Source organism: Myotis yumanensis, unplaced genomic scaffold, assembly GCF_028538775.1.
Source record: "Myotis yumanensis isolate MYYU_CA2020_CCGP unplaced genomic scaffold, mMyoYum1.0.hap1 SCAF_4, whole genome shotgun sequence".
In the NCBI taxonomy this organism is placed as follows: Eukaryota; Metazoa; Chordata; class Mammalia; order Chiroptera; family Vespertilionidae; genus Myotis; species Myotis yumanensis.
The window spans coordinates 106274510-106344553 of NW_027223755.1; the positions used below are offsets into that span (position 1 = coordinate 106274510).

At 46.5% G+C, this 70044-nt stretch overlaps 6 protein-coding genes, 1 long non-coding RNA gene and 1 pseudogene across 10 annotated transcripts; 5 read left to right on the plus strand and 3 right to left on the minus strand.

Annotated features, from left to right (window-relative positions):
* Positions 1-4106: 4106 nt before the first annotated feature.
* On the minus strand, positions 4107-6251 carry LOC139009316 (selenide, water dikinase 2-like). The gene has a single exon (XM_070413557.1). It carries the CDS (start codon positions 6098-6100, stop codon positions 4772-4774), a length of 1329 nt encoding a protein of 442 aa, XP_070269658.1. The 5' UTR covers positions 6101-6251; the 3' UTR covers positions 4107-4771.
* Positions 6252-7054: 803 nt separating this feature from the next.
* LOC139009321 (eukaryotic translation initiation factor 1 pseudogene) lies at positions 7055-7786 on the plus strand (annotated as a pseudogene).
* A 4177-nt stretch (positions 7787-11963) lies between these two features.
* On the plus strand, positions 11964-16910 carry LOC139009320 (ADP-ribosylation factor-like protein 2-binding protein). Its single transcript, XM_070413567.1, is given in 5 exon segments — positions 11964-12063; positions 12066-12160; positions 12855-12915; positions 15887-16092; positions 16488-16910. Coding segments are annotated over 5 exon segments (528 nt in total). The 3' UTR covers positions 16554-16910.
* Positions 12969-15025, plus strand: LOC139009322 (pyruvate dehydrogenase E1 component subunit alpha, somatic form, mitochondrial-like). The gene is given in 4 exon segments (XM_070413569.1): positions 12969-13590; positions 13866-13952; positions 14344-14698; positions 14880-15025. Coding segments are annotated over 4 exon segments (1164 nt in total). The 3' UTR covers positions 14980-15025.
* A 2667-nt stretch (positions 16911-19577) lies between the features above and the next one.
* Positions 19578-34458, plus strand: LOC139009318 (zinc finger protein 771). Of its 4 annotated transcripts, XM_070413563.1 has the most exons (4): positions 19580-19680; positions 20004-20155; positions 20310-20465; positions 32915-34458. In XM_070413563.1, exons 2-4 carry the CDS (start codon positions 20117-20119, stop codon positions 33725-33727), a joined length of 1008 nt encoding a protein of 335 aa, XP_070269664.1. In that variant the 5' UTR covers positions 19580-19680; positions 20004-20116; the 3' UTR covers positions 33728-34458. The 4 variants fall into 4 exon arrangements, with proteins under 4 accessions (XP_070269666.1, XP_070269664.1, XP_070269667.1 ...); XM_070413565.1 differs by lacking the exon at positions 20004-20155 and having other exon boundaries at positions 19578-19680; XM_070413566.1 differs by lacking the exons at positions 19580-19680; positions 20004-20155 and adding an exon at positions 19881-19959.
* Positions 34459-38305: 3847 nt separating this feature from the next.
* On the minus strand, positions 38306-41569 carry DCTPP1 (dCTP pyrophosphatase 1). The gene is made up of 3 exons (XM_070411652.1): positions 41428-41569; positions 40640-40750; positions 38306-38797 (listed from the first exon to the last, which is right to left on the minus strand). Exons 1-3 carry the CDS (start codon positions 41526-41528, stop codon positions 38497-38499), a joined length of 513 nt encoding a protein of 170 aa, XP_070267753.1. The 5' UTR covers positions 41529-41569; the 3' UTR covers positions 38306-38496.
* Positions 41570-41819: 250 nt separating this feature from the next.
* On the plus strand, positions 41820-52839 carry LOC139009324 (uncharacterized). The gene is made up of 3 exons (XR_011471299.1): positions 41820-42092; positions 47559-47767; positions 52724-52839. It is a non-coding gene; the product is annotated as an uncharacterized lncRNA (long non-coding RNA).
* A 1115-nt stretch (positions 52840-53954) lies between these two features.
* LOC139009323 (selenide, water dikinase 2-like) lies at positions 53955-56122 on the minus strand. The gene has a single exon (XM_070413570.1). It carries the CDS (start codon positions 55946-55948, stop codon positions 54620-54622), a length of 1329 nt encoding a protein of 442 aa, XP_070269671.1. The 5' UTR covers positions 55949-56122; the 3' UTR covers positions 53955-54619.
* Between the last annotated feature and the right edge of the window lie 13922 nt (positions 56123-70044).

Below are 70044 nucleotides of genomic sequence, written 5' to 3' on the forward strand. Positions count from 1 at the left end.
TCATCAGCTCCTTATCAGATCCTCATCAGATCCTAACCAGAATCTAGCCAGAGAACATGGCAAAAGATCCTGGACAGAACCTTGCAACAGAACTTCACTGGAGAACCTAGACAGAACATGGCAAAAGAACCTGGATAGAACCTGGCTAAAGAACCTGGTGACTGAACCTGGCTGGAGAACCTAGCGAGAGAACATGGCACCAGAACTTGGTTGGAGATCCTGACCAGAACTTGGTTGGAGTTCCTAACCAGAACTTCGCTGGAGATCCTGACCAGAACTTGGCTACAGAATCTGGCGGGAGAACCTTGCTATGCTGATCAACTGAAGGCTGACTCCGTGTCATTCCTTCTTCGCCGACTCCGTCCACACCTTTGGGGACCCCTGGACCTGCTGGGGTTGGACCCCAACAAAGGATTTAACACATGTGGCTTCAGGAGTTTGATTTCTGACAAAGCAAGTTGAAGATGCATGTAAAATTGGCAGGTGGATCGATTAACCTAAGCTTTAGCGGAGAGCTCAAGAGAGATTCAGATTTGATATCTCATACATGTAGAGAGTACTTAAAGTCATGGAATTGGAGAAGCATAACTAATACAAGAATCTAGGTGGTCAAGACCATGATTTGAGGTACTCCAACATTTAGCAGTTCAGCAGAGGAGAAGAGGCAGGTGAGGTAGAAGGGAAATTGGAAGAGTATGCTGTTATGGAGGCAAGAGCGGAGAATGTTCCAGATTGAGTGGACATCTGATTTGGATGCTGCTGAGCTACTGGGTGAATCGAGAGCACAGCATTTGCCACTGGATTAGGCAACATGGAAGTTGGGTATCAGAGATGGGAGAAAACTTCTTGGGTTTCTAACTTGAGTAAATGGATGGATAGTTTTGCCATTTGTTGAAAAGAGGACACAAAAGACCTGGAAGCTGGGTGGGAGGGAAGATAATAAATTCAGTTTGGGAAACATGGAGTCTAATATGGCTCTAGGACATCCAGATGATGTCCTGCAGGCACATGGACACACAGGCCTGAAGTTCAGAGCATTGAGTTGCCATATGGATCTGTGAACTGAAAGTTTCAGGAGCCAACTACCTTCCTTTTAGCACCTTCCTTGGTGTTTGCTAAGCGTCTCCAAATAAGAACCCAAAACTCTTCTACTGGAAACTAAAACACACTTGGAGAGCAACTTTTTCAGGACTCTCTGCAGTTCCGATTTTTGAATAATAGCCAGGGACTAGGAGTTCTAGAGCTCACGGGTCAGATGGTCCTTGGAGATTGACAAGGAGGAAGAGGCTTTCTCTCTGGGACTGCCTCAGCCCTCTGCCCAGGAGATCCCTGGCTGAGCTGTCAGGCTCTTGTGAAGAACCTGCGGGGACATCCAAGTTCTTTGCTCTACAGCATCATCTGAAGACCAACCAAACCCAGCTCCAGCACAGCACGGAGTTGGGGGATAAGGGAGGCCCTCATGGGGGAGAGGGAACAGACCTGCACATGATTGGCCCTATCATCTGGACTCCTCATCCCATGCTCTTTCCACCCCCACCCCCACATCCAGTCAGTTTTCACCATTCCCCTCAGACATATCTAGGCAAACCCACCTCCCTGCTTTTGTCAGGGTCACAGTGTGCTTGGTCTTGTGTTTTGGTCCACATTTGTGATTAACCCTTTAGAAACCTATGCCCACGCCCCTCTGGTGTTGGGTCATCTAGTCTTTTCAAAACTAATGTGTTTCTGGCCCAGCCGGTATGGCTCAGTGGTTGAGCATCAACCTATGAACCAGGAAGTCATGGTTTGATTCCTGGTCTCCTCAGGCCATATGCCCGGGTTGCAGGCTTGATCCCTAGTGTGGGACATGCAGGAGGCAGCCAATCAATGATTCTCTCTCTCATCATTGATGTTTCTATTGCTCTCTCCCTGTTCCTTCCTCTCTGAAATCAATAAAAATATATATTTAAAACAAACAAATAAAAAACCTAAAGTGTTTCCCCAGCACAGGCTGACAAATGATTAATGACAGGATGGACGGGCTGGGACAGGCACACATGAGCATGCACACACATGCCCTTCTGCTACTCATAAGAGTTTGGCCACCTTCTTATTAGAGCCAAGCTGTGCAACTGCTCCCAGTAAGGCTCTTTGGGAAACCCTGGAGTGGAAGAAAGAGGCAGAAGCAGCTGGAGAACAAAGTAGTAGAGGCCCATAAGCTGGGTGGGTGTTATGGGGGTGGGAGAACCTGAGCCAGTCTGAGATCCCAGAGACAAGAGTGTGTGATGGGAAACTAGGACTCGGGTTATTGGGACCCCATTAACCTATCCCCTTGGGAAGATTATTTCTCTTCTTTGAGCCTCAATTTTCTATTTATGTAATGATGTCCTTCAAGGCCCCTTCATGTGTATGCTGGGAGCACCAGGACAATATGTGTTTTGTTGATTTTTTTTTTTTGGTCTTTAAATATATTTTTATTGATTTCAGAAAGGAGAGAGATAGAAACATCAATGATGAAAGAGAATCCTTGATTGGCTGCCTCCTGCATGCCCCCTACTGGGGATGGAGCCCACAGCCCCGGCATATGCCCTTGACAGGAATCAAACCTGGGACCCTTCAGTCTGCAGGTCGACGCTCTATCCACTGAGAGAAACTGGCTAAGGCTCTGATATCAGTCTTATCCCCAAACGTTGGTACATGATCTTCCCTCTCCCCAGAACATTTTAGGAGAGCATGGTGAATACAAGCATGCGCTCAGGAGTCACACTGCCTAGAAGACTGATTGTGTACCCTTGGGCAAATTTCTTTCTTTTTAAAATACATTTTTATTGATTTTAGAGAGGGAGAGAAAGAAACATCAATGATAAGAATCATTGGTTGGCTGCCTCCTGCACACCCCACACTGGGGAACAAGCCCATAACCTGGGCATATACCCCACCAGTGACTTCCTGGTTCATAGCTCAACACTCAACCACTGAGCCACGCTGGACGGGTTGGGCAAATTTCTTAATCTCCCGGCACCTCAGCTTCCTTATTGACAAAATGGGGTTGGGATTTTAAATTAGTTAACACGTATAAAACACTTAGAACAGTGCCTGGCAAAGAGCATGCATTATATAAATACTTGGGACTATTATTATTAAAATTAATCTTTTTTCACTCTCTATGGTGGGAATTAAGAGGTATGTGACACAACTTCTAAGTTTTAAAAAACGTTCTTGTATTACTCTTTGATAATTTTCTTTCTTCCACATGCTTTATTACCTCTTTCTGGAATTTCTCTTAGAAACGTTCAACCTGTTTTAATCTGTTTTATTTTAAATACTAGAGGCCCAGTGCACAGCATTCATGCATTCGGCGGGCGGAGGGGTCCCCCATCCAGGTCTGTACCCTTTTCCAGTCCGGGAGCCCTCAGGGGATGTCCCACGGAGAGGCTCCGACCACAGCCTTCTAGCCAAGCAGCACTCCCCTGAGGTTGAGCATCTGTCCCCTGGTGATCAGAGTGCATCATAGAAACCGGTTTTTCCAAGGTTTGGTTAATTTGCATATTACTTTTTATTTTATAGGATGTTTTTATTGATTCCAGACAGGGAGAGATAGAAACATCAATGATGAGAATCATCGATTGGCTGCCACCCGCAGGACCCCTATTGGGAACTGAGCCCGCAACCCGGGCATGTACTCTTGACCTGAATCAAACCCAGAACCCTTTAGTCTACAGGCTGACACTCTACCACTGAGCCAAACCAGCCAGGGCCAGAATCAGTTTTTGATCCCATGTCCCTTAGTATTCCCCAACTCAGAAGGCATTCACACTTTGGCTTCCTCTATCCTGCCAAGGCAGTTACCCCTCTTCCACCTACTTTTCATTTTCCAAGGACTGTTGACACTTTTGCTATTTCCTCTCCCACCTTCTAGTCCTGGAGGTTTATGTCTGTTTTGTCCTTTACTGTCAACTCGGGGGGAGGATGCAAACCTAAATCTGGGGGTTAAATCCCCTGGTCCAGAATCAGGGAAACATGAGAAAACTCTCTACTTGGTCCAGACTCTAAATGTATGAATTGATTCATTTGATAACACTGTAAAAGATTCAGAACTTCAAGGATCCAAACATTAGCCAGATGAATTTTCAACAAAATGCTTTTTATTTAATTCACTAGAAATCACTTCACTGATTAAATCATCAGGAATTTTCAGCACAAACTTTAACATCTTAGTGACCTCCAAGCCTGGGCTCTGGGGCTTCTCTGCCTCTCCCAGTCCTTAAAAGGGTTTAGAGGAAGAGGCATCATTAACAGAGACCAGGTCAGATGACTGCAGGTCTTCCTTTCCCAGGCATTGGACAAGCTGCTCAATTCTTGTCCAGAGCAGGAAAGGGACAGCATTTCAGAAAAGTCTAATAAAGAACCTGTCATTGCGTTATAAGATCTTTCTTAACAATTTATATTTATCAACCATATTGGTTCAAATTTATTTACACATGTATATGTATTTTCCTCCCAATTCTCTCAGATGGAAATTTTCTCACTTTGCTCTTGGAAAGAGGATACAGGTTTTTGTGCTCCCCTTCCAAGCCAAAATAAAACCACTCTTCCCCGAAGTCCAAAATGAGACTTCTGGCCTTGGATGTGCAGCTTCTGATGGGCTGACTCAAATCACCTAGAAAGAGCAACTGTGGGACTACTATGCGGGCAGCCTTCTTTGGAAATCTGTTCCTAAAGTCAACTCTTCAGAACCATCCATGATTGTGTGCACAGGCGGTGAGGTCCAGACAACTTCTGCTCTTCCATCTCAAGAGCTAGGTTCAGAGGAGGCGTTGGGATGGTCTGGAGCCAGAGCGGTAGCAGTGGTCCCACGAGGCAGGACCTCAATAACTCGAGGCTTGTCAATGATGCGGGCCGTCCGGTTCCCCTTTTCCACAATGCCAACGATCCAGGCTTGGTGACCCTCTCCGTACTTGGAAGATTTTATCTCAGAGCAAAAGCGAGCAGCCTGTTCCCTTGGCAAACAGATCAGCAACCCCCCAGAAGTTTCTGCCGAGGTTCCTTGAAGGAGCCCAAAGCGCCCACTGGCCTTGCTGATGGCGGCCATCTTGGCAATGATGGGCAGATTGTGGATGACAAAGGACACCTCGTTTCTTTGTTGTCTGGCAAGATTCTGAGCGTGCCCCAGAATGCCAAAGCCTGTGATGTCTGTGGCTGCATGGGCATTAAATGTGTGCATCAACCCCGCGGCAGTTCTGTTCAGGGTGGCCATATTGAACATGGCTTCCCGATAGGCCAGCTCCACCTCTTCTCTGGAGACCACCATCTTGATCTTATTCCACCTTTCAGGGTTGTCCAGCCACTGGTGGGCATTGACAGCCACCTGGGTCCCTAAGGGCTTGGTTAACACCAGCACGTCCCCGACCACGGCACTGTCGGGCATGATGAACTCATTGGGCTGACACACCACCGTGGCCACCCCGCCCACAATGACCCAAGGGTTTACCACAGTCTGTCCGCCCGTCACCGCCGTCCCGCCGTCCTCGGCTGCGTCCCGGAAGCCCCTGACCAGGAGCGGGGTGACCTTCTCCCGCTCCTCCTCGGTCATGCTCTGGCTGACGCTGAGGAGCATGAGCATGTTGTCGCACTCGGTGATGCCCATGGCGTAGAGGTCGCTCAGCACGTTGGCGCAGGCGATGCGCCCCATCATGTAGGGGTCGTCCACCAACGGGTAGAAGAAGTCCGTGGTCTGCACCAGCGACAGGCCTCCGTGCCGCAGCGGGATGACGCAGGAGTCCATCCCGATGCCCAGGGCCGGCAAGCTGGGGCTGGGCTCCGCCAGGACCTGCAGGCCGGCTTCCTGTGCCACCTCTTCATGGCCTCCGGCCAGGCCCCGGTCGTCGGGCCGCGTCAGTCCCGCCAGGAGTTTGAGCAGCGTCTCCTGGGGGACCTTGCAGCCTCAGCCCTTGAGGCCGGAGAAGCCCGTCAGCCGCCAGCTCGGGCTCAGCCCCAGCGCCTGCGGCTCGAAGGGCCGGTAGCTCGAGAAGCCGTGACCCAGAGACAAGCCCGCCAGACCCGCCGAACCTGCCGCCGCCGCCGCCTCCCCGCCGGCACCCGTCGCCGCGGGGTCTGCCATCGCGCCTGCCTGGCCGGGCGGAAGGGAGGAGAGCAGAGTCCCCTTTGGTTCCTTCTCCAGTGAACGCGGACCAACAGTCAGAGGTGAGCGCGGCGCCTGCAACCGGCACGACTCGCGCCCGGAGCTGCAGGCACGCCGCGCGCTCCTGCCTTCCTGAGGGCGGGGCCACGGCCTCCGTACTGATGGCCCTGCTGATTGACAGCCCTTTCACCCAATAAGCACCGCGCACCCAGAGGCGGGCCTCCTTCGGTCTGAGAGGCGGACGTATTACCAACCGACCTCCAACTGGCGCGCTTGGGGGCGGCTGCTTTCCGGAGCGGGCGCTCCGGGTCGCCGCCCGCGTGTCACTTAAATGAACTCTTGCCCGCGGCCGGCGGAACCCTGCTCCCCAGAGGCCGGTTACCGAGCACACGGCGTCATAGACGGGGAAGGTCGCCAGCTCGCAAACCCCGTGTCCAAGGGCCACCTGACAGCGCACACGATCGATCCAGGGAAGGAAAAATAACCCGTGGAAAGTTTCAGAAAGAAAGATAAGAGCCCTAACCGGTTTGGCTCAGTGGATAGAGCGTGGGCCTGAAGACTGAGGAGTCCCAAGTTCGATTCTGGTCAAGGGCATGTACCTAGGTTGCGGGCATATCCCCAGTAGGGGGTGTGCGGCTGAATTGATGGTTCTCTCTCATCGATGTTCCTAAGTCTCTATCCCTGTCCCTTTCCTCTCTGTAAAAAATAAAAATAAAAAATATATATATATTTCAAAAAGAATGATAAGAAATTGGATAAGCAAACTCCTGCATGAAAATAATGCAAGGTTTAAAAGGACTTTAACGGCCCAGTGACTGAGCCGCCGCCGAGGACTTGAGCCCCCCTCGCTTCCCGACGCTCCGTCCCCCCTGCCCGCCTTCTCCCGCCGCAGCCTTCGCAGGCCGTTTCCCCCAGGAAAAGGAATCCTATCTTATGTCCGCTATCCAGAACCTCCACTCTTTTAACCCTTTGCTGATGCAAGTAAGGGTGATGACCTGCTTCCCGCTGGCACTGAAGATAATATCCATATAAGAATTCAACAGAGAAGCGGCAGGAAGACCCTTACTACTGTTCAAGGGATCGCTGATGATTACGATAAAAAGAAACTAGTGAAGGCCTTTAAGAAGAAATTTACCTGCAATGGTACTGTCATTGAGCATCCAGAATATGGAGAAGTAATTCAGCTGCAGGGTGACCAGCGCAAGAACATATGCCTTTTCCTCGTGGAGATTGGACTGGCTAAGGACCACCAGCTGAAGGTTCGTGGGTTTTAAGTGCTTTTGGCTCACAGAAGCTTACGTGAGGATTTCTTTGCAATGAGTAGAATTTCCCTTCTGTCCCTTGTCACAAGTTTAAAAACCTCACAGCTTGTATAATGTAACCGTTTGGGGTCTGCTTTTAACTTGGACTGGTGTAACTCCTTCATGCAATAAGCTGAAAAGAGCCATGCTGTCTAGTCTTGAAGTTCCTCATTTAAACAGAGGTCAAGCAGTAGGCGCCTGGCAGTGTCCAGCCTGAAACGGAGCAATACCGTGATGTTTCCGCCAAGCCCATGTCTGGCCAAAGCTCCTCACCAGAGTTCCCTGCGCTCAGAGAAGTCACCGCCTGAGCAGCCTTCCGTGAAGCTGAGAGGAGAGGGGTAAGGCAGCAGCGGCAGGTGTACCACTAGAGGGCGCTTTCCGTAATCACAGATCTACACCTGACCAGGTGATGGAGCTTAGAGCAAGCCTGCCACCCTCCCTCCAGTGAGGTGTAAGGACTTGTGGCTTGCCACCAAGGTCTTTTTGACCAGACAGATCCTAGCTAATTGTTGTCCAAACACCGTAATTTGAGGCCAACGTTCTTATCAGAGTTAAACTTTTGACAAGGGAACAAATTTCAAACTGAAGTGTCAGCCATGTAGCTAGCTATAGAGCTTGCAACTTCCTAGCAACAGCTGCCCAATGCCATGTGAAGTAAAAAAAAATGATTTTGGGGATGTTCTTTTTTCCCTCCTTCAATTTTAATGTTATGTTATGTATTTATGTATTTATTTATTTTTAAAAATATATTTTATTGATTTTTTACAGAGAGGAAGGGAGAGAGATAGAGAGTCAGAAACATCGATCAGCCGCCTCCTGCACATCTCCCACTGGGGATGTGCCCACAACCAAGGTACATGCCCTTGACCGGAATCGAACCTGGGACCCCTCAGTCCACAGGCCGATGCTCTATCCACTGAGCCAATCCGGTTTCGGCCACCCTTATTTAAATAAAACTTATTTTCAGAAACACCTGAAAAAAATTTTTAAAAAAATAAAAATAAAAGGACTTTAACGAATTTGGGGACTCCAGACATGGGTTCTGGTGCTTTTTCCACCACTAACTCTGTGTGTCACTTTCCCTCTCCTGGCATTAGTTAACTCATATAGACAACACAGTAGCTTACCTAGTTTTCTCTCCTGACATTTTTGTACCCTTTAAGTTGATAGATGCGAAAATCTATGATGTATCCATGAAGAGTCGTTACCAGTGTCTAGTAAAGTTATAACTGCACATACCTTTGATCCAGCAGTTTCAATTTTAGAACTTTATCCTACAGATGTCGTCACCAGCCTGAGTGGAAAATAATACGTTAGTTATTGCTGTGCTGTTTATAATATCAACATACTGGAAACAACTTAAATGTTTATTCATTATGATTAAAATAAATTGTGATATCTATAATAATAAAAGCATAATATGCTAATTAGACCAGACATCCTTACAGACCAAGCCAGGGCTGCCTGGTCCCGGGTGCAAGAGGGAAGCCAGTGACGGCAGCCGGGGAAGGAAGGCCTATTCTTACACGAATTTCATGCATCGGGCCTCTAGTAGTTATATAATAAGCTACCAAGCAACTGTAAAAAAGGTTGAGAAAACCTTGATGTAAGTATATTGCTAATAGTTACAGTTCTAATAGGCACAGTTCTATGTTATTAACTTATTTAATTTATATTAACTTATTTAATTCTCATGAAACCTTTTGAGTTAGGATTCTTTCCACAGCATATATATAAGGAATATAAGGCATAGAATGATTAAATGACCTATTGAAGGTTACAGGCAGTGTAGAGCGGAGCAGTATATGCATTCAATCTGCTCCAGAGACCACCAGGTTATGTGCCTGTGATGTTTGTTAAGAGAAGTGAGTAAGCTTCAGAACTGTATGTATAGAATACTATTGTTTGTTGTAAGAGGGGGAACTATATGCAACTAGAAACTGTTAACATTGATTGCCTCTGGGAAAGGAATGAAATGCTTAGGGGATATGAGATTTTTCCGTGTATTACCTTTTTTTAAAATCTTTTATTTGTATTGATTTCAGAGAGGAAGGGAGAGGAAGAGAGAAACATCGATGATGAGAGAGAATCATTGATTGGCTGCCTCCTGCACGCCCCCTACTGGGGATCAAGCCCGAAACCTGGGCATGTGCCCTTACCGGAATCGAACCCGGGACCCTCCAGTCCTCAGGCCGATGCTCTATCCACTGAGCCAAACCAGCTAGGGCAGTGTATTGCCTTTTTGTTCCTTTAACATTTGGAACTTTATAAAGAACGTCTGTAAACATTTTAATGTATTACATACTTTTTAAAAAGTAATTGCTGATGAGAGTATAAACTGGTGCAACCATTTTGGAAAAGAGTTTTGTCTCAACTGATAAAGCTGAACATATGCAAACCCATGCATTCCACCTATAGGTGGAATTCTCCCCATAGGGGAGATCTGGCACATGTGCCCCAGGATATATGCACAAGAATGTAAGTGCCCTGGAGGTGGATTGCACAATCCTGGGAATGTACTTAATACTGCTGAACTGTACAGTTACAAATGGTTAAGATGGCACATTTTGTGGTATGTGTACTTTGCAATCATTGAAAATATAAACTATACAGGAACTACTTATACATCTTATAGTACATCATTTCACTTGGGGGTTTTTTAAAAATATATTTTATTGATTTTTTACAGAGAGGAAGGGAGAGGGATAGAGTTAGAAACATCGATCAGCTGCCTCCTGCACATCTCCCACTGGGGATATGCCCGCAACCAAGGCACATGCCCTTGACCGGAATCGAACCTGGGACTTTTCAGTCCGCAGGCCGACGCTCTATCCACTGAGCCAAACTGGTTTCGGCTCACTTGGTTTTTATTAGTGTACAACACAGTATTAAGGCCTGGAGTGAACTGGAAGGAACTTGAACATGAGAATTAGATGGAGTTGTGATCTTGGCTTGGGTGAATTGACCTTGAGCGAATTGTAACCTCTAGGAACCTCAGTTTCTATTGCCTATAAAAATAGTCATTTTGCCTAAAGATAATACATACTAGATAGGAATGTTATGAGAATACAATTTTTAAATGTGTGTAAAGCACCTAACATAATTTCTGGCGGATGGTAAACTCAAAATAAATGACTGAATCTATTTTCAATTTAAATTCATAAAACTTAGAACATCTTGGAAAGTTTTTAAAATATATATATATATTTTTTAATATATTTTATTGAATTTCCACAGAGAAGAAGGGAGAGGGACAGTTAGAAACATCGATGAGAGAGATCAATCAGCTGCCTCCTGCACGCCCCCCAATAGGGATGTGCCTGCAACCAAGGTACATGCCCTTGACCGGAATCGAACCCGGGACCCTTCAGTCCGCAGGCCGACGCTCTATCCACTGAGCCAAACCAGTTCGGCTAAAATATATGTTTAATGATTTCAGAGAGGAAGGGAGAGGGAGAGAGAGAAAGAATCATCAATGATAGAGTATCACTGATTGGCTGCCTCCCGCATGCCTCACACTGGGGACTGAGCTGAAAACCTGGGCATGTGCCCTGACTAGGAATCAAACCGTGATTTCCTGGTTCATAGGTCAACGCTCAACCACTGAGCCATGCTGGCTGAGCTTGGAAAGTTTTTTATAAAAACAAATCCAGCCCCAGCAGGTCTAGCTCAGTTGGTTGGAATGTTGCCCCCTAACCTGAGAGGGCCGGGGTTCAGTTTCTGGTCAGGGGACATTCACAGGTCATGCTTTCAATCCCTGGTGTGGGTGGGTAAGGGAGGCAATTGGCAGATGTTTCCCTCTCACATGGATGTTTCTCTCTCTCCCTCTTTCATCTTCTTCCCTCTCTCTCTAAAATAAATTAAATAACAACAAAAACAAACCCATTTACGGTCCTTAAAAAAAAGGATAACTATAAGAGCAAAACACTGAAAATAACCCAAGTGTCTGTTAAAAGGAGAATACATGCCTGGCAGTGTGGCTCAGTAGTTGAGTGTGGACCTATGAACCAGGAGGTACTGTTGGATTCCCGGTCAGGGCACATGCACAGGTTTTGAGCTCGATCCTCTGTGTGGGGCCTGTGGGGGGCAGCTGATCAATGATTCTCTCTCATGATTGATGGTCCTATTTCTCTCTCCCTCTCCCTTTGTCTCTGAAATCAATTATATATATATATAATTTTTTTTTTAAAAAGGAGAATACATAAATAAATGTGGTATAATCACACAGTAGAATATTATTTGTCTGGGAAAATGAATTATAGGTCTAAGAATCCATATGGATAATATAAAAAAAAAGTTGGTAATAAGAAGCAAGTTACAGGGTAATTGCCGCCAGGCCCATGCAAAGGTTGCAAAGGTTCATGCAGAGGCCCTGGAGGCACATGGCTAGCCAGTGACCCTGCGGTGGCCTCGGTGGCAAGGCCTCCCGGATGCTTGGTTGGGGCTCTGCGGAGCAGAATGGAGGTTGGGCCCGGGCAGCTGGGAGGGTAGGAGGCGGATGGGCCCGGAGTGGGGTGGATGCGGCAGCACCAGTCAGAGTGATGGACACGCTAGAGGAAGAGAGTTTAGGGCTGTCTTCCTCTTTGGCCTCTGATGCAGAATTGGATACTGTGGTTGGCCATTTAGAGGACATTATCATGGATGAGAGTTCTAGTTATTACAGAGAAATTTCATGGACAAGTACTACCAGGAGTTTGAAGATATAGAAGAGAATAAACGTACCTACACACCTATTTTTTTAAAAAATATGTATTTTTATTGATTTCAGAGAGGAAGTGAGAGGGAGAGATAGAACCATCAATGATGAGAGAGAATCATTGATTGGCTGCCTCCTGCACGCCCTCTACTGGGGATTGAGCCCACAACTCAGGCATGTGCCCTTGACCGGAATCAAACCCTGACCTCCTGGTTCATAGGTCAGTGCTCAACCACTGAGCCACGCTGGCCGTGCCACGCCTATTTTTAAAAAAATATATTTTATTGATTTTTTACAGAGAGGAAGGGAGAGGGATAGAGAGTTAGAAACATCGATGAGAGAGAAACATCAATCAGCTGCCTCCTGCACACCCCCCACTGGGGATGTGCCGGCAACCAAGGCACATGCCCTTGACCAGAATCGAGCCCGGGACCCTTCAGTCCGCAGACTGACGCTCTATTCACTGAGCCAAACTGGTCAGAGCACCACGCCTATTTTTAAGAATATGTTTCTTTGGCCCTAGCCAGTTTGGCTCAGTGGATAGAGCGTCAGCCTGCAGACTGAAGGGTCCCGGGCTCGATTCTGGTCAAGGGCACATGCCTGGGTTTCGGGCTTGGTCTCCAGTGGGGGGCGTGCAGTAGGTAGCCGATCAATGATTCTCTCTCATCATTGATGTTTCTATCTCTCTCTCCCTCTTTCTTCCTCTCTGAAATCAATAAAAAAATATATATTTTAAAAAGAATATGTTTATTTGGTAGAAAAGAATATTGAAGAACAGCTGCTTAGGAGACACCTGGGTGGCACTGCTTGTGTCACTGGGAGTCGTTTTCCCTGCCACTACCCTCAGTCCATGAGGAAGATGCTCACCGCTGTCTCCTGCGTGCTGTCAGGCGCAGCGCAGAGTCCTGGTGGCATCCGTAATTTTGCAAATGATGCTACATTTGAAATTAAGAAGCGTGACCTTCACCGGCTGGAAGAGGGCCCTCCTGTCACCACAGTGCTCACCAGGGAGGATGGGCTCAGATACTACAGGATGATGCGGACTGTTTGCTAATTGGAGTCAAAGGCAGATCAGCTGTATAACCAGAAAATTATTCATGTTTTCTGTCACTTGTGTGATGGTCAGGAAGCTTGTTGTGTGGGCATGGAAACTGGCATAAATCCCACAGACCATCTGATCACAGCCTATCGGGCTCACGGCTTTACCTTTACTCGTGAGCTTTCTGTACAAGAAATTCTCGCAGAGCTTACAGGATGAAGAGGAGGCTGTGCGAAAGGAAAAGGAGGGTCAATGCATATGTGTGCCAAGAATTTCTGTGGGGGCAATGGCATCGTTGGAGCTCAGGTGCCCCTGGGAGCTGGCTGCAAGTATAATGGAAAAGAGGAGGTCTGTTTGACTTTGTATCATGATGGCGCTGCTAACCAGGGTCAGATATTTGAAGCATACAATATGGCAGCTTTGTGGAAATTACCTTATTGTTGTTTTTTTTTAATTTCACCCTCCTTCTGAAGAATGGCTTTTTCCTTTTTTAATATATTTTATTGATTTTTTACAGAGAGGAAGGGAGAGGGATAGAGAGTTTGAAACATCGAGGAGAGAGAAACATCGATCAGCTGCCTCCTGCACACCTCCCACTGGGGATGTGCCTGCAACCAAGGTACATGCCCTTGACCGGAATCGAACCCGGGACCCCTCAGTCCGCAGGCCGACGCTCTATCCACTGAGCCAAACCGATCAGGGCATTACCTTGTATTTTCATCTGTGAAAATAACCGCTACGGGATGGGAAGGTCTGTTGAGAGAGCAGCAGCCAGCACCTATTACTATAAGAGAGGCTGTGCTGAGCCAGCTCAGCCAAGGGTTCGAAAGCCTGAGTGAGGGCGGTGAAGGGATGAAGAAATGACAGACAAAGAGAATAAGCTGGGTCTGGTGGATCTCCTGTGCCTGGCTGAGGCCACAGGGAGAGATCCAGACGGCAAGCTGAGCCTTTATTTTATAGCCAGAGGTAAACAAGGTAGTGGTCACCACAGTTACAAACTTTCTTGTAAGTTTCACTTGTTTTGGCAGCACTTGCTGCACCTGCCACAGCCCTAGAAGGATCTAGGGAGCTCATAAGATCAAGTCTAATTATGCTAAGAGGACTGTGCCCTCTAAGCTGGGACTTGTTTATGGCCTTGCTAACAGGTCAGTCCGAGGCTTAACCCGATAGCCGCGCCCTACAAGAGGCGACTTCATTCCTGGGCTGAGGGTAGTTGGAATGGATATCCTATGGGTCCGGGAGGCAACAAAGTTTGCAGCTGCCCATTGTAGGGCTGGAAAGGGCCCTGTACTAATGGAGCAGCAGACATACTGTTACTATGGACACAGCATGGGTGACCCTGGAGTCAGTTATCGTACAGAGGGGAATTCAGGAAGGAGTAAGAGTGACCCTATCATGCTTCTCAAGGATAGAATGGTGAACAGCAGTCTTGCCAGTGTTGAAGAATTAGAGGAAACTGATGTTGAAGTGAGGAAAGAAATCGAGGATGCCACCCAATTTGCTACAGTGGATCCTGAACTGCCTTTGAAAGAACTAGACCAGTGGTCGGCAAACTGTGGCTGGTGAGCCACATGCGGCTCTTTGGCCCCTTGAGTGTGGCTCTTCCACAAAATACCGACTTCTGTGCATGGGCCACGAAGTTTCAATTGCACTGTACATGGTATTTTGTGGAAGAGCCACACTCAAGGGGCCAAAGAGCCGCATGTGGCTCGCGAGCCGCAGTTTGCTGACCACTGAACTAGGCTGTCACATCTACTCCAACGATCCACCTTTTGAAGTTCGGGGTGCAAATCAGTGGATCAAGTTTAAGTCCATCAGTTAATGGGAGACTGCGTGTAATGGATGGTTCCATCTTCAGTGGGCTACTTGACCGCAGCTGTAAGGAACTCTTGTTGTTCTCACCGATGGGATGTATGTAGATTAAGGTAGGAATTGCATGCAGTTTATACAGTATTGCATTAAAGGTTATGTTCGATTTGTATAGGTCTAAATAGGTAACAGATTTTGCTTAACCTTCCTTCAGGTTATTTCCTTAAAGTAGTTCTATTTGATCTAGTTTATACACTATTTTAAGAAGTACTTTTTATTTTATTTTTTAAATATATTTTTATTGATTTTTTACAGAGAGGAAGGGAGAGGGACAGAGAGTTAGAAACATCGATGAGAGAGAAACATCGACCAGCCGCCTCCTGCGCACCTCCCATTGGGGATGTGCCCGAAACCAAGGTACATGCCCTTGACCGGAATCGAACCTGGGACCTTTCAGTCCGCAGGCCAACACTCTATCCACCGAGTCAAACCGGTTTTGGCTTAAGAAGTACTTTTTAGTTAGTGAAAGGAAAAACAGTTCCTTTATGCCTGTTTAATTCTGCCACCTTATTGTTGGGGGGTAGGGGCTTATTCCCCTGTCTCTTGGCCCAACCCCACAGCTAACAACAGCATTAGCACACACATGCCTATAGAACAACATTTACTATAACCAGGCAGTGGGTAGAAGAACAGTTCCATTTTTAAATAGGACTATTGCACAATCATTTCAAAGGTCAAATAACTTAAAGTGCAATTAACCAGTTACTATTAACTTAGAACCTAAAATAGTGATTCCCAGGCTTTTTGTTAAACACCCACTGTTTTATCTTTACAGCAAGTGCTATAGAGGATGTGCTGATTTTTTTCACTGAAGTAAATTAAAATTCATTTTTAAGAATCCCATAATAATAATAAAAAAGAACAGCTGCAGGCGCGGATTCCTGGGTTTAACATGGAGGCCTTCACGACAACTTTGCAGCATCACAGAGATGAAGTGGCTGCTGACATATTTGGCATGCTGCTCACGTTTACCGATTTTTTGGCTTTTAAAGAAATGTTTCTGGACTACAGAGCAGAAAAAGAAGGCCGGGGACTGAACTTAAGCAGTGGTTTAGTGGTGACGTTGATACTGGAACCGGTGAGCAGGAATTCTTCCCAGGGTTGTGTCTCATGGAATCGAAGAATGAAGCCGAGGACCAGAGGAATTCAAGTTCAAACAAGGCAGGAATTTATCCTAAGCGAACACAGGCTCCCCGCCTGACCCAAATGGGCCGACCCCGAAGCATCTGTCCTTCCCCTAATATCTGCTAAAGGCCGGCTCTTTGTCTATCTGTGCGGCTCTCTGAGTGGCTCCTGGCCTTTTTGCAACATTTTATTTTGCACTTGCAAGAAAAACATCCTTGTTTCAAAACGCCCTGTTTTTCTGCTAAACATTTTGTGGTTTCAGCTAGCTCCATGATTCCTCCTTCTTCCACCCCTTACCCGTCTACCCAATTCTACTTTAACTCCTTTCAACGTAACTGCAAATCGTTCTCTCTGCCAGCTTCCCAGAACAACCTGTGGCACGAGGTCCCCCTCCAGCAATGAGACTGTCCCAGACATCAGCCCAGTGCACCGGGAGAGCTTCAGCTATGGATGGAAGGATAGATCTTGGGGAGACCAGCTTTGTTCTGCAACTCTGTTAATGTCAAGTACTGATGGGCCAAGAAAAAAAAAATGTGTGACCCTCCTGGGATCCGTTTCTTCAGAAAACCCTTGTCTTCGGTAACCCTACTCCTCCTCCCTCGGTGGACATCCTCCCTTGAGTGGGCTCCTCTGGACAAATCCACATCCAGCATTCCACCTGGGGGGCCTTCCCTAGTACACGTGTTGATAAGCTGTACCAATGGGGTTTTTACTGCTGGGGAGCATTTATGGAGGGTGTTCCTCAAGCCAGCTGCCTGCCTTGACATTTCTGGAGCTCCTATTGTCACAGCGAGTCTTGGCTGTAGGAATCGACCGAGATGTCCTTTACCTAAAAGCTACATGTCCAAGTCAATTCCTAGTCTCGCTTTTGCAGTCCCTGTATCGCTGTCTTCTGCTGGTCCGATATAGTCCCCCTATTTCTAGGACTCTCTTTTAAGCATTTTTGAAAAAACTATTTTTATAGATAAATGCTCAGGCTGACCTAGTGGATATAATCTTGGAAGTTCCACGATTACTCACTTCCAGATCAAAGTATTATATGCCGTGTGCTTTTTAGTTGTTTGTGCTGGTGAAACAGAATTTTTGGACTGGAACATGCGGTGTTCCCCTGGGCAGATTGGTTCCCGGGTTCTTTGTCCATGGGAATCGAAGAATGAATCCACGGACAGAAGGTGGTATAGCAAAGGTTGAGATTTATTGAGGAACAAGTACAGACTCCACGTGGGGAGGGGGAGAGAGTCCCACTGAGTTCCCTTTTCCAGGGCTTATAAAGGTTGTAGATCTTTGTGTCTTGATAGCCCCTCTAATTGGTCACTATTCCCTTAGACTGGTTACTATAGTAACTTCTGAGCTCAAATGTCGAACTTTACATGGGACATGTGAGGTTTTCCTCCCCTCCTTCCTTTTATTTTGTAAATATAGACCTTTTGCTGTTCCCAGCTCCCTCATTCTATGGAAGTGTACCTGTTGCAGCTTTTCAGCTCCCTATTCTACGGAAATATACCTTCCGCTGCTCTGCAGCCCCGTGCTTTTCCATGGTCCTCTTAATTTCTAAAATTTCCTAAACCTGTCTCTTTCATCCCTAAAAATTCCTGTTTCACTGGGAAAGCAGAAATGCTTTCTGTGGGTGCTCCAGTGAGTGTGTGCTTACGCTCGAAGTAAAATCTCCTTTTCTTATAGCATGTTGAGTGTGCAGGTTTGCTTACATTTTTTCTGTATAGCTCGGTTAGGGTATCTGTCGGGATAGAGGGTCTGCAATGCCCTCTTCTTGTCAAAATCTTCCTGCCAAGACAGACTTCTGCTGGTCTAGCTCAGCAGGAGCAGGAGGGAGCGGACAGCTTTCCTGCGCACGGCTGCTTTGAGTTAGTACATTGGCTTCGCGCTGTGTGTGATAGACCAGAAAACGTGGCTGTCACATCTCGAGAAGGAGAAAACAGTTCCATTCCCAGTGTGTACTTTAGATTTTTTAAGTAGAAAGAATCTGTATGACTTTTCACGTGACCGTTCTGGTTTTAAAGGATGAGCTATATATAGGCTGTGTGTTTTCTGTACTGATGTAGTACTTATTAAATACTTTTACCGTGAGTAAAATTTGAGGTGTTTTGCAAGAAAAAAAAAATTAGAAGCAAGTTACAGAATAATACATAAACTATGAAGCCATTTATCTAAAGTTCAACACAAGTAAGGGAGAATTGTGGCCAGCCGCTCTAGTACAGACATAGAAGGCCCATCACTGATGCTCTGCCTACTGGGAAACCCGGCCTCCCCGAGACTTCTTTTATATTTGTCAAGAAACAGGTCATTTGGCTGAAAGTCCCAAAGGGACTCTATCCCCTGGAAAAGGTAAACGTCCCATGGGTTAGGAGCTGGACTCCCAATTCCTAGCTTTTTCCAAGGAGGGTGTCAGTAGGGAGGAAGGGGTGAGAGGAACTGATAGGACTGGCCAGGGACAAAACAGACTAAGGCGATCACCCACCTAAGGAATGAAGTCCTGGCTCTGCTACCAATTTCCTTGTGTGACCTCATTTCTGACAGTTTGGTGCAAGAGAAAGAACATGAGCTTTGGGATCTGCTACTTAGCAGCTGTGTGACTTGGAACTATTTACTTAGGTTTTCTAACATTTAATTCCTTCGTTTGTCAAAGGGAGATACTGATCCACACACAGAGCTGTTGTCAAGAGGTGAGACAGGGATTTTAAACATTTACTGACTGCATTTCTCTTTGCTTTCATCGATTTTTATCTTTAGTTGCCCCACCCATAAAATGGGAGCATTAGATATCTTTTTTTTTTTAAGAGAAATGGGAAATACAGAACTTTTAAATGAAATATCCAAATCCTGACCTGTTGGAAATAAGAAAAACTGTAAAGACTTTTTTTTTAAACTAATTTTTAAATGTGAAAGTTACTGGGTTGTGGGGTGTCGGTTATGATGTGAGAGAGAACCCTTACTATATAATTCAGGCGAATCAGAACTTCGATTAGCCCATCCGTGAAACGGACCCACCTTTGTGTAGATAAAAAGAGATCAACAAACTCATACAGACACCACCAGGGAAGGTAGTGGGGGCAGGAGGAAGTGGACAAAGGCGATCAAATGTACGGAGCCCGAAGGAGACTAGACTTTGGGCGGCGATATTTTACCTCAGTACATTTAATTTTTAAAAAGAGCTCAGGTGTGTGAAACGCGTAGCATACATAACACCAGCGCATAGTAGGCACAGCACACAGCACGGGGCCGCGGTAGCCTTTTTTTTTTTTGTGGGAGTAGATTGGAAAGCACGTATCCAAGGAGCCAGCTATCCCCGAGGCCAGGAGACCGGGAAAGCGTCGCTGGCGAAGGAGAAAAGACGGCAAAGGGGGAGAAACAGGAAAAGGGAAGAGGCGGGGAGGCAACAGGGCCCGCCCTCCAGGCGGGGCGCCAGCGAGAGGCCCAGGCCGGGCTGGAGCGCACGTGGCCTAGTTTGGGCGGAGCGGACGTGCTGGGCCGCAGCGGAGACCCCGAGCGGCACAGGAGGAACGCCCTGAAGGTGGGTCAGAACCGGACTGCGAGGACCTTGAGGGTCGGGGTGGAGCGGCCCGGGGTCCTGGGAGCTGGGGAACGGCGGAGCCACAGGCCCTGGATTCCCCACCCTCCCGGGGCAGCTCGGACCGGACGCTCGGGTCCTCCGGGTCCTTCCCCCTAGGGGGCGGGGTTAGCGGTTCTGACCAATGACAGGCCTCCCAGAGGCCCCGCCCCCGACGCCTCACGAATGCCCAACCGCCGGGAGCCCTGGCCTGGGGCTGTGTGAGCGCTGAACCTGCGGCTGGTGAGTGCGCACCCTCAGGGTCCCCGCCCCGATCCCGCCTCCAGCCCGTGCCCTGGAGTTCCGGGCCCCGACCAGGCGCCGGCAGTGACTCAGCGCGGGGAGGGTGGCGACTCGTTGGCACTGGAGATTCCAACTGTTCTGGGCCTTGAACGCCGGGATGAGTGGCGTGAACAAGTGTCTTCGGAGCTGGTCGCGGGCAAGTGCTGGTGCCTAGGGCCGAGCCGGGTGGGAGGGAGAGGGCCCAACCCAACCCCAGGGTCGGCCGAGGGAAGCCGCGCTGCACCGCCTTGCCTGGGCCAGGCCGGGGTGCGGGGTGGGTCCCGAGCTTCTGACCCAGCTGCCCGCCCTAGGACACCAAGATGCCTGGCGAACAGCAGACACCGAAGGTGGAGGAGGAGGAGGAAGAGATGCAAGAGGAGATGGTGCTGCTGGTGAAGGATGAGGAGGATGAGGGTGAGGAGAAGTATGAGGTGGTGAAACTCAAGATCCCCGTGGACAACAAGGAGGTACGTGTCCCACACCCCGATCCCTAACCTGGTTCCGGCGCAGCCTCCGTCAGGCAGAAGCCCTGGATCTGCCCCTGCAGCTACTATCCTATGTGGTGAGAGCGGGCCCCGGGGAGAGAAGCCCGGAGCTGGGAGCCTAATGCAGACGGGGTGGGGGAGGGGCCGGGTTAGGCAACAGAAACCCCGGGCTCTTGGTAGCATTTACTCTTCTCCAGGCACTGTGTTAAGCACCGCGGTTCTCTAACATAGGTAGTATTTGTTCCATTTTACAGGTGAGGGAACTGAGGCCCAGGAAGCTTGGTAGTTTGGTGACTGGCCAAGGTCTCAAAGTTAGTCAAGAGATGGCTTATCTGAGACCAGTGAGAGTGAGGGGTGAGGTGAGTGGCGACTCCAGGCAGAAGAAATGGGCCTTTCAGGGGCTCAGGGGGAGTGAGTGGGGCACCGGGAGAAGCGTGGATGAGCCCAGGGTGTTTGGCAGGCAGGTAGGGCATTTGGGATTTATCCTGAGGGAGAGGAAGGTTTAACGAGAGGAGCTTTAATATCAGAATAGGAGTTAGATTTCCCCCTTCAAGCCCCAAACTGCCACAACTTCCAGTGCAGCCCTGCTCATACCTGGAGAACTCTGGCTGGGCCAGGTTTCTGGGCCCAGGCTCTGGTTTCTTCCTGCAGGGGAGCCAGTTCCCAGGGAAAGACGTTCTGCTGCCCCCTAGTGGGTGTGGTGGGCCCTCGGGGGAGGGGGCTGGCTGCTTTGGCCTCTGCTCCCAGTCAAAATAGCTCTGCAGGTCTGTTTTTCTCAGGCCTCCTTGGCCCATCATGCTGGCTTACTCTGCCTCCTCTGGCCCTGTGATCTCCTGATCTCCCCATTCCACCTGTAAGTTAAGAACTCGGACTCCAGAGCTCAGGGTGGACTTTCATCTCCATTTACCAGCTGTATGACCTTGGGCAAGTTTCTTAACCTCTTTTGCCTCACGTTCCTCATTTGTAAAAGGACAATCATACCCACACCTACTTCTTAGGGTGGTGAGGGTGAAGTGAGTTAACACACGGAGAGAGAACTGTTTACATAATAAACACTATGTAAATATTATTCATTCTGCGATTATTCCTTCTTCCTCTAAAGTTTAGGACCTTGGTCTAGGTCAGTGGTCGGCAAACTGTGGCTCGAGAGCTACATGAGGCTCTTTGGCCCCTTGAGTGTGGCTCTTCCACAAAATACCGACTTCTGCGCATGGGCCACGAAGTTTCAATCGCACTGTAAGTGCGTGCTCGCACGTGGTATTTTGTGGAAGAGCCACACTCAAGGGGCCAAAGAGCCGCATGTGGCTCTCGAACCGCAGGTTGCCGACCACTGGTCTAGGTCAGTGGTCGGCAAACTCATTAGTCAGCAGAGCCAAATATCAACAGTACAATGATTGAAATTTCTTTTGAGAGTCAAAATTTTTAAACTTAAACTATATAGGTAGGTACATTGTTATTTAACTTAATTAGGATACTCCTAAGGCTTAGGAAGAGCCTTAAGGTCATCCTGGAGATTTTTCAACTAATTTTTACCAAAGGCCTTTTTGGGGTGTATCCTGGGGCTGGTGTGAAAGGGGAGACCCACATGGGGGCCTAGACAGAGGACTGAGGGCAGACAGCTCAAGGCAATGGGGAAGGCTCACAGACAGCTCAGTGGGCATTTGGCTAATGGAGGCAGAGGAGGGGCTTCCAGGAGGAGGAAACGGCAAAAGCAAAGGCTCAGAGGAGACGGGGCCAGAGAGCTACAGGTATTGGAAGCCGCACAGGAATTTTGCATACGCGTGAGGTGATACGGTGCCATCAGAAGCCTCAGATCAGAGGAGGCACGTTGGGTTTTCTGTTCAGAAGATTCACTGGCTGTTGTGGGGAGAACAGGCCATGTGAGGCTGGCAGCCTGCTCTCAGGTAGTGACAGCAGTGGAGACAAGACAGAAAGTTGGGGATATTTTCGAACCTTGAGTGGACTGGTTAGAGCTAAGGATGGGATGGAGGAGGCTGGGCATGGCTGGCCATGAAACGTACGGAGGGCTAGACTCTAGACCAGGGGTGGGCAAACTTTTTGACTCGAGGGCCACAATGGGTTCTTAAACTGGACCGGGGGCCGGAACAAAAGCATGGATGGAGTGTTTGTGTGAACTAATATAAATTCAAAGTAAACATCATTACATAAAAGGGTACGGTCTTTTTTTTTTTTTTTTAGTTTTATTCATTTCAATGGGCCGGATCTGGCCTCCGGGCCATAGTTTGCCCACGGCTGCTCTAGACAGAACATGTAGCAGTTAAAAGCATCGGTTCAAGTCCCAGCTTCACCATTTACCAGCTTTGCCTGCACATCCCATCAACGTTTAGCATAGCACTCTGCCCACAAGGTAGCTCATGAGCTTGCTGTGTGGTCTCCCTGAGTCTGTTTCTATGAAGATTGTCGTCTCCAAAGCTCTTTCCAGTGCTGACAGCCTGCATCTCGTAGCTGTCATCACCCAGTCCCATGGCCAGTCGTTGTCCAGAACAGGCCTGAATTATGCTGCACGCAGGCGCTGAAGCATTCTCTCACTGCCTATCAAAATCCAACCTCTCCTTAATGAACACAAAGATATTCTCAAAGGGCTCTGTGCACATCTAATCCTCTCTCTCTCTTTGCTTAAGCCTTTGAGTGTTTTTCTGTTTCCCTCAGGATGCAGTCTTAGCTCCTAGGCCTGGCATTCAAAGCTCTACACCACCTGACCTCATGTCCTGACTTCATGACCCAACACCCATCCCATGCCCCAGTTCAAACAGACCTGCCCCTTTCTCACCTCTAAGACTGCCTGTGTGGTCCTTCAGCCTGTAAAACCCTCTTCACCTCTCCCACCTGCTTTCTCCAGGAGTTGTTCTCTCTTCTAGATTAAGTCTTAATTTTAACAAGCATACAGTCACCTGGGAATCTTGTTAAAGTGAAGGTTGTGATTCAGTAGGTCTGTGGTGGGACTTGAGATTCTAACAAGTTCCCAGTGATGCTGCTATGGCTGGTCTGTAGCAAGGAGCTAGTGGTTCTCAACCTTGGCTGCACATTAGAGTCACCTGGGAATCTTTTTAAAATCCTGATTTCTGGGCCTCATCCTCCGGAAATTCTGTTTCTTTGTTATGGGGTGAGGCCACAACATTGGTAACAAAGAAATAGAATTTCTGGAGGACGGGGCCTGGAAATCAGGATTTTAAAAAGATTCCCAGGTGATTCTAATGTGCAGCCAAGGTTGGGAACCACTGGGCTAGAGGGTAGGGATCGTACTACCAAAAAGAAGGGGGATTCTGAAAAGGGTCCAGGGCAGGGAGACAAGCTGTGTAGGGTGACCTCAAACTTGTCAGTGAGGTAGAACTGCAGTATGATTAAGAGAACAGGTGTTTTGGGTGATGAGACTTGGAGTTCAGACCCCAGTTCGGACATTGATTGGCTGTAGGGCCTTGTGTGGTCACTTTCCTTCTGAGTCTTACTTTCTTATCTATAAAATGGAGCTCATGATACCTAACCCAAGGGGTTGTGAGAATTTAACGAGAACATGAGTGAGAAGCACTTAGCACAGTCCCTGGCACATAGAGAGCTCAATTCATGGTAGTTGTTGTTATTTTAAATAAACTTTTATTAATTTCAGGAGGAAGGGAGAGGGAGAGAGAGATAGAAACATCACTGATGACAGCATCACTGATCGGCTGCCTCCTGCACGCCCCATACTGGGGTTTGAGTCCGCAGCCCAGGCATGTGCCCTGACCTGGTATTGAACCGTGAACTCCTGGGTCATAGGTCAATGTTCAACAACTGAGCCATATTGGCCGGGTAGTAGTTATTACTGAGGAGGTTAACTGGGACCTTTGCTCTGTTAAAACCAAACCAAACATAAAGCAGGAATACAAACGCAATCACTTCATGGACTTGGATCATCATATCACTATCCTACATTGTATCCCCATGGGACCTCCTTGTTATAGTGCAAATACCATTTATTCTAATTTTTAAATCTAATAGCTGTAGAATTTAACACATGGAAGGGCCTTGACTGACCACCTAGTCTGGTATTTGCCCAGCTTTAGTTGCATGTTCATCGCTCACCTGCTGTGCTCATTACTTAATGCTTTTCCTCAGATAGGTTAGCAGTTTTTGTTAAATCCATTTTTATCCAAAAAATAATACTGATGAAACTGTGGGTTTCATGTGATGCATCTTTTTTCTAATATCCGTGAAAAAAGATACATAATGATCATAATGAGATGCGAGTGCACCAGCAGAAGACTGAATCCTCTTGCACCCTGTGATGTGCGTGTATCTCCAGTTGGGCACTTTTTATCTCACGGAGCCTCCCTCGCCTTCCTGGGTTCACTGGGGCCTGGGACGGGAGTGACTTGCCTGTGGTCTTAATGAGTTAGTCTCAGCCCCTCTTACCTAGATTTCTCCTGGGGCATCCAGAGCCCCTTCTCTTGGAGCTGCCGATGCCAAGAGAAGTTGCCTTTTTCTAGTCAGTGACCCTGCGTAAGGACGTCCTCAGGAAGGCTTTAGTCATCTTAAAGATGGTGCCAGAGACAAAAGGGCCAGAACAAAATGTAGTATAATAAGAAAAGGTCTCTCCACAGTGGCTGCCGTGCTGCAGTAAACCCAGTAGGTGTCAAAACCGGGGCAAGACTGGAAAGTGTGACCTTGAATTCTCACTGTGCCAACTCAGCTATGGGGAGTTTCTCGATATCAGGTTGTACTTTAACTTTAAATTCCTCTTGGAAAGTGCCAGGGACTTGGAGTCCAGCCTCTGTCCCATCTTGGCTGTGCAAGCGCAGTGTAGCCTGCTAGTTAAGTGAGGGTCCTGACCCCCCACTGGCTGTGGGAATTTAATCTGCCTCAGCCTGTTTTCCTAAATACCAAGGATAACAACTGACTCGAGGCAGGTGACAGGAAGATTTAATACAATAATGTACATCACACAGCGTTGTTGAAACTTTACACTGTAATGTTGGTATCACTCATTATTCTGTATACTGTTTAAACGAGAATTCCGATCTTCAGGGCCTTGAAGTTCCTCTTTGCAGCTTAAGAAAGTAAAATCCTCGCCCTGGCCAGTGTCTCAGTTGCATAGGTGTAGTCCCACCTACCAGCAGGGGGTGCAGAAGGCAGCCGATCGATGTTACCCTCTCCCTTCCTCTCTCTTTAAAATGAATAAACTTTTTTTGGCAAAAAGAAAAGAAAGTAAGGCCCTTAACGACTCACATGCTGTCACTTAACCTCTCTTAACCAGTTTCCTTATCTATAAAATAAGACTATGGTAACTACTTTGTGGGGAGAAGCTAAGACTGTCTTGTCCTTAATATGTGTCAGATATTTCATTTAATCATTAATTAATGTACCTAATTGCTCGGCCCACTATAGATACTCAACATCACTTTGCCTGGATGAGCCCTCTCTTTCCTAAGAAGGAAGCAATATGCCCTCAGTAGTCCTCTTCCTTCTACTGTTAATACAAAATACTAAGACAATACAATGTTAACACTGTTAATACAACCTGTGCCCTTCACCTGCCTTTTACGAAACATTTCTTTTTCTGATTTTATCTCTAGAAGCCCAGGCTTCATGAAACTGGCTCATTTTCATTTCAGGCCTCAGAGTTGTATTTGGGTTTTACCCTTGCTTCCTTCTTCGCAGCTTAAAAAATGCGATTGCTCTATCTTAAAAGTTTATTCAAAAGCCTGGGTTTGTTTTTGGCCTCGCTTTAAAAAATATTTTATTGATTTTTTACAGAGAGGAAGGGAGAGGGATAGAGCGTTAGAAATATCTATGAGAGAGAAACATCGATCAGCTGCCTCCTGCACACTCCCTACTGGGGATGTGCCTGCAACCAAGGTACATGCCCTTGACCGGAATCGAACCTGGGACCTTTTAGTCCGCAGGCCGACGCTCTATCCACTGAGCCAAACCGGTTTCGGCTGATAGCTGTATTTTTAATTTTGTGAGGAATTGCCAGGCTGCTTTCCATAGTGATGATTCCAGTTTACATTCCCACCCGCAGTGAATGAGGGCTCCCTTTTTTCCACAACCTCTTCAACACTTGTTATTGCCTGTGTTGTTGATAATGGTCATTCTAACAGGTGTAAGGTGGTATCTCATTGTAGTTTTGATTTGCATTTCCCTAGTTGCCAGTGAGGATGAACATCTTTAAATATATCTGTTTGCTGTTCATATGTCTTCTTGGGACAAGTGTATTTTCAGGTCCTCTGTCCACTTTTTGGTTGGGTAGTTTGTTTGATTGTTGTTGAGTTCTATTAGTTCTTCATATATTTTGGAAAGGAGTTACTGTTTGCAAATATCACCTCCCATCTGGTTGGCTGTCTCTTTGTTTTGTTGTCAGTTTCTTTTGCTGTGCAGAAGGTTTTTTGTTTGGTATAGTTCCATCCATTTATTTTTGTCTTTACTTCCCTTGCCTTTGTGGTCAAGTTCATAAAATGTTCTGTACGACCAAGGTCCATAAGTTTGGTACCTATGTTTTCTTCTATGTAATTTATTGTTTCGGGTCTTATATTTAGGTCTTTGATCCATTTTGAATTAATTTTTGTGCATGGGGACAAATCAACTTTCATTCATTTGCATGTGGCTTTCTAGTTTTCCCAGCATCACTTATTGAAGAGACTATCGTTACTACATTATATGTTTCTGTTTCCTTTGTCAAAAATTATCTGTCCATATACATGTGGTTTTATAGTGGCGCTCTCTATTCTGTTCCATTGATCTGTGTGTTGGTTTCTCTGCCAATACCATGCTGTTTTGATTATTGTAACTCTGGTATAATTTGAAGTCAGGTAGCATGATACCTCCAGCTTCTTTATTTTTTCTCAGGATTGCTTTGGCTATTTGAGGTCTTTTGTGATTCTATATAAATGAAGATTTCTCATTCTCTTTCTTTTAAAAATGCCATTGGGATTTTGATGGGGATTGCATTAAATCTGTATATTGCTTTGGGTAATATGGCCATTTAAACTATGTTGGTTATTCCAACCCATGAACATGGGATATTTTTCAATTTTGTTGTGTCTTTTTCAATCTCTTTTAATAATGCTTCGTAATTTTCAGTATAAAGGTCTTTCATGTCTTTGTTAAGTTTATTCCTACATATTTTATTCTTTTTTTTTTTTTGCAATTGCAAAAGGAATTTTTTTTCCCATTTCTTTTTCTGAAAAAAAAATTTAAAAAATATATATATTTTGATTGATTTCAAAGAGGAAGGGAGAGGGAGAGAGAGATAGAAACATCAATGATGAGAAAGAATCACCGATTGGCTGCCTCCTGCATGCTCCCCACTGGGGATCGAGCCCGTAACCCAGGCATGTGCCCCTGACCGGAATCGAACCTGGGACCCTTCAGTGTGCAGGCCAACGCTCTAGCCACTGAGCCAAACCAGCTAGGGCCTTTTTCTGAAGTTTTATCGTTATTATACAGGAAGGCAATGCATTTTTGCACATTGATTTTGTATTGTGCAACTTGACTATATTTGTTCCTAATAGTTTTTTTAGTGGAGTCTTTTGCGTTTTTTATATACAGAATTATGTCATCTGTAAAAAGTGACAGTTTGACTTCTTTTCCTACTTAGATGCCTTTATTTCTTTCTCTTGCCTTATTGCTCTGACTAGGACTTCCAGCATTATGTTGAATAAGAGTGGTGAGAGTGGACATTCTTGTCTCGTTCCTGATCTTAGAGGAAAAGCATTCTGTTTTTCACCATTGAGTATGATATTAGCTGAGGGTTTATCATATATGGCCTTTATTATTATTTTTAATGTTTTTATTGACTTCAGAGAGGAAGGGTGGGGGGGGGGGGGGGAGAGATAGAAACATCAATGATGAGAGAGAATCATTGATCAGTTGCCTCCTGCAAGCCCCAAACCGGGCATTGAACCCACAACCTGGGCAAGTGCCCTGACCAGGAATTGAACTGTGACCTCCTGGTTCATAGGTTGATGCTCAAACACTGAGCCTTGCCGGCTAGGCATATATGGCCTTTATTTTGTTGAGATACTTCCCTTCTATTGCTATTATTATTGAGTGTTTTAATCATAAATGGATGTTATATCTTAACAAATGCTTTTTCTGCATCTATTGGTAAAATCACATGGTTTTGATCCTTCTTTTGTTGATGTGGTGTATTATGTTGATTGTGTACGTTGAGCCATTCTTGTGCCCCTGGAATGAACCCCACTTGATCGTGATCTATTATTTTTTGGATGTACTGTTGTATTCAAATTGCTAGTATTTTGTTTAGAATTTTTGCATCTGTATTCATCAGAGATATTGGTCTGTAGTTTTCTTTTTTTGTGTTATCTTTCCCAGGTTTTGAGAAGGATGGTTTTAAATCTTCTTTGAATGTCTGGTAGAATTCACTGGTGAAGCCATCTGGTCCTGGGCTTTTGTTTTTTGGGAGTTTTTGTTTGTTTTGTTTTGTTTTTGTTTTAATCTTCAACAGGGATATTTTTCCATTGATTTTTAGAGAGAGTGGAAGAGTGAAAGAGATGGAAAGACAGAAATATCAATGTGAGAGGAACACATCAATTGGTTGCCTCCTGCATGAGCCCCTGACCAGGGCTTGGTCTGGGGAGGAGCCTGCAGCCGAGGTACATGCACTTCCTTGACCGGAATCGAATCCGGGACTCTCCGGTCTGTAGGCCAACACTCTATCCACTGAGCCAAACCAGCTAGATTCTCTATATCTTTTAATCTTAACTTTTATTTCTTTAACCCAATCATTTTTTAGTAGTATGTTGTTTAATCTGCATGTATTTGTGGGTTTCTTTACTTCATTTTTGCATTTGATGTCTAATTTTAAGGCATTGTGGTCAGAGAACATGCTTGGTAAACTTTCAGTCTTCTTGAATTTGTTGATGCTAGTTTTGTGACCCAATATATGGTTAATCTTTGAGAATGCTGTGCTCTGGAGAATGTATAATCTGATGCTCTGTGATGAAAGGTTCTGTAAATGTTAATTATGTCCATTTGGTCTAGTGTTTCATTTAAGGCCAATATTTCTTTATTGATTTTCTGTTTGGTTGATCTGTCTAGAGCTGTCAATGGAGTATAAAGTCTCCAACTATGATTGTGTTTTGGTCTATTTCTCCCTTTAGTTCTGTGAGTAGTTTTATATATTTCAGTGCTCTCTGGTTGGGTGGGTATATATTAAGAAGTGTTATGTTTTCTTTAAAAAAATATTTTTATTGATTTCAGAAAGGAGGGGAGAGGAAGAGAAAGGTAGAAACATCAATGATGAGAATCATTGATTGGCTGCCTCCTGCATACCCCATACTGGGGATCGAGCCCACAACCCAGGCAGGTGCCCTGACCAGGAATTGAACTGACCCCTCCTGGTTCATAGGTCCACACTCAACCACTGAGCCACGCCAGCTGGGCAGTTTTTTCCCTTTTGAGTGCATTTGATCTTCATTATCCTTTTCCAGTTCAGACCTTTCCCCCTCCCCTTTTATGTTTTTGTTGTCACAAATTATCCCTATTTATGCTGTAAGTTTATTGTTGAACTTACTCGTAGTGTTATGGCCTTATGTTCTTTGTTTCAGGTAGAATAACTCTATTGAGTATTTCCTGCAATGGAGGTTTTCTGGTGATGAAATCCCTCAGCTTCTGTATGTCTGGGAACATCTTTATTTCTCCTTAATATTTAAAGGATAATTTTGCTGGATATATTATTTGTGGCTGGTAATTTCTCTCTTTCAGGAGTTTGACTATTTGCTTCCACTCTCTTCTGGCTTGTAGAGTTTCTGCTGAGAGTTCGGATGATTCTGATGGGTTTTCCTTTGTAGGTTACTTCCTTCTTTTCCTGGCTGCTTTGAGAACTTTTTTCTTTGTCATTAATTGTGACAGGCCCTTGAAGAAGGCCTCTTTGGATTGAAGTAACTGGGTGTTCTGTTTGCTTGTTGGAATCGAGGATCTAGTTCTTTTTTTTTTTTAAGATATTTCTTTATTGATTTCAGAGAGGAAGGGAGAAGGAGAGATAGAAACATCAATGATGAGAGAAAATCATTGATCGGCTGCCTCCTGCACGCCCCCCACTGGGGATCGAGCCTGCAACCCAGGCATGTGCCCTTGGCCGGAATCGAGCCCAGGACCCTTCAGTCTACAGGCCGACGCTCTATCCATTGAGCCAAGCCGGCCAGGGCGAGGATCTAGTTCTTTACATAGATTTGGAAAGTTCGCATCCACTATTTGTTTTAATAGACTCTTCATTCCATGCTTCCTCTCTTCCTCCTCTGCAATGCCTGTAATTCTAATATTGCTTTTTCTGATGGAATCAGATAGGTCTCATAGAGCTCTTTTACTTTTCTTTATTCTCAGGTCTTTCTCTTCCCTCTGCACCATGCACCATTCCTTGATTCCTATCTTTAATATCACTAGTTCTTTCCTCTATCTCATTTGTTCTGTTTTCTATGCTCAGTAGTTTACTCTTAATCTCCTTAGTTGCATACTTCACTTCCAGGACTTCTTATTGGTTCTTTTTTTAATCTCCTTGGTAAAATACTCGTTTTGTTCATTGATTTGTTTTCTAAGTGCACTGATTTGCCTGTCAGTATTTTCTTGCATCTCATTGAGTATTTTCAGGACTGCAATCTTGAAATCTCTGTCATTTATTATTTTTAAAAAATTTAAAATTTTTCCATTGATGTTTAGAGAGAGTAGAAAGAAGGGGGAGAGACAGAAAGAGGGAAACATCGATGTGAGAGACACATCGATTGGTTGCCTTCCATATACACCCCGACTGGGGCTGGGGATCGAGCATGCAACCGAGGTGTGTGCCCTTTACTGAAATTGAACCCAGGACCCTTCAGTCTGTGGGCCAACACTCTATCCACTGAGACAAACCAGCTAGGGTGAAATCTCTGTCATTTATATCACATATTTCCATGTGTTCCAGCCTGCTTTCTGGGGATTTTTCATTTTCTTTCTGGTCATCGTCATTACTGTGGTTCTTCATGGTATTTGCTGTCTTCCTTTGCTTATTCATTTATCTCTGAAGAGGTCTTTCTACTATTTTCCAGTAGATGGTGCTGAATCACAAGATTTTTACCTCTGAACTCCTAGTCTTGAACCTCCGTGGCTTCCCTAAGACCAGGGGTGGGCAAACTTTTTGACTCAAGGGCCACAATGGGTTCTTAAACTGGACCGGAGGGCCGGAACAAAAGCATGGATGGAGTGTTTGTGTGAACTAATATAAATTCAAAGTAAACATCATTACATAAAAGGGTACGGTCTTTTTTTTTTTTTAGTTTTGTTCATTTCAAACAGGCCGTAGTTTGCCCACAGCTGCCTCAGACTGTATAACTGTGCTGCTTGGGGTAGAGTTTGTGTCTCACTTCCGTGGGTCCTGCCCCAGCACCCCTCCTGGGGATCAGTCACAGAGGGAAACGTATTCTACTGCAGTAGCTTTTGGTTTACAGATAATACGCTCCTGAACTTGACTTCAAGGGCAACAGGAGGCAAGTTTTGGGAGTCCAAGCAGTGGCAGTGCTCTGTGGTACATTTCTTTGTCTGAAACACCACTGCCTGTCTCTGAGCCACATGCACACGGCAGAATCCTGTGCTCTGTCAGGCATCTGCTGACGCAGACACTGTTCACTCTCTCACTGCTTGCCACTTGCTATGAGCTGCCGGCTACAGGGCTGCACCTGGGGGCCACCTGCACTTTCCGCTCTTGTCTCCCGGTTTATTCCTGGTTGCCCACCTTTAGATGTTTCAGTGCCCAGGTCTCTCAGGCATGCGTCTGTGTTGAGCAGGGATTTCTTTGTTGAATTATACATGGTTAACTTTTTGAAATTTCAGGAGGAGAGGAAAAGACACAGCCTTATGCCATCATTCCTCTGACACCACCTTCCATGTCTTTCCTATTACAAGGCTCTAAGCTAAGAGATCCCCTCCAGGGCACCCCATCCATTACTCTCCCCTCCATGCATTCGGCCCTATGTACTTTTTCTTGCCATTCCTGGGTCTTCACTGGCAAAACCCCTGCCTCAGGGTCTTGCTGTGCCCTCTGTAGCCTGCTTTCTCACTTCCTTTACTTTTTGCTCTTGTTACATCAGTTTTTTAACCTTATTTAAATCTGAAACATTCACCCAATACCAGCACTTGTCCATTTTTCCCATAAGCAGGAATTTAAAAAATATAATACTGAATCCCCAGTGCCTAGAACACAGTGTGGCACCTTGTACGCCCTTAATAAATACTTGTTGAATTATTAAAGAACAGGTAGAATGACACTGGGCATGTGCTCTGTACATTAATACAGTATCTAATTTAATGTGCGCAGCAGTGCTAGGAGGGAGGCTTTCCTGTTTTCCATAAGCGGAACTGAGATTACAGTTTGCAGAGACCCAGGTCTCTTGCTCATGGGACTGTGGGTCAGGACTGACTTGTCCCCTTTCTCCCCACAGGTCCCGAGGGAGGCGGCAGCGCCTTCTGCAGACCCGGCGCGTACACACGTGTGCCCGGACTGCGGCCGTGCTTTTGCACGCCGGTCCACTCTAGCCAAGCATTCACGCACGCACACGGGTGAACGGCCCTTCGAATGCCCCGAGTGTGGCCGGGGCTTCTCGCAGAAGTCGGCGCTGACCAAACACGGCCGCACGCACACGGGCGAGCGGCCCTACGAGTGCCCCGAGTGCGGCCAGCGCTTTTCGGCCGCCTCGAACCTGCAGCAACACCGGCGGCGCCACACGGGCGAGAAGCCCTACGTGTGCACGCAGTGCGGGCGCCGCTTCGCTCAGAGCTCCAACTACGCGCAGCACCTGCGCGTGCACACGGGCGAGAAGCCTTACACTTGCCCCGACTGCGGGCGCGCCTTCGGCGGCAGTTCGTGCCTTGTGCGCCACCGACGCACGCACACCGGGGAGCGGCCATATGTTTGCGCCGACTGCGGCACGCGCTTCGCGCAGAGCTCGGCGCTGGCCAAGCACCGGCGAGTGCACACGGGCGAGAAGCCACACCTCTGTACCGTGTGTGGCCGCTGTTTCCGCCACCGGTCCAACCTGGCAGATCATACCCGCACGCACACGGGCGAGCGGCCCTACCCCTGCACCGAGTGCGGTCAGCGCTTCCGCCTCAGCTCCAACTTCGTCCGCCATCGTCGTTCGCATATGATGCGCCGTCTCTATATCTGCGCTGTGTGCGGCCGAGACTTCAAGCTGCCCCCTGGCACTAAGGCCACCACTGTCACTGAGCGCTGCCCAGAGTGTGAGAGTAGATGAGCCCCCTTGTCGCTGTGGCTGCTAGTGTCTGGCTGAGGAGGCGCATGCCAGGGCCCTGACCCCCAGGGGCTGGACTAACTGGACAAGGACTGCGGGACCCTGGTCTGGGAAAGGGTGGGAAGGCAGAACTGGCTGCCCGGGACCTGGGAAACATAGTTAATCCTCTACTGCAGTGATGGCGAACCTATGACACGCGTGTCAGAGGTGACACGCAAACTCATTTTTTTGGTTGATTTTTCTTTGTTAAATGGCATTTAAATATATAAAATAAATATCAAAAATACAGTGGGGCCTTGACTTACGAGTGTCCCAACTAACAAGTTTTTTTGAGATACTAGCCGTCTCTCTGCCGATTTTTTGCTTTGAATTGCAAGCTCAAAAAAATTTGGGTTACGAGCCAGCTTCAGATACCCCACCGCTAGTTGGCACAGCGAATGTCACAGTGATTTGACATATGAGTAATTTGAGTATAAGCTCCGTCACGGAACAAATTAAACTTGTAAGTCAAGGCCCCACTGTATAAGTCTTTGTTTTGCTATGGTTGCAGAGATCAAAAAATTTATATATGTGACACAGCACTAGAGTTAAGTTAGGGTTTTTGAAAATGCTGACGCCGAGCTCAAAAGGTTTGCCATCACTGCTCTACTGGGATTTTTGGAAACCGTGGCCTCTTCCCCCTCACTACAAATCCTCAACCCGTGTTAGTGAATAAAGTATTATATCTTCACGCACATGTGCCTGTGAATGAATAGATGGGGAAAGGAGCAAAGTTGGGGTATTCCCTGGGCTTAGGTGACTTAAGTGAATCATCACAGAACCAAGTGGGGCTATTAGCCCAAAAGGGTTCCTGGAACTGGGTTTGTGTGTGTGAAGTCATCCCACATTTGGCCCTTGGTTATGTCCTTATAACCTCTGATCTGGAAGAGTCTGTAAATATAGCACACTAGAGGCCCAGTGCACAAAATTCGTGCACTGGAGGGTGGGGGGAGTTCCCTCAGCCCGGCCTGCCCCTTATCACACTCTGGGAGCCCTCAGGGGATGTCTTACTGATGGCTCAAGCCGCAGTCGGGCCTCCCTCTACAGGAGGTGACCAGCCGATCAGGGGAAGGCACCACCCCCATCACCCCCTCGCTGCTGCTGTTGCCTCAGGCCTCCCTCTGTGGGAGGCAACCCTGTGATCAGGGGAAGGCGACGCCCCCATCACACCTCTGCTGCTGCCACTGCCTGCCATGAGGCTTGCCTGAGCCTTGGGCCCTCGCAACAGCAGTGGCTATCGGCAGCTTGCCGGAGCCCTGGGCTGGCCCTGGGTAAGCAGCAGCAGCAGCCATTGGTCCCGTACGCTGCAAGTCCCCACCCCTGTTGCTGCAATGCCCCGCCCACCCATGCCTGCTGCATATGTAGCCCGCTGATGGGTCGTTACTGTGACAGCATCCCAACCAATTTGCATATTACCCTATTATTAGGCTAGAGGCCTGGTGCACAAAATTCGTGCATGGGGGGGGTCCCCTCAGCCCAGCCTGCACCCTCTCCAATCTGGGACATTCATCTCACAATCCGGGACCACTGGCTCCTAACTGCTCACCTGCCTGCCTGCCTGATCACCCTAAACTGTGCCCCCTGCTGGCCTGGTCACCCCCAACTGCCCCCCACCAGCCTGGTCACCCCCAACTGCCCCCCACCAGCCTGGTCACCCCTTACTGCCCCCCCATGCTGGCCTGGTCACCCCCAACTGCCCCCGTAGCCGTCCTGGTCACCCCTTACTCTGCCCCCCATGCCATCCTGGTCACCCCCAACTTCCCCCCCCTGCGGGCCTGGTCGCCCCATGCAGCCTGCTGTTTGGTCGTTTGGTCTCCCCTCACTAACCCCCCTGCCAGCCTGTTCACCCCATGCAGCGTGCTGCTCAGTCGTTTGGTCGCCCCTCACTGACCCCCTCTGCTGGCCTGGTCGCCCCACATAGCCTGCTGCTCAGTCCTTTGGTCGTCCCTCACTAACCCCGCTGCCAGCCTGGTTGCCCCATACAGCCTATTCTGTCGTCCATTCAGTTGCAATGGTCGCTTAGGCTTTTATATATATAGATTGATTCGTGCTTAAACAGGCACCAAATTCCGCAGAGCTTTGGTGAGCAGCCATGAACATCATGGAGCGTAGTATAATGAAGAGACAATACTTTTTAAAAATATATTTTTACTGATTTCAGAGAAGAAAAGGAGAGAAATATAGAAACATCAATGGTAAGAGAATCGTTGATCGGCTGTTTCCTGCATACCCATATCGGGGATCGAGCCTGGAACCCGGGCATGTGCCCTACTGGGAATCAAGCCCATGATCTGGTTCATTGTTTGCCGCTCAACCACTGAGCCAGGCCTGCTAAACAGTACTTTATGGCACTATGTTTAAGACTTAAGTGCTTTATTATTGTCAGCTCATTTTCATCCTCAGCATCCACGTTTGGTAATCGTATCTCCATTTCTGCAGATAAGTAAGTACTGACAGTGAGGGAATGGCAGAACTGGGACACGTATACAGGCATTTGCAGTCCATTGTCATTTGCTATGATGGGGGGAGTTGTTGGTTAGGTTTTTAACGCAATCTTGGGAGTTTAGAGGTTGTCCTTGGAGGTATGTTTAAGCTGGCCTTGAAGGCTAAAAGAGAGAGTTTGGGAACTAGGGAGAGTCCCTGAAAGTGCCTGCCAGACTTGTTGGAGCTTGAAGATAGGGACAAAGAGCAACGAGGTTGGCAGGAGATAGACCACTGGGGATTTTAGAAGCCAGGTGACAGTATCCAAGGCAGCAAAGAAGCCTTGAGTGATAAGGGAAGGGGTGGAGTGGGCATATTAAGGAGCTAGAATTCTGGGGATAAGGGAGGTGGGGCTGACTTCACTTCTTAGCTTGGATGACCACAGGTAGAGTCACAGATGGTACAGGATGAGAACAGTTGAAGTGGCAGCAATTGTTACCCCCAATCTGGACATGTGGAATGTGAGGTCAATGTGGAGGGGTCAGAGAGGTGATTGAAAAGAACACCTTGGGATATCGGGTCTGAAGTGCATGACCCCTCGCCCAGAAAAGGGTACCCAAGAAGTACCTGGGAAAGAACAGCCAGAGATAGACAAACTCAGAAATGCCTCGTTTGGGAAATCTAGAGGTGTTTCAGAGGAAGTGGTCAGATTTTGCTCTGGTGCCCAATGGTTGTAGGAGTTGGGGGAAGTGGTGAGCCATTTCAGTGGAGTGATAGTGGGTTAGGATATAAGTGGGAGGATGAAGCAGCAGATGGGTGGGTGTAATAACCCTTCTCAAGAGGCGTGGCTGTGAAAAGTATGAGGGCAGTAGCTGGGGAGTTTGTTGGTTTTGTCTATAGGGAGGAGACTCAATTTTTGTGCTTCGGTGAGGGGTAATGGAAAGGAAGAGAAGTTGATTATACAGAGAGGATATAATTGATCAAGGAGAGGTACTGAAATCAAACCAGAAAGGATAAGGCTTCTACTACTATTGGTAGGGAGCAGGGTGGGCTTGGGAACACAAAGCTGAAACAGTTCCTATCTGGAGTTTTACCTGGGAAGTAAGAGGTCACTGGTAAGAGGGATAAGGTCACCGAGAGGAATGAGGCCAGTAGAGGGGAACCCTCATTTTACTGATGTGGAAACAGGTTGACAAGGGCAGCAAAAGTAATTTGAAGGTCTTTTTTCCAGCATCACCCCAGGCCATGGGCATCTCAGAAAAGAAAGTGATGTGTCTGAGGTCACACAACCATTTTTAGGGACAGAAGTGGAATGAGAAATTGGCCTGGAGATGGCACTGCAGGGGCAAGAGGCCCAACTCCAAGAGGAGTGGAAGCCCTGTTCTGCTCCACATCAGAGATCTGATCCCAGTTTGTGCTGGGGCCTGAGGCTCAGCCCTGGACCCAGGCCTAACTCAACTGTTGACATTTCCTGCTCTGGACATCTGAAAGTTTTGAGTTGAAAGTTAATACCTGGAAACTTACAAAGTCCTATGTGCCAGGCACTGTCCTAAGCACTCTACTGACAGTAATAACCCACCTAAGTTTGTTTTTACATTTTTATTGATTTCAAAGAGATAGAAACATCAATGAGAGAATCATTGATCAACTGCCTCCTGCACGCCCCCTACTGGGGATCGAGCCCACAACCCGGGCATCTGTCCTGGCTAGGAATTGAACTGTAACCTCCAGGTGCATAAGCTAACGCTCAACCCCTGAGCCACGCCAGCTGGGCTCACCTAAGTTTTAAAACCCTATCAGGTAGGCACTTTATTTTCATTTAGATGAGGAAATCAATGAATACCATCAGCTAAGTATGAAAGATGGCATTTGATCCCTGATGGCCTGGCTCAAAAACGTAGGCTCTTAAAGCTACGCACAGCCTTCTATCTGTCAGAGGCCCCGAAGGGGAAGGAGACTGGCTGGAATCTCACAGGCAACCTGCTGGAAGTCAGATCTCTGCTCTGCAGGTGGGAGCTACAATAGAGAAACACGGGAGTTGGGCTCAGAGGCAACCCTGGTGCCCTTCTTCGGCACCTGCTGAGACGGAGCCTCCCCAGCCACCGCAGGAAGAGTCTGGAGGCGGTGAAACAAAACTTTTATTGAGGGAGAAGAGTACCAAGAGGCTGTCTTCCAGAGGTTTTTGAACCTCAGACCTCAGGACGTGTCCCTAGGTCTGTGATCTGTTAGGAAAGGACTAGAATGAGGTTCCCTGGGCAGGCCACTGTCTTCCTCACATGCCATGCTGAGCTGCAGATCTTGATTCCATGTTTCTAGGTTGAGGCCTGACCTGTGGACTCACAGGCAAGGTCTGCAGTCCCCACAGTCTGGTCTTCAGAGGTGGCCCCGTGGGGCAGGTCTGTATATTTGCGAGAAGAGCCGCGGGACAGATGTGCTGGGTAGCGTCTCCGGTTGGTGTCCATCTTGGAGAGCACTGCTTGGGGAAGATCCACACGGCAGCGGGCTGCTAATGCTACCAGGTAGATGAGGACATCACTAAGCTCCTCTTGAAGGGCCGCCCGTTCCTTAGGGGGCCAGGCTTGGGGACCAGCCTTCCCGTCGGGCTTCCACTGACTGGGGATGGAACACACAGATAGGCACACGCAGCACAGAGATGCTGGCTAGGACAATGGGTTCCGCCTCCCAGGACCCCCCAGTTCTTGCAGCAATGAATTCGCACATCCTAGGAACTTCCTCCAAGGACAGTTCAACCCATATGGGCCCTGGGTAGACTCAGGGTGAGGAAGAGCCTCCAACAGATGAGTCACCCAGACCTCTGGGTCCCTACTTGAGTCAAAGAGTTGGCAAGAGATCATTTCACTTGTCAAGACCCAATTCTTCTCTCCAGCCCTAGCCACTGCCACCCCAGACTAAATCTCAGACCTGGACCTACCGGGGAAGCTTGCTAACCCATCTTCTATTCTTGTCCAGCATCATTTTTTAAAAGCACATTTACACATTACATTTTGTCCCTCTCCTGAAACTCCCCTAGCTGTGCTTGGAATAAAATCCATGCCCTCCAGGTCCTGCATGAGCTGAATGACTCCCGCCTCTTCCCATGTCATAACCCACTACTCTCCCTAACTCCCCACCTAAAAGTCACCCTGGCCTTTTCTGACTTGCACACAGGTCAAAGTGTCCCAGGGCCTTTGCACTTACTGCTCCCATTGCCTTGAATGATCTTCTTCCTGCTCCCCCCACAGCTTTCCCAGGGCCGGCTCCTTCCTGTTGCCCAGGTCTCAGCTCAGGTGTTACCTCCTCAGAAAAGCCTTCTCCCTCTGTTTCCTCCTCTTTCACAACCTGGTGCTATTTTATTCATAGAACTTATCACAACTGCTGATGTTTTCAAATAAGCCTGGCTGGTATGGCTCAATGGTTGACATCACCCTATGAACCAGGAGGTCATGGTTGGATTCCCGGTCAGGGCACATGCCTGTGTTGCAGGTTCCATTTCCAGTGTGGGGTGAGCAGGAGGCAGCAGATCAATGATTCTCTCTCATAACTGATCTTTCTCTCTCTCCCTCTCTGAAATGAATAAAAATACATTAAAAAAAATAAGCTTGCTTATTTATTGTCAGTCTCCTTGCACTGTGAAGGTGGGAGCAATGTCTGTCTTGTGAAAGGCCCTATCTCTTGATTCTAGAAGAGCAAGCACACAGATGAGGCTCATAAATCTGTAATAAATGAATGTCTTGCCCACACACACGTCTATGCCCTAACTTCTCCACCCCCCTGTGACTTCACTGGCTTAGGCCTCATGACCTCTGGCCTAATCTGCACCAGCTTCCTCACTGGTCTCCCTGCCCCAATTCTTCCGGTGATCCATCCACCCTGCTGACACAGTGCTCGCTCTACCACTCCCGTCTGGTCAGGTCTTCTGTCCGAACTCCATCAATTCTAACCCCAATTTTATCATTCTGGCTTCATATCCCACCCCTCTCCTCCTCAGCCCTATCACTTACTCAGTAGATATCTACTGAATGTCTGTTGTGGGCCAGGCGCTTGGCACACACCAGAGAACAAAACAGATACAAAGTCCTTGCTCTTCCTTGAGAAGCTTTCACTGGAAGAGTCTCAGGTTTTCCTTGAATTTAACTTGCCCTTTCCCACTCACCACCTAGGCACATGTAGTCTCGCCTCTGCCTGGAGTGCCATGGGCAGGTTTTCTATAGAATATATTCCTTTCTCTCCCAGAGGCAGAGGTAAAGGAAGATTGCCCTGGCCCTTTCTTAGACCAAGATCTGCCTTGCTGTCTTCTCTCCCAGGAGGCCGGGCACCCCTCAAGGGCAGGGACTGAGTCATCTGTATCCCCAGCACCAGGAACAGAGCCTGGCAGTGAGAAGGGGAACTTGAACCCATGGATATTTGATGATCAAATATCCACCCCCACCCCCACATAAAGATTCTTCTACTCACAAGAGCTCTGCCAGCTCCCCCACTTCCCCCACCAAGGCCAGGAGGAGGTTCCGAGGTTGGTGGAACTGGTCCCAGTCTCTTTCAGCAGCAAACTCAGCATGGAGGCGGCGGCTGGTGTAGGAGAAAGGGGTGGAAGCCCAGTCCCAGGGTTAGGGCGTGGGGGAGGAGATGCAGGGCCCCGGCAGCTGTCTCTGGTCTGTAATAGGGGCATGGGTTTCCGACAGGGTTCTGCAAGTAACTCCTTGAATGGCCTTTAGTCATGTCTTTTCTAGGGACTATAAAATGGACAAGCCCCTGCACAGACCCTAAACTCCATGGAATCCCATCAATACCCTCTTTACCATTCTGTCTCCTGTTGCTGCTGCTGCGGCGTCCTCCACCTGGCACATCCGTCTCTCTGCAGATCTAAACCCTACGATCTTACAGAGACCTTGTAGGTCCGCGGGAATTCCCCTGAGGAGCCTTTCCTGGTTTCCTCCAGCAAGAAACAATGCCTCCCCTTCTCCCTGCATTTGTCTATGTTCTACCTCCCACTCCTGGAGGGCAGAGCATCGGACCTCAGGGCGGGCCTTAACACCGCTCGCCAGGCGTCACCATCCCCCTGCCTCAGGTGTGCGCTGCTAAGCCCATTTGGAATATGAGGTTAGCAGGCTCGCCCGAGGTCAGACTGCAGAGCTGGGACGCGAGCACAGCGGCTAGACTTCTTCCCGCCCACGTGGAGGGGCCCTCCCCAATAAAAGGGCGAGAGGGGGTGATTTCCCAGCCCAGGTTGGGGAAAGACGGCTTACATGTCCTCGAGCGTGGGCTCCGGGCTGAAGCTGAAGGGGCGGGCAGCTTCGGTGCCCTCGCCCTCCGCGTCCCCAGGCTTCTCCCGACCCACAGTGGACATGTTGCCCACCGAGCTGCTGCCCAGATTGCCCAGGAAAACCCGCGCTCAGCTCGGAGCCCGCCTCCAGAGGCTCTGACCAATCACAGGCGTTATCGATTGCTTCCGGGGGCGGAGCCTCAGGAAAGTCCAGTTACTTGCGTGGAGCTTGTTATAGCCCGCCCCTTACCCGGACTGGACCAATAGGAGCAAGCTTCAGGCGTGCGCTCAGAGGCCTCTGCCCCGGAATACTTCCGTGTTGGCCAAGCATCTTAAAGGTGTGGATACCAGATTCCACCAGGTTAGGAGACAAAGGGCAGAGGGCGGGGAGTGCGCAGGCGCGTCACTAACCTATGGCGCCAGATGGCGCCAAAGCGAAATGACGGGGTGCGACCCGGAAGGACGCTCAGCCGAGAACCCCAGAAATGAAGAGTTTAAGCCAGAAGGGGGAATTTATTATTAGGGTACAAGAATATCTCCAGAATACAGCTGGGCTCTAGGAATAAACTGGAGCCAGGTAGCTGTTTTAAGCATTTTACATATTTAATTCTTACAGCAACTCATTTAATCCTCACAACAACCTATGAGGTAGGTAATATCATTGTCCTCCTTCTCCTCGTCATCATCCTCATTTTACAGATAAGGAAACAGACATTGAGTTTAACTCAGCAGTTAGTAAAGTGGTAGCCAGGTTTCAACTCCAGGCAGTTTGGCCTCAGAGCCCGTTTGGCCTACTATTGCATCAAATGGTGATAAGTACCATGAAAACAATTTTTTTTAAAAATTTTGTTTTATTGCTTAAAGTATTACAAAGAATATTACATATGTCTCCTCCCCCACCCTTGACCTTCCCCTGGCCTCCCCTACCCCCCAGTGTCTTGTATCCATTGGTTATGCTTATATGCATGCAGACAAGTCCTTCCGTTGATCTCTTACCCCCACTCCCACCCCCACCCCTCCCGGCCTTCCCGCTGTAGTTTGACAGTCTGTTCGATGCTGCTCTGCCTCTGTATCTATTTTTGTTCATCAGTTTATAATGGTCTTTATTATCCATGAATGAGTGAGATCATGTGGTATTTTTCCTTCATTGACTGGCTTATTTCACTTAGCATAATGCTCTCCAGTTCCATCCATGCTGTTGCAAATGGTATGAGTTCCTCCTTTTTTACAGCAGCATAGTATTCCATCGTGTAGATGTACCACAGTTTTCTAATCCATTCATCTACTGATGGGCACTTAGGCTGTTTCCAGATCTTGGCTATGGTGAATTGTGCTGCTATGAACATAGGGGTGCATATATCCTTTCTGATTGGTGTTTCTGGTTTCTTGGGATATATTCCTAGAAGTGGGATCACAGGGTCAAATGGGAGTTTCATTTTTAGTGTTTTGAGGAAACTCCATACTGTCTTCCATAGTGGCTGCACCAGTCTGCATTCCCACCAGCAGTGCACAAGTGTTCCTTTTTCTCCGCATCCTCTCCAGCACTTGTTGTTTATGGATTTGTTGATGATAACCATTCTGACAGGTGTGAGATGGTACCTCATTGTTGTTTTGATTTGCATCTCTAGGATGATTAGTGACTTTGAGCATGTTTTCATATGTCGCTTGGCTTTCTGAATGTCCTCTTTTGAAAGGTGTCTTATTTAGGTCCTTTTGAAAACAAATTTTAAATGTATTTAAAAATGAAAAGTGGGGGCAACTTTAGATTGCATGGTCCAGGGAAGATATGGTAAGGACTGTTGTTAACCTACTCAGCTGCACTCCTCATGCCTCTATCCTTGCAGAACAGTGATTTTATTCTGGGATCCATCCTTCTCTACTTGATTATGTGGCCCCATTGTCCTGCCATTGATCAGTTTATGGGTGAGCATGTAGCCTAGCTTTGTACAATGAGGAGACAGAGGAAGTGTGGTAGAGACTTCTGGGAAAGGTTCTTTATTCTTTTTTTTTTTTTTGAAGACATAGTTATTTTTTAAAAAATATATTTTTATTGGTTTCAGAGTGGAAGTGAGAGGGAGAGAGAGGTAGAAACATCAGCGATGAGAGAGAATCATTGATCAGCTGCCTCCTGCATGCCCCACACTGGGATCAAGCCCGCAACCTGGGCATGTGCCCTTGACCAGAATCGAACCTGGGACCTTTCAGGCCGCAGGCCTACACTCTATCCACTGAGCCAAACTGGCTAGGACAAGACGTAGTAGGTTTTTACCTTTGATATTAGTATGTGAAGGTTGGATAATGAGGAGAGGTAGCCCACCAGCTGAGACTGGTAGATAGCAAGATGGAAAGGATCTGGATCCTTGATAATATTGCTGTGTCACTTATTTTTACAAATTACAGAAAAACCCTAATTTAGGATTTTGGATATATAAATTTAAAAAAATCTCTATTGGTCAGCCACTTTTAGTTTTTCTGTTACTTGTCTTTGAGAAAGTGACATTGAAGCTGAGTAAAAATTAAGGAGAAGAGAGTTCTGGGTAGAGGAACACTAATGCTTAAAGCAGAACACTTAACGTGTTCTAAAGACAAAGGAATTCCAGTATGGTAGGAATGTAGTGAGCAAGGGAGAGAGTTGTTGGTTATGGTGTTAGAGGCCAGATCAGATCAATTACCCATGATTTTAAATTTATATAAATTACATTTATATAATACTTTGGGATTTTAGGTATTATGGAAGCCCTTTGGAGGGCTTTAGGCAGGAGAATCATATAATCATACTTTGTATTTATGAGTCCTCTGGCTGCTGTGTTAAGAATGAATTGGGGAAAAAAAAAAAGAATGAATTGGAGAAAGGCAAGGAAAGCAGCAGGAAGATGGGTTACTAATATTGTCTAGGCAAGAGATGATGGTGACGTGGACCAGGCTGATGGTGGGTGAAGATGGAGAGAAGTGGATAATATGGGACATATTTTTGAGGTAGATCTATTGGCTTTGTTGGTTTTGAACTAGCTGGAAAGCATAGAATCAAACATGGCTTTTAGGTTGTGAGTGTTGAACAATTTGGTGGATGGATGATTCTTACTGGGACAAAAAAGATGAGGTGCAAGATTTAACACATGTGGCTTCAGGAGTTTGAGTTATGACAAAGCAAGTTGAAGATATATGTCAATTAAGCAGGTGTATTATGAGCCTAAGCTTTAGAGGAGAAATTCAGATTTGGTAGTCTCAGACACTTAGAGAGTACTTAAAGAAAGAATCGGAGAGGCATAATGATACAATAATCTACGTAGTAAAGACCATGATTTGAGGTACTCCAACATTTAGCAGTTCAGCAGAGAAGAGGCAGATGAGGTAGAAGAGAGATTGGCAGAGTGTGCTGTTATGGAGGCAAGAGTGGAAAGTGCTCCAGATTGAGTGGACATCTGATTTGGATGCTGCTGAGCTACTGGGTGAATCTAGAGCACAGCATTTGCCACTGGATTAGGCAACATGGAAGTTGGATATGGGAGATGGGAGATGAGAGAAAAGGGGGAGTCCCGGGTAACTTCTTAGGTTTCTAACTTGAGTAAATGGATGGATAGTTTTGCCATTTGTTGAAAAGAGGACACAGAAACCTGGAAGTTGGGTGGGAGGGAAGATAATAAATTCAGTTTGGGAAACATGGAGTCTAAGATGGCTCTAGGACAGTGGTTCTCAACCTTCCTAATGCCGCGACCCTTTAATACAGTTCCTCATGTTTTGGTGACCCCCATTTCATTGTTACAAATTGAACATAATTAAAGCATAGTGATTAATCACAAAAACAATATGTAATTATATATGTGTTTTTCAATGGTCTTAGGCGACCCCTTTGAAAGGGTTGTTCGACCCCCAAAGGGGTCACGACCCACAGGTTGAGAACCATTGCTCTAGGACATCCAGATAATGTCCTGCAGGCACATGGACACACAGGCCTGAAGTTCAGAGCATTGAGTTGCCTTATGAATCTGTGAACTGAAAGTTTCAGGAACCAACTACCTTCCCTAGCATCTTCCTTGGTGTTTGCTAAGCGTCTCCAAATAAGAACCCAAAACTCTTCTACTGGAAACTAAAACACACTTGGAGAGCAACTTTTTCAGGAGTCTCTGCAGTTCCGATTTTTGAATAGCCAGGGACTAAGAGTTCTAGAGCTCACGGGTCAGATGGTCCTTGGAGATTGACAAGGAGGAAGAGGCTTTCTCTCTGGGACTGCCTCAGCCCTCTGCCCAGGAGATCCCTGGCTGAGCTGTCAGGCTCTTGTGAAGAACCTGCGGGGACATCCAAGTTCTTTGCTCCACAGCATCACCTGAAGACCAACCAAACCCAGCTCCAGCACAGCACAGAGTTAGGGGATAAGGGAGGCCCTCATGGGGGAGAGGGAACAGACCTGCACATGATTGGCCCTATCATCTGGACTCCTCATCCCATGCTCTTTCCACCCCCACCCCACATCCAGTCAGTTTTCACCATTCCCCTCAGACATATCTAGGCAAGCCCACCTCCCTGCTTTTGTCAGGGTCACAGTGTGCTTGGTCTTGTGTTTTGGTCCACGTTTATGATGAGCCGTGTTTAAGCCTTTCCCTTCCCCAACCCCTCCCGAGACTGGTGCCCTAGTCTTTTCAAATAAAGGTGTTTTCCGAGCACAGGCTGATAAATGTTTAATGACAGGATGGATGGGCTGGGACAGGCACACATGAGCATGCACACACATGCCCTTCTGCTACTCATAAGAGTTTGGCCACCTTCCTTAGTAGAGCCAAGCTGTGCAACTGCTCCCAGTAAGGCTCTTTGGGAAACCCTGGAGTGGAAGAGGCAGAAGCAGCTGGAGAACAAGTAGTAGAGGCCCATAAGCTGGGTGGGTGTTATGGGGGTGGGAGAACCTGAGCCAGTCTGAGATCCCAGGGCTGTTCATGGTTTTATCCCCAACCTATCACAGTGCTATTCTTATTGGAGGTAGAGCCATAGGCCTTGTTGGTTTTGAACCTGGAGATGTGAGAAGGCATTTTGCTATCATTAAAAATGTTTGTTCTTCCTCTGGCAGGGTGGTTCAGTTCATTGGAGCGTCATCCCATGGACTGAAATGTTGCCAATCCCATTCCCTGTCAGGGCACCTGGTTTGAACCCTGGTGGGGTGGGTACAGGAGGTAACCGATCGATGTTTGTCTCATACATCAATATTTCTCTCTCTCTCTCTCTCTCTCTCTCTCTCTCTCTCACACACACACACACACACACACACACACACACACACACCTTCCCCTCTCTCTAAAATCAGTAAGACATATCCTTGGGTAGGATTAAAACAAAAGTTTGTTCTTATTAAATGTTTCAGGGGGAGCCCTAGCCAGTTTGGCTCAGTGGATAGAGTGTAGGCCCGCGGACTGAAGGGTCCTGGATTCAATTCCAGTCAAGGGCACATGCCTGGGGTTGCGGGCTCAATCCCCAATAGGGGGTATGCAGGAGGCAGCTGGTCAATGATTCTCTCTCATCATTGGTGTTTCTCTCTCTCTCTCTCTCTCTCTCTCTCTCTCTCTCCCTTCTTCTCTGAAATCAATAAAATATATTTAAGAAAACAAATGTTTTAGGGGGAGTCATGACAAGGGCTTTTAGGAATCTCTAACTTAGCCCATTCAGGAAGAGTCGCCAATACTCTTAGAAGCTCTTCCCCAACTTACTTACCCAGCCTTGCCCCCTTACACACATGCTGAAGTCCAGCTAGATATTCCCACCCTCCCCCTTCCTGCCTTTGTTCACACAGCTCACTTCTCTGCATATCCAAATCCAAATTCCACCCATCCTGTAGAGCCCTGCTTCAAAGCCACCTCCTCTGGGAAGTCTTCCAGAACTTCCTCCAGAGGACAGAACTTTATTTTCTATAGCACTTCATGCACTCTAGCTCTCATGGCACTTACCACCTTTCACCTTAGTTGGGGGTGACTGGTGTCCCTTTTCTAGATGTCCTACACTGGGTCTTCTGGGGAACAGAAGCAGTGTCAGGCTTTCGTTTCCTCAGGGCCTGGTACTTGAGTAGATCAAATAAATACTAATTTATACAAGCACATCTCATGGGATCCCCTCCCTGACTTCCTGACACAGGTGGTGTGGCTGCACCTATTTTATGGATGAGAAAACTGGGACCCACGGCTTGTCTGACTTCACCCAGAAAGGCATAGCTGCAGCTCACCAGCACTCCTCAATGCTCCTCAGCGAGTGGAACAAGTCTCCCACCCCTGGGAAACCCTGGAGTGGAAGGGGCGGCAGCAGCTGGAGAACAAAGTAGTAGAAGTGAAGGAAGCCACTCACAGGTGCGTGGTGTGAGCTGAGGTCACCTAGTCACTGCCTTTCCTTCCGTCTTTCTGTCCCTTCTCTTCATCCTCCTCCAGCTTCAGCTTCCCTTTTCCTTTTCTTCCTCTTCCTTTTCCTCCATGGCTTCCCTACCCGGGCGTGTACCTGTGATTCTTTTCTAGTTTCCACCCAAGGCCCTGTCACCTCCACTACCTGCTACCTCCATTTTGATGCCCAGCCACCCCCTCCCCAAGGAAAAGTTGGATGCCTCCCTTGCTCTCAACCCCTCATCCTTTCTAAGTTAACTAAGCGGGCCCAGGCCAAGGAGGCATCCAGTCATTTTCCTCCCCTTTCCACTGCCCACCTCAAGCTGGAAAATGAACCAGTTAGAGAGCTGTGTAAAGGGCTAACCAGGACCAAGGTCCTAATTTCTTCTCCGAAGCCTCCTCAAGGAGATTGGAGGTGTCAGCTTCCACTGCTTGGAAACAAGAGCAAGGGAAGTGTCACAATAGAGGGTGCTAGGGTCCCCAGTGTGTACTTCATTCATTCATTCCTTCATTCATTGAATATATTCTGAACACTTACTATGGACCAGACACTGTTCTAGGTGCTGGGATACAGAACATCCCCTGCCATCTTGGAGCCCGCATGCTAGCAGAGACAGACAATTATAAAGTAAACTAATACATTCTCAAGATAAGTAGAAATTAGGATAAAAGGTATGAAGCCAATAAATAGGGAGAGTAGCTAGGTGTTGGCAAAGGTCAGAGATGGCTTTTATGAGGAGGTTTTATGTGAGCTGAGCCAGGACTGAGAGTGAGCCAGCCAGGTAGAGAGCCTGAGGTGAGGTTCCAGATGGAGGGAACTGAAAGTGCAAAGGATCTTGATTTGTTGGAAGCACCATGGAAAGGCTTATGGCCTAGTGTGTAGTGAGAGAGTCAGGGAGAGTGCCATGGGATAAAGCTGGAGATATGTAGCAGGAATTTTATGGAAGGACCTTTGAGCAGGAGAAAACTGGATTTAATCAATCAATCCAGTTAGCTTAGTTATTTTTGTTAGGTAATATTAGCATTATTAGCTATGTAAAAATTTATTGCTGAGTACTATATGTGATCACATTTTATTGGTTATACAGGTTTTATTTTCGACTAATTGATGGGCCTCATTCTTCTCTTCCATTTGCTAGTTTTCTCTATTGTTGTTAAGTACCATTGAGTGGGCTCCAGCTCCTGGCTTGAATGAGTGATGTCCACAGTGTCCTGCCCTCAACAGCCCTTCTCAGCTCCTGTCCACTCATGTGGCTTCTTTTACGGAGTCAATCCAGCTCGTCTTTGGTCTTCCTCTTATCCTGCTGCCTTCTATTTTCCCCAGCATTATTGTCTTTTCCAAAGAACCCTGCCTTCTCATGATGTGTCCGAAGTAGGACAGGTTCAATTTTGTCATTTTATCTTTAGCAATGTTTCAGGCTTAATTTTCTCTAGGACCCACTTGTGTGTGTTTTTTTAATATATATATTTATTGCCGAAACCGGTTTGGCTCAGTGGATAGAGCATTGGCCTGTGACTGAAAGGTCCCAGGTTCGATTCTGGTCAAGGGCATGTACCTGGGTTGCGGGCACAACCCCAGTAGGAGGTGTGCAGGAGGCAGCTGATCGATGTTTCTCTCTCATCGATGTTTCTAACTCTATCTCTCTCCCTTCCTCTCTGTAAAAAACCAATAAAATATATTACATATATATATATATATATATATATATATATATATTATTACTAATTCTTTTTACATCTTCTATTAGCCTTCCAATACAACTTTTCACAACATTAAATGCATCAATACCGTATCTGTTCCACTTTCCTTTTTCTGGAAGCCTTCCAGGCTCCTGTCCAAGCATGGACTTGCTCTCCAGCATCTACCTTTTTTTTTTTTTTTTTAATATATTTTATTAATTTTTTTTACAGAGAGAAAGGGAGAGAGATAGTTAGAAACATCGATGAGAGAGAAACATCGATCAGCTGCTGCCGGGAGCCAGTCCATCCTTGCTGCTTGACACAGTCGCTGCAGGAAAGAAACATCTGCACAGCATATGTTTCAAGGGACCTGGCATATATAGCATATTGTTCTTAATATGTTTGCTCTCTTTAGCGCCATGTGTTTTAACCAAGGTCACCTCTCCGAGAAAGGTTGTTTCCCCAGGTGGGGATCTTTCCCTGAGGTTAGGGAGGGGATACAACCCCTTAATTAAGTGCCAGGCGGGTAGTTAAGCTACATAATCTTTACTCCCTGGAATGGAGATAAGAAACGCCCTAACCTTTGTAATAGAAATTGACAGGATTAAAATCGGCTGGTATAAATATGGATGTAACAAGACAATCCACATCAGAACCTCATCAGTTCCTAACCAGAACTCCGACCAGAACTTTGGCTGGAGATCCTGGCTAGAGGTCCTGACTAGGCTGCTGATCAACTGAAGGCTGTCTTCGTGTCATTCCTTCTTCGCCGACTCCGTCCACACCTTTGGGGACCCCTGGACCCGCTGGGATTGGACCCCAGCAAGCTGCCTCCTGCACACCTCCTACTGGGGATGTGCCCGCAACCCAGGTACATGCCCTTGACCGGAATCGAACCTGGGACCTTTCAGTCCGCAGGCCGACGCTCTATCCACTGAGCCAAACCGGTTTCGGCACCAGCATCTACCTTGATAGCCCCTTTCACCTCTCTCCCTGGCTGAGTTAGATTTCCTGAACCCCATGTTTTTTTCTTTCTTGGTTTGCTCCCTTCTTTTGCTGGAGCACATCTTCCAGTAATTTCTTGAGAGAGTGCATGGGATGAAACCCCTTTGATACTTAGCATGTCTAAAAATACCTTTATTCTACATTTTTGAAAAATGTGGCTAGGAGTAAAATACATTTTAGAAAATCATTTACCCTTGGAATTTTGAAGGCACTCCTTCATTGGCTTTTACCTTCCAATTTGCTATTGAGAATGCAGATAACATTCTTTTTTTTTAAATTATTTTTTATTGATTTCAGAGGAAGAGAGAGGAAGAGAGAGAGAGAGAAACATCAATGATGAGAGAGAATCATTGATTGGTTGCCTCCTGCACGACCTCTACTGGGGACTCAGCCTACAACCCTGGCATGTGCCCTGACCGGGAATTGAACCCATGACCTCCTGGTTCATAGGCTGACACTCAACCATTTGAGCCACACTGGCTGGCCTGATACCATTCTTATCCCAGAACCTTTGTACATGATCTTCCCCTCTCCCCAGAAGAATATAGGAGAGCATAGTGAATACAAGCTTGGACTCCGGAGTCACACTGCCTAGAAGACTGATCGTGTAACCTTGGGCAAATTTATTTTTTTTAATATATCTTTATTGATTTCAGAGAGGGAGGGAGAGAGAGAAACATCAATAATGAGAGGGAATCATTGATCAGCTGCCTCCTGCATGCTCCACACTGGGGATCAAGCCCGAAACCCGGGCATATGCCCTACCTGGGAATCAAACCAGGACCTCCTGGTTCATAAGTCAATGCTCAACCACTGAGCCAAGCCGGCCCGGCTTGGACAAATTTCTTAATCTCTCGGCACCTCAGCTTTCTTATTGACAAATGGGGTTGTTGGAAATTTAAATAAGTTAATACACATAAAACACTTATAACAGTGCCTGGCAAAGAGTATGCACTATATAAATATTTGTGATTATTATTATTATTGTTGTTAGGGTCTCTTTATTCCTGGCATTTTACATTTTAGTATTAAAATTAATGTCTTTTTTCATTCACTATACTGGGAATTAAGAGGTATGTGACACAACTTCTAAGTTGTTTTTTTAAAATATATTTTATTGATTTTTTACAGAGAGGAAGGGAGAGGGATAGAGAGCCAGAAACATCGATGACAGAGAAATATCAATCAGCTGCCTCCTGCACACCCCCCACTGGGGATGTGCCCGCAACCAAGGCACATGCCCTTGACCGGAATCGAACCTGGGACCTTTCAGTCCGCAGGCCAACGCTCTATCCACTGAGCCAAACCGATTAGGCGCAACTTCTAAGTTTTAAAAAACGTTCTTGTATTACTCTTTGATAATTTTCTTTCTCCCATATGCTTTATTGTCTCTTCCTGGAATTCCTTAGATGTTGAACCTCATGGCTCACCTCTGATTTTCATTATTTTCCCCTTCTAGTGTGTATCTTCCCCCCTCCCCCCTACTTTCTGGAAAATTTTCTGAACTGTATTTTCTTAAAAAAAAAAAGCTTCACCCAAGGATATGTCTATTGATTTTGGAGAGGAAGGGAAGGTGGAGAGGAGGGAGAGAAGCATTCATTGGTTGCCTCTTGTTTGTGCTCCAACCAGGCACTCAACCCCCAACCTAGGTATGTGCCTGGACTGGAAATCAAACCCATACCTTTCAGTGTATGGACGATGCTCCAACCGACTGAGCAGCCCAGCCAGGGCTCAACTTTATCTTTTAAGTCTTCCACTGAATATTAAAATCTGAGCTATATTTTTATATTCTACATGCTTTGTTCTTATCTCCTCATGGACACTTTATCTTGTTTCTTTGCCTCCATTTTTTTTCCTTCCACTCCCTATATTGTCCCTTTCCTGAATTTGTTAGCTTTGACTTCTTTCAAGTTGGAGGCTTCCTTCAATGACTGCTCCTATTTAAGACTTAGGCATTAAAAAGAATGTGTTTGAGTGAAGATTTTCAACTGGGAGACTTCTCCATACAGGGATTTTAACTGGGGGCTCCTCAAATGTTTCTATTTATGTTTCTATTTTTTCTGGGCACATTCATTTTCTCCATGAGCAGCAGTATAAGCTTCCTGCACAGTGTTTTTAATAGCTGAGGAAGAGGTTTGGGCCCTCATTTTCAGTTTTTATTCTTCTGTTTTTGGTCAAGTCCCCTGTCCTCTGCTGTGCCTGGTGTCCCTGATTTTACAGTATTTTTTAATTCACATTTTCCAGGATATAAACTTCCCTTTATCTACCAAGCTGAGGAGCAGTCTTCTGGCTGTGTGAACCAGGGAGAAGTTTGAGAATTTAAAAAAAAAATCTAATTACTCTGAATAAACTTTCAACCTGTTTTATTTTCATCTGTTTTATTTTAAATCCTAGAGACCCAGTGCACAGCATTTGGGGAGCGGTGGGGGGGTCCCTCATCCAGGCCTGCACCCTTTCCCAGTCCGGGAGCCCTCGGGCGATGTCCCATGGAGAGGCTCCCACCACAGCCTTCTAGCCGAGTGGCCCTCCCCTGTGGTTGAGTGTCTGTCCCCTGGTGGTCTGTGTGCATCATAGCAACCGGTTGTTCCACGGTTCGGTCGATTCACATATTACCCTTTTATTATATACTAGAGGCCTGGTGCATGACATTCATGCACTGGAGGTGTCCCTCAGCATGGCCTGCACCCTCTCGCAGTCCAGGATCCCTCAGGAGATGTCCGCCTGCTGGCGTAGGCCCGCTCCCCACCAACTGTGAGCCCGGCTTCTGGCTGAGCGGCACTCCCCCTGTGGGAGCGAAATGACCACCAGGGGGAAGCTTCTGGTGTGTGCCCACTGGTGGTCAGTGCATGTCATAGCGACTGGTAGTTCTGCCGTTTGGTCAATGTGCATATTAGCCTTTTATTATATAGGATTACCCTTTTATTATATAGGATATTTTTATTGATTCCAGAGAGGGAGAGAAACATCAATGATGAGAATCATTGATTGGCTGCCACCCGCAGGCCCTCTATTGGAAACTGAGCCTGCATGTACCCTTGACCTGAATCCCACCCAGGACCCTTCAGTCCATAGTCTGACACTTTATCCACTGAGCCAAACCAGCCAGGGCCAGAATCTGTTTTTATCCCCACCCTTGATCCCACCTCCCTTGGACCTCTGGACCACAGCTCCTCACTTCCTGTTAGTATTCCCCAACTTGGAAGGCATTCACACTTTGGCTTCCTCTATCCTGCTAAGTCAGTTACCCCTCTTCCACCTACTTTTCATTTTCTAAGGACTGTTGGCACTTTCGCTATTTCCTCTCCCACTGTCTAGTCCTTGAGGTTTATGTCTGTTTTGTCCTTTGCTGTCAACTCAGGGGGAGAATGCAAACCTAAATCTGGGGGTTAAATGATCAGACTCTAAATGTATGAATTGATTCATTTGATAACATTGTAAAGGATTCAGAACTTCAAGGATCCAAACATTACTCTGGTGAATTTTCAACAAAATGCTTTTTATTTAATTCACTAGAAATCACTTCACTGATTAAATCATCAGGAATTTTCAGCACAAACTTTAACATCTTAATGACCTCCGAGCCTGGGCTCTGGGGCTTCTCTGCCTCTCCCAGTCCTTAAAGGGGTTTAGAGGAAGAGGCATCATTAACAGAGACCAGGTCAGATGGCTGCAGGTCTTCCTTTCCCAGGCATTGGACAAGCTGCTCAATTCTTGTCCAGAGCAGGAAAGGGACAGCATTTCAGAAAGTCTAATAAAGAACCTGTCATTGTGTTATAAGATCTTTCTTAACAATTTATATTTATCAACCATATTGGTCCAAATTTAGTTGCACATGTATATGTACTTCCCCCTAATTCTCTCAGATGGAAATTTCCTCACTCTGCTCTTGGAAAGAGGATACAGGTTTTGTGCTCCCCTTCTAAGCCAAATAAAACCACCCTCCCCCGAAGTCCAAAATGAGACTTCTGGCCTTGGATGTGCAGCTTCTGATGGGCTGACTCAAATCACCTAGAAAGAGCAACTGTGGGACTACTATGCGGGCAGCCTTCTTTGGAAATCTGTTCCTAAAGTCAACTCTTCAGAACCATCCATGATTGTGTGCACAGGCGGTGAGGTCCAGACAACTTCTGCTCTTCCATCTCAAGAGCTAGGTTCAGAGGAGGCGTTGGGATGGTCTGGAGCCAGAGCGGTAGCAGTGGTCCCACGAGGCAGGACCTCAATAACTCGAGGCTTGTCAATGATGCGGGCCGTCCGGTTCCCCTTTTCCACAATGCCAACGATCCAGGCTTGGTGACCCTCTCCGTACTTGGAAGATTTAATCTCAGAGCAAAAGCGAGCAGCCTGTTCCCTTGGCAAACAGATCAGCAACCCCCCAGAAGTTTCTGCCGAGGTTCCTTGAAGGAGCCCAAAGCGCCCACTGGCCTTGCTGATGGCGGCCATCTTGGCAATGATGGGCAGATTGTGGATGACAAAGGACACCTCGTTTCTTTGTTGTCTGGCAAGATTCTGAGCGTGCCCCAGAATGCCAAAGCCTGTGATGTCTGTGGCTGCATGGGCATTAAATGTGTGCATCAACCCCGCGGCAGTTCTGTTCAGGGTGGCCATATTGAACATGGCTTCCCGATAGGCCAGCTCCACCTCTTCTCTGGAGACCACCATCTTGATCTTATTCCACCTTTCAGGGTTGTCCAGCCACTGGTGGGCATTGACAGCCACCTGGGTCCCTAAGGGCTTGGTTAACACCAGCACGTCCCCGACCACGGCACTGTCGGGCATGATGAACTCATTGGGCTGACACACCACCGTGGCCACCCCGCCCACGATGACCCAAGGGTTTACCACAGTCTGTCCGCCCGTCACCGCCGTCCCGCCGTCCTCGGCTGCGTCCCGGAAGCCCCTGACCAGGAGCGGGGTGACCTTCTCCCGCTCCTCCTCGGTCATGCTCTGGCTGACGCTGAGGAGCATGAGCATGTTGTCGCACTCGGTGATGCCCATGGCGTAGAGGTCGCTCAGCACGTTGGCGCAGGCGATGCGCCCCATCATGTAGGGGTCGTCCACCAACGGGTAGAAGAAGTCCGTGGTCTGCACCAGCGACAGGCCTCCGTGCCGCAGCGGGATGACGCAGGAGTCCATCCCGATGCCCAGGGCCGGCAAGCTGGGGCTGGGCTCCGCCGGGACCTGCAGGCCGGCTTCCTGGGCCACCTCTTCATGGCCTCCGGCCAGGCCCCGGTCGTCGGGCCGCGTCAGTCCCGCCAGGAGTTTGAGCAGCGTCTCCTGGGGGACCTTGCAGCCTCAGCCCTTGAGGCCGGAGAAGCCCGTCAGCCGCCAGCTCGGGCTCAGCCCCAGCGCCTGCGGCTCGAAGGGCCGGTAGCTCGAGAAGCCGTGACCCAGAGACAAGCCCGCCAGACCCGCCGAACCTGCCGCTGCCGCCGCCTCCCCGCCGGCACCCGTCGCCGCGGGGTCTGCCATCGCGCCTGCCTGGCCGGGCGGGAGGGAGGAGAGCAGAGTCCCCTTTGGTTCCTTCTCCAGTGAACGCGGACCAACAGTCAGAAGTGAGCGCGGCGCCTGCAACCGGCACGACTCGCGCCCGGAGCTGCAGGCACGCCGCGCGCTCCTGCCTTCCTGAGGGCGGGGCCACGGCCTCCGTACTGATGGCCCTGCTGATTGACAGCCCTTTCACCCAATAAGCACCGCGCACCCAGAGGCGGGCCTCCTTCGGTCTGAGAGGCGGGCGTATTACCAACCGACCTCCAACTGGCGCGCTTGGGGGCGGCTGCTTTCCGGAGCGGGCGCTCTGGGTCGCCGCCCGCGTGTCATTTAAATGAACTCTTGCCCGCGGCCGGCGGAACCCTGCTCCCCAGAGACCGGTTACCGAGCACAGGACGTCATAGACGGGGAAGGTCGCCAGGTCGCAAACCCCGTGTCCAAGGGCCACCTGACAGCGCACACGATCGATCCAGGGAAGGAAAAATAACCCGTGGAAAGTTTCAGAAAGAATGATAAGAAATTGGATAAGCAATCTCCTGCATGAAGATAATGCAAGGTTTAGAAAGACTTGACAAAAATTTAGCCCCAGGCCGGCATGCTCAGTGTTCGAGCATCGACCTATGAACCAGGAGGTCACAGTTAAGTTCGGGGTCAGGGCACAGGCTCGGGTAGAGGGCTCCATCCCCAGTGGGAGTGTGAGGAGGCGGCCAATCAGTGATTCTCTCTTATCATTGATCTCTCTCTCTCTCTTTCTCTCTTCCTCTCTGAAATCAATAAAGAAATAAAATAAAATAAAAAGAATTTGAGGACTCCAGACACCTGCATGGGTTCTGGTGCCGTTTCCACCACCAACTCTGTGAGTCACTTTCCCTCTCCTGGCATTAGTTGACTCATCCAGACAACACAGTAGCTTACCTAGTTTTCTCTTCTGAAGTTTCTGTGCCCTTTAAGTTAATAGATGCGAGAATCTATGATGTATCCATGAAGAGTCATTACCAGTATCTATTAAAGTTATAACTGCACATAATACCTTTGATCCAGCAGTTTCAATTCTAGAACTTTATCCTACAGATGTCGTCACCAGCCTGAGTGGAAACTAATACATTAGTTATTGCTGTGCTGTTTATAATATCAACATATTGGAAACAAATGTTTATTATGATCAAAATAAATTGATATATTTATATAATAAGCTACCAAGCAACTGTAAAAAAGGATGAGAAATCATTGATGTAATTATATTGCTAATAGTTACAGTTCTAAATGCTTTACCATATTAACTTATTTAATTCTCATGAAACCTTTTGAGTTAGGATTCTTTCCACACCGTATATATAAGGAACATAAGGCACAGAATGATTAAATGACCTGTTGAAGGTTACAGGCAGTGTAGAGCGGAGCACTATATGCATCCAATCTGCTCCAGAGACCACCAGGTTATGTGCCTGTGATGTTTGTTCAGAGAAGTGAGCAAGCTTCAGAACTGTATGTGTAGAATACTATTTGTTGTAAGAGGGGGAACTATATGCAACAGCATATTTCTGGAACTGTTACTATTGATTGCCTCTGGGAAAGGAATGAAATGCTTAGGGGATGCGAGATTTTTCAGTGTATTGCCTTTTTGTTCCTTTAACATTTGGAAATAAAAAACATTTTAAAACATTTTAATGTATCACATACTTTTTAAAAAAGTAACTGCTGATGGGGCAACCATTTTGTGTGTGTGTGTGTGTGTGTGTATTTTGCTGCAACAATTTTGGAAAAGAGTTTTACCTTAACTGATAAAGCCGAATATAAATACATGTGACATAATCACACTGTGAAATATTTTTTATCTGTGAAAATGAATTGTAGGTTTAAGAACCAATATGGATAACATGACAAACAAATGTTGGAAATAAGAAGCAAATTATAGAATAATGCATAAACTAAGATGCCAATTATCTATAATTCACCACTAGGCAAAACTATAGTATATTGATATACATAAATAATTAAAACTTTTAAAAATATATTTTTATTGATTTCAGTGAGGAAGGGAGAGAGAGATAGAAACATCAATGAGAGAGAATCATTGATTGGCTGCCTCCTGCATGCACCCTACTAGAGGTCGAGCACTCAACCCAGGCATGTGCTCTAGACCAGAATCGAACCCTGGACCTTTCAGTCCACAGGCTGACACTCTATCCACTGAGCCAAACCAGCGAGGGCAATGATAAAAACTTTTTAAAGTCTGGTCAAGGTGGTTCAGTGGTTGACCATCTGCCTGTGAACCAGAAAGTCACGGTTTGATTCCTGGTCAGGGCACATGCCTGGGTGGAGGGCTCCATTCCTATTGGGGGCATGCAGGAGGCAGCTGATCCCTGATTCTCTCTCATCATTGATGTTTCTATTATTCTCTCCCTCTCCCTTCTTCTCTGAAATCAATAAGGGAATATTTTTTTAAAAATGTTTTAAATGGTAAGAGTGAATGAATAACAAAATTTAGCATAAGGATTACTGAGCTATATTAAATTCTGTTCCTTGAGCTGGGTGGTAGGTGTTACACGGTGTTCTTTAAACCATACACATATATTTTCCCACACTCTTTTGTAAGCTATATTTAAACAATAGAAAATGAATCATGCTATATTTCAGAATAAAAAATACAAAAAGAATAAATAAGGTCATGAAAAAGCAATAGATATAGAAACAAAAGACCTTTGGGTTTTGTCTGACCTTTGAATTTGCTCCCATTGATCTGTTTGGCCTTGAGGAAGTTATATAATCTCTCTCTCTCTCTCTCTCTCTCTCTCTAAGAAATTTTGTTGTTGTTAATCCTCTCCCGATAATCTTTTTTCCATTTATTTTTGTTTGTTTTGTTTCAGAGAGAGTGGAAGGGAGGGCGAGAGACAGAGAAACATGGATATGAAAGAGACACATCCACTAGTTGCCTCCTGCACATGCCCTGACCAGGGCTGGGGATCGAGCCTGCAACTGAGGTATGTGCCCTTGATCAGATTCGAACCCAGGACCCTTCAGTCCACAGCCGGACGCTCTATCCACTGAGCCAAACCAGCTAGGGCTATCTAACCTCTTTCCATGCTAGTTTCCACTTCTATAAAATGAGGGTCATAATCTCTGCTTAGAATCTTGTGAAAGGATCATATGAAACCTCAACTACGAAATGTTGTTTGCAAAATGTTCAGCATATTGTACACGTGAAGGAACCATACGTCATTAAAGGGAAACCAAAAACATTCTGTTCTACCTGTGGTCACCTCATCTGGGTTAATAAGTGACTAGAAAAGTTGCTCCTGGTTATTTCTTTGGACTTTTCCCTTTGGACTGTTCTCTCTCAGCATTTAGCACAATTTGTAATTATTTTTCTAAGTTTTTATTATCATGGCATTTTTAACTTAAAAAAATATAATTTTTTATTGATTTCAGAGAGAAGGGAGGGGGAGAGAGATAGAAACATCAATGATGAGAGAAAATTATTCATCGGCTGCCTCCTGCACGCCCCCTACTGGGGATGGAGCCCACAACCTCGGCATGTGCCCTTGACCAGGATCGAACCCGGGACCCTTTTAGTCCGCAGGCCGATGCTCTATCCACCAGCCAAACTGGCTAGGGCTATTATCATGACTTTTTAAAAATAAGCATCCATATCAGTGTGGGCAGTGAGGGTGGGAGAAGGGGGAAGGGGAAGGGAGGAGGGCATGGAGTAGGAATTCTCCTCTATTGGTAGTAAAGCTACAGGTTCATTCCATTGAGGCTTTCATCTCCAATTTATAATTCCTTTTTTAAAAAAATCCTCAGGATATTTTCCTATTGATTTTTAGAGAGAGTGGAAGGGAGAGGAAGAGACACACAGAGAGAAACATAGGGGTGAGATAGACACATTGATTGGTTGCCTCCTGCATGCACCCCGCCCAGGGTCGGGAGCCTGCAACCAAGGTACATGCCCTTGACCAGAATCGAACCTGGGACCCTTCAGTCCGCAGGCCGATGCTCTATCCACTGAGCCAAACCGACTAGGGCCAATTTGTAATTCTTTATCCATGTAATTACACCATGACTACCTGTTTGCCTCACTAGTCTGTCAGCACCACAGGGCAGGGACTGGCCCTTTTTCTCCACCCTGGTTTCCCTAGCACTTTACATGGCAATAACATTTGTTGAATAAATACAGCATCTTATACAATACACTTTGCTGAGCACATATGATGAGCCAAGGGCAAGGTGCTGAGCATTTCATACTTATGTACCTCCTCGTAGCAGCCACAGGAGATTAGTATTATTATTTCCATTTTACAGATGAGAAAACTGAGGTTCCAGGTGGCGTAAGTCTTGTACAATGTCACCAACTGGGAATCAACCTGTGGAAATGAAGACCCAGGTCTGTTTGAACTGAAGGCTGCTGTTCTACCCTACATCCTGGGGGTCACTGGGTAATTTCAATAACCCGCACCATGCCGCCTGAGGAAGCAGGACTCTTTTAGGGGAAGGCTTTTATTCATATAGTTCCCTATTGCTTCTACTTGGAAGCAATCAATGTTCACTTGGGCCAGTGCAAAACAAGTCATGACTTTGTCTTGGCTGGTGACCAACCCACAGGCACAGAACAAGTTCATGTGCAGGCAGTTCACAGGGGACTCTTGAGGGTGATTTTTGTGACAGTATCATGGACATTTGAAAGCATCCATTTAAAAAAAATATTTTTCTTGCCCTAGCTGGTTTGGCTCAGTGGATAGAGCATAGCCCTGCGGACTGAAGAGTCCTGGGTTCGATTCCGGTCAAGGGCACATGCCTGGGTTGCGGGCTTGATCCCCAGTAGGGGGCGTGCAGGAGGTAGCCAATCAATGATTCTCATCATTGATGTTTCTCTCTCTCTCTGCCTCTCTGAAACCAATAAAAATGTATTTTAAAATATGTAATAATTAGACTAAAACATCTTTTTATTTGTTTGTTTTTTGTTTTTACTGAGAGATCCACTAATCTAAATTTACTGTTTGGATTAAAGAGTGTGGGTCAAAGATTGCAAAGGTAAAAAACCTGGTCGTGAGGTTGGGAGAACAGGCAAAGGAGAAGCAAGAGAAGATCTGAGTACCAGTCCCTCATGTGTTTCTCACATACAACAAAACACTGGGGCGAGGCTATTAAAGTTTATTTCCCATTGTGATAATAATTTAGAATTATAACACTACGCTTTAAGGTTCAGTACACTTTTTTCCAATTAAACATTTATTCTTAATTATACTAGTAGTTTACACACATATTATATTAGTTTCAGCTCTACAACATAGTGATTCAACATTTATATACCTTACAAAGTGATCACTGCAATAAATCTAGTAACTATCTGTCACCATACATAGGTATTACAATAATATGACCTCATGGCTAGGTGGGCCAGGACATTCTAAATTTCTAAAAAATTCTGTTCCCTATACTGTACATCACATCCCTGTGACTTATTTTATAACTGGAAATTTGTATTTCTTAATCCCCTCCTCTTTTCTAACTAATCCCCCACCTCCGACCTCTGGTACCATCAGTTTGTTCTATTAGTTTGTTTCTGTTTCACTTTACTTGTTTTTGTTGTTTAAATTTCACATATAAGAGAAATACGGTATTTGTCTTTCTCTGTCCAATATTTATTTCAGTTAGTATAATACCCTCTAGGTTTATACATATTGTCACAAATGGAAAGATTTTTTTCTTTTTTATAGCAGAGTAGAAAAGTATGTATGAGTAGGTATGTATGTATTGCCATTTTATTCATTGTTTCTGTGGATTTTTGTGTGTGTGTGTGTTTTTGTAGTTTTCTTGCTCTTTTTTCTAGTACATTGATGACTTTCTTTAGTGATTTGCTTGGGTTCCTTTTTCTTTATTTTTTGAATAGCTATTATAGGTTTTGATTTGTGATTGCCATAACATTTATATATAAGAAGCTATAGCCCTGGCTGGGTAGCTCCATTGGTTGCATCATTGTCTCAACGCACCAAGGTTTTGGATTCAATTCCTCGATCAGGGCACATACAAGAATCAACCAATGAATGCATAAATAAGTGGGAAAACAAATTATGTTTCTCTCTTTTCTTCTCTCTCTAAAATCAATACATAAAATTTAAAAAATCTCTTTTATTAAAAAAGCTATATTTATACCAACCTATTTTAAATTGATGGTCACTTAAGTTCAAATGCATTCTAAAAGCACTACTTCTAGGTGGCCTGATGTGAAAAAATAAAAAGCACTATTTTTTTTAATTCACCCCAACATTTGTTTTTGACATCACATTTTACATCTTTATGTGTGTATGTGTATCCCTTAATTCATTACTGTAGTTACACATGCTCTTACTACTTTTGTCTTTTGACCTTCATACTAGCTTTATAATTGGTTGATCCACTACAATTACTGAATGTTTGCCTTTATCAATGATATTTTTCTTTCCAAATTTTCTTACTTTTAGTTTTGGCCTTTTATTTTTTATTTATTTTTTAAAAATATATTTTATTGATTTTTTTACAGAGAGGAAGGGAGAGGGATAGAGAGTTAGAAACATCGATGAGAGAGAAACACCGATCAGCTGCCTCCTGCACATCCCCACACTGGGGATATGCCCACAACCAAGGTACATGCCCTTGACTGGAATCGAACCTGGGACCCTTCAGTCTGCAGGCCGACACTCTATCCACTGAGCCAAACTGGTTAGGGCTGGCCTTTTATTTTTTAGTTTAAAAAATGTCCCTTTAACATTTTTTTTTGTTTTGTTTTGTTAATCTTCACCCAAGGATATTTTTTCCATTGATTTTTTTTTTAAAGAGAGAGTGGAAGGGCGGGGGTGGGTGTGGGGGTGGAGAGAGATAGAGAGAGAGAAACAAAGAGAGAGAGACAGAGAGAAAAACATAGATGTGAAAGAGACACATCAATTGGTTGCCTCTAGCATGCACCCTGACCAGGCCCAGGGACCAAACCTGCAACCTAGGTATTTGCCATTGACTGAGACTTGAACCCACAACCTTTCCATGCATGGGCTCCAACCACTGAGCACACCAGCCAAGGCCCTTTAACTTTTCTTTTAATGCTGGTTTAGTGGTGATGAAAAAAAGCTGTTGCTTTTCTGGAAATTATCTTTTTCAATTTTGAGTAATTATGCTGCATAGAGTATTCTTGGTTGTAGGTTTTTCCTTTTGTCATTTTGAATATATGATGCCATTCCCTTCTGACCTGCAAAGTTTTTGCTAAAAAATCAACTAATAGTCTTGCCGGAGGCTAAGACCAACAAGTAGTTAGCATAATTATGCAAGAAGTCGGTTAGAAGGCTAATGGACTTTGATATTCAGCAAGGGCTGAAAATCAGCATATTACCCTGCTCCTGGCTGAATGGCTGAAGGCAATCCCCTAACCTGATAATCCTTTATTGTTTACCAAACCTTACTATTGATATGTCTGTTTGCTTTGCTAAAGTGTAAATGTATATTCTAGTAAATAAAAAGCTAATGGGTCCGGGCATTCAGGGAACCTCTCCGCTAGAGAGTAAGGTCTCCACCTGGCTCCCCATGCCTTCTAAATTTATATTTCTTATCTAGTATATCCATTTGTGCATCAGCCCCTTCTCCAGACCTTGAACCCTAGCCTTGCCAGTCGAGGCTTCACAGTCTTATGCAGGAATCCCTTATATACAACTAGCTGCTTTTCTCTTGCTTCTTTTAAGATTCTTTAACTCTTAGCATTTTAATTAGAATGTGTCTTGGTGTGAGCCTCTTCGGATTCATCTTGTTTGGGACTCTCTATGCTTCCTGGATCAATGTGTTTCCTTCACCAGGTTGGGGAAGTTTTCAGCCATCATTTTTTTCCTTTTTTAATGTATTTTTAAAATTGATTTCAGAGAGGAAGGGAGAGGGACATAGAGATAGAAACATCAATGATGAGAGAGAATCATTGATTGGCTGCCTTCTGCACACCCCACACTGGGGATTGAGCCTGCAACCGAGGCATGTGCCCTGCCCAGGAATCAAACTGTGACCTCCTGGTTCATAGGTTGAAGCTCAACCACTGAGCCATGCCAGCTGGACCATCATTTCTTTAAATAGGTTTTCTGCACCCTAACCGGTTTGGCTCAGTGGATAGAGCGTTGACCTGTGGACCAAAGGGTCCCAGGTTCAATTCCGGTCAAGGGCATATACCTTGGTTACAGGCTCCTTCCCAGCTTGGGCCCTGGTTAGGGCTCGTGCCAAAGGCAACCAATTGATGTGTTTCTCTCACATCAATGTTTCTCTTGGTCTTTCCCTCTCTTTCCCTCTCTCCCTAAAAATCAATGGAAAAATATCCTTGGGTGAGGATTAAACATAAATAAATAAATAAATAAATAAATAAATAAATAGGTTTTCTGTCCTTTTTTCTCTCTCTTCTCCTTTTGGGACCCCTATGATTTAAACATTGTCCCGGAGGTCCTTTAACTATCCTAAAAATTTTTGGATTTTTTTTTCTTTTTGCTGTTATGATTGGGTGATTTCTACTACCTTGTCTTTCAGCTCACTGAGTTCTTCTAAGTCAACTATTCTGCTATTGAATCCGTCTAGGGCAAGCATGTCAGACTCATGGCCCATAGGCTGCATGTGGTCCACAATGAATATTTTTTGCGTAGGTATGTAAGAAATATTTTAATACAAATTTCATAACTTAATTTTTACAATATCCTGTTATACATAATTATTAATAATGAACTACAGCGTTCACTAATGACTGATTACTATAATCATGTTGCATTCATTTCCTTTACATGCCTTACGCACAGGCGTGCCATTTCTCTCCACTAATACTAGCAGTGAATATTTTAGCAGCCGATGGCCACGTCATTAGTCTTGGACTGACTTGTTTGGGGTGCGCAACAAGAAATATTTTGCTTTCGGAGAACAAGAAAAATAGGTTTATTTTCGTGACACTTATTAATTTGTGCAGTTATTCAGTGTCTGGTAAGTTAATGTTCAAGAAAATATATTAATTTTTATTAAAATGCTCTATTATTTTATGTTAACGATGACTCATTTATTTCAGCCCTTTGTTTTCAGCATGTCTCTATCGAAATAAACCTAAGTTTCTATGAAAATTGAAGCTTTTGTTTTTTGTGGCCACATATAAACTTAAACCTTGTTTATTTGGCCCGAGTTAGCCTTTGAGTCTGACATGCTTGCTCTAGGGTATTTTAAAACTTTATTTCAGTTATTGTATTCTTTGGTAATAATTGGTTCTTTTTAATATCTCTTTTTGTTCTCACTGAGTTCATCTATTCTTCTTTCATGTTCATTGAGCATCCTTAAAACTTGTGTTTTGAGCTCTTTATCTGGTAGATTGCTTGTCTTTGTTTCATTTACTTCTTTTTTTCTGGGGTTTTGTCCTGGTTGTCCTGGTCCTTTGTTTGGAACATATTCTTCTGTCTCCTTATTTTTGCTGTCTCTCTGTGTTGGTTTCTATGAATTAGGGGAAACAGCAACCTCACCTGGTCTTGATGGCGTGGCCTTGTGTAGGCGCTTCCCCTCTGTAGACGGCATGTGCTGGGTGCTGGGCCTGTTTGGCAGGCCAGCTGGAGGTGGAACTGGAGCTGGCGTGGACCACAGGGAGACATGGGCAAAGCCAGGTTAGAGCTGGAGCTGGAGCGGTTAAGTACCTATGGAGTCTCTGTGGCAAGCATCGTTCAAGCGGCCGTGGCAGGCTGGTTGGGGCTGCGGTTAAAGACAGCTCAGTGCGTAGGTAAGCCACTTGGGATCGGCAGCAGGTGTGGGCCACGGGGAGTCCCAGGGACAAGCCGTGGAGCTGGTATGGGCCTGAGGCCTAGTGCTCATACTGACGGCATTGACCACTGCCCAGAGCACCTCAGTTGTGTTACTGCCTGTGTGATCAAGGGGGGGAGCAAGGGCCACAAATGGCACTTCCCAGTGCCCCTGACCCGGGAGAGCATTCCCGCCGCCCCCTCCCGCTTGGCAGACGCTTAGGCTTGGTAAAGATTTCCTTTGCAGATAGTCTAGGTGCCCTTTAAGCCACTGTTTATTTGTTCTTTTGTTGTTGTTGTTTTAAATAGATTTTTATTGATTTCAGAGAGGAAGGGAGACGGGGAAAGAGATAGAAACATCAATGATAAGAGAGAATCATTGACCAGCTGCGTCCTGCAAGACCCACACTGGGGATCGAGCTGCAACCCGGGCATGTGCTCCAACCGGGAATGGAGTTGTGACATCCTGGTTCATAGGTCGATGCTCAACCACTGAGCCACGCTAGCCTGACCTGCTGGTGTTTACTGTGCCCTGAGCCTTTGAGTCTGCGAGCATGCCCTTCAATGATCCCTGTCAACAGCAGGGCAGGGTATTGGGGTGGGGCTCCCATGGTACTCTCTCTCTGCTCTGCTACCATTTCTTAGGTTCTCTCTCTCTCTCTCTCTCTATTTGTGGTGCAGAAGCTGTTCAGTCAGCCTTCAAACTACTCCAGGCACACTGCTCTGTCTGAAGATGTAAATGTGATGTGTTTGTGGGAGGAGGTGAATGCCGGTCTTCCTACACCTCTGCCTTGGACCAAAACTAACACTTTAAAAAATGGTCTTTATTGTGATAAAATACACGCTCAGTATAATTTCAGCACACTGAAAATACCTCAGTAAGTTCAGTACACTTTTGATTAATTGTTGTCATTGTAGAAAAAATCACAAAATGCAGCTTAGTAAGAAGGAAGTTGAAATAACTTGCAATCCCTCCTCCCAGACAGAAATATTATTAACACCTTAGCTAAGCGTATTTTAGTTTTCTTCATGTACATGGAGGGCCACCACCTCCCACTGAACTCCAGGGGGCACCCTGTCATTCCCACCACACTGTGTTAAGCAGTGTACTGTATGCTCTGTGTACTACATATACTTTTAAAAAACAAACAAACAAAAACAAAACAAAAATGGGACCATCCTGGTTTTTTTTCTAGTAAGAATGTATGTTCATAGCAGCACAATTTACAATAGCTAAGATCTGGAAACAGCCCAAGTGTCCATCAGTAGACGAGTGGATAAAAAAGCGGTGGTACAGTTACACCATGGAATACTGTGCAGCCGTAAAAAAGAAGGATCTCTTACCCTTGAGACAGCATGGAGGGACCTGGAGAGTATTATGCTAAGGGAAATAAGCCAGTCAGAGAAAGACAAGTATTACATGATCTCCCTCATATGTGGAATCTAATGAAGAAGGTAGATCCAGAGACATAGAGGCATGGAACCGACAGCGGAATCTCAGAGGGAAGGCAGGGGAGGGAAGAGCTCAACCAAAGACCTGTATGCATATATGCATAACCCATGGACACAGACAGTAGGGTGGTGAAGGCCTGGGGCGGGGACAGGGGCGGGGGCAGGCTAGAAGAGGTCAATGGGGTGGGGGGAGTGGACATATGTAATACTTTCAACAATAAAGATTTTTTTAAAAAAAGAAAACAATGTCACTAGACCAGAAAAAAAGAAAATAATGGCTGAAAAATATCTGGATCTAATAGATGCTCAACCCCCTCCCTGGGTTCACTCACAAGTATTTAGGAAAGACCTCCTTTGTGCCGATCACTGCACTAGATACTGGAGCTATAGCAATGAACAGAACAGACAACAAATCCCTGTCCTCATGGAGCTGACATCCTAATGGAGATAGCAATAGCCGTAAAGAACCATTTGCTAGTTAGGGACAGATACTGAGGAGAAAAAGTAAAGTCTGCAGAAAGGAGGGTCAGAATGTGTATTGTGTGATTGTGGCCGGATAAGGCCTGACTGAAAAGATGACTTTGAAGTAAAGGACTAAGAGAGAAATGATGCAGAAAGAGGAGTATCTCAGGCAGAGTAAATATCAGTGCAAAAGCCCTGAGGCAGGGGTATGCCTAGGGCAGTGATGGCGAACCTATGACACGCGTGTCAGAGGTGACACGCGAACTCATTTTTTTGGTTGATTTTTCTTTGTTAAATGGCATTTAAATATATAAAATAAATATCAAAAATATAAATCTTTGTTTTACTATGGTTGCTAAGATCAAAAAATTTCTATATGTGACAGGGCACCAGAGTTAAGTTAGGGTTTTTCAAAATGCTGACACGCCGAGCTCAAAAGGTTCGCCATCACTGGCCTAGGGTGTTCTAAGAGCAACAAGGAGGCCAGGGCGACTGGTGAACAATCAGAGGAGAGGTTTGTAGGAATGGCACAGGGCGGGCCTCATAGGTCTCGGTAGGACTGACGTAACCTGACCTTGCTGTAGCTTTTAATCTGCCCTCTAACCCCAGAGGTCCAAAACCTGACCAGTTAGTCTGAGATGCCACCACTCTGGCCCAACATCCAGGTCGGTGTCCCCATGGCTGGCTCCTGACCTGGGCCTGCCACAAGCCAGGCACAGGCCCGAGTTCCCAACCCTCCCCTCCCCGGGGCTGTCCCGTGGGACTTCAGCAATAGGCTCAGCCTCAGAAGACTTGAGAAATGACACCCGTGGCCACATCCCAAGCGGCAGGAAGCTTCAGCTTTGTATCTGGGGTAAATGTGAGAAGGCCTGGTGAATCACCTCCTGTCATAAGAACGAGAGAGAGAGAGAGAGAGAGAAAGAGAGAGAGAGAGAGAGAGAGAGAAGGAGAGAGAGATTCAGAGTAATGACAGAGTCAGAGAAAGGAGGATTCGGAGCTACAGACAGGGAGTGAGAGGATGGCTTAAAGGTGGTGAGGGAGAAAGTGATGCCATAATCTGGGGAACAGTGTTCCAGGCAGAGGAACACCGGTGGCGAAGGACTTGAGATGAAGCAGGCTTCTGTGTTAGAGGAACTGAAAGAAGGCCAGCACGGCTGGTGACATGTGGGTGAGGGAGAGAGCAGGAGGAGGTGATGGGAGAGAGGAAATGAGAGGCCAGATGTATATGGGGGGCACTGTAAGGCCTTTGGGTTTGGCTCTGGGTAAGATGGGAGCCATTGGGAAGTTCAGACCAGAAGAGGGACGTGGCTGTTGAGTGAGGTCAGATGGGGTGGGGAGTAGATGCAGACAGACAGTGAGGGGGCTCCTGCAAAAACCCAGAGGAGAGACGATGCTGGCTTGTGTGAGGTGGTTACATTGGCGACAGTAAGAGGTGATGAGATTCTGGCTTTTTTTTCTGAAGGTAGAGCCAACTAATTTCCTGATGGGTTGGGCGCAAGATCTAATGGGTCATATGAAGGATTTTTGGACTTTTGATCCTAAAAGAGAAGCCACAGGATTGGTTTTAAGCAGGGGGGTGACTTGGTTGTATTTGTGTTTTTGATTCCCAGTCAGGGGACATGCCTGGGTTACAGGCTCGTTCTCCAGTAGAGGGCGTGCAGGAGGCAGCTGATCAGTGATTCTCATCATTGATGTTTCCATCTCCCTCTCCCTCTCCCTTCCTCTCTGAAATCAGTAAAAATATATTTAAGAAAAAAGACCATCTGGCTCCTGGGAGAATAGATGGGAGGAGTAGGATGCAGCAGAGCCAGGAAGGTGGTGGCTTACACTAGGATGGAGTCGGGCGGAGGGGTGAACAGCAAGCCGTGCAGCTCCGGGCCTTCGCACCGGATGCTCTCCATCACCCAAAAGTCCTTTGTTCCCACCAAACAAGACTCCAGGCGGTCCCTCCCCGGTGACCCCATAACCATGGGATTTACTCTGTTCCAGCACGTGTCACGCGAGGTTTTCTCTGACCCCTGTGAGCTTCTCATACCTGGTGGGCTTTTGGGAATCTTGAAATCTGGGCATAACATTAAGGAGGTGACCCTATGGAAGTCCTCTTCAAGAGGGAGTAGAGGAATTTCCTGAGGGTGGGGAGAGACTCCTAATAGAATGAACTTGACCCAGAAACAAAGCCTTAGTTGTCAGAGAGGAGTAGTGATCCTTCATGTACATGGTGGCTATTTTTCAAGTAAATGTCTGGCTCAGCCCCCTGAACCCAGTCAGAGGGAGACTGAGAAAGGAGCGTGAGTAACGCCCGAAAGAGAATTCTTTTCTCCCACTGGCCTGTACACACTGCAGCCCAGGAAGTCGCGCATGGGGGACGCCTGTACCACGATGCAACTCAGCGCAGAGAGATTCTCC

Bases quoted from the DNA above. Each gene is read 5' to 3' on its own strand.
- LOC139009318 (XM_070413563.1), top strand. From the start codon at position 20,117: ATGAGTGGCGTGAACAAGTGTCTTCGGAGCTGGTCGCGG. The intron at 20,156-20,309 runs GCAAGTGCTGGT...TGCCCGCCCTAG, and splicing joins GTCTTCGGAGCTGGTCGCGG to GACACCAAGATGCCTGGCGA. The intron at 20,466-32,914 runs GTACGTGTCCCA...TTCTCCCCACAG, and splicing joins TCCCCGTGGACAACAAGGAG to GTCCCGAGGGAGGCGGCAGC.
- DCTPP1 (XM_070411652.1), bottom strand. From the start codon at position 41,528: ATGTCCACTGTGGGTCGGGAGAAGCCTGGGGACGCGGAGGGCGAGGGC. The intron at 40,751-41,427 runs GTAAGCCGTCTT...CTCCTACACCAG, and splicing joins GAGCCCACGCTCGAGGACAT to CCGCCGCCTCCATGCTGAGT. The intron at 38,798-40,639 runs GTGAGTAGAAGA...TTCCATCCCCAG, and splicing joins GGGGAGCTGGCAGAGCTCTT to TCAGTGGAAGCCCGACGGGA.